This window comes from Medicago sativa, chromosome 4, assembly GCF_051527215.1.
Source record: "Medicago sativa cultivar Bolivia chromosome 4, Bolivia_mono, whole genome shotgun sequence".
NCBI classification, from domain to species: Eukaryota; Viridiplantae; Streptophyta; class Magnoliopsida; order Fabales; family Fabaceae; genus Medicago; species Medicago sativa.
Genome location: NC_140752.1, coordinates 85,788,839 through 85,860,927, shown reverse-complemented (window position 1 = coordinate 85,860,927; position 72,089 = coordinate 85,788,839). Strand labels below are relative to the sequence as shown.

At 32.6% G+C, this 72,089-nt stretch overlaps 3 protein-coding genes and 1 pseudogene across 4 annotated transcripts; 2 read left to right on the top strand and 2 right to left on the bottom strand.

The window, feature by feature from the left end:
* Window positions 1-39,860: 39,860 nt before the first annotated feature.
* LOC146933083 (auxin response factor 6-like) lies at window positions 39,861-47,068 on the top strand. Its single transcript, XM_085704821.1, has 14 exons — window positions 39,861-40,819; window positions 41,116-41,228; window positions 41,793-41,888; window positions 42,028-42,084; window positions 42,172-42,327; window positions 42,413-42,497; window positions 42,641-42,731; window positions 43,067-43,231; window positions 43,412-43,534; window positions 44,036-44,111; window positions 44,281-44,428; window positions 44,843-46,059; window positions 46,198-46,388; window positions 46,549-47,068. The coding sequence occupies exons 1-14, from the start codon at window positions 40,777-40,779 to the stop codon at window positions 46,745-46,747; spliced, it is 2,760 nt and encodes a 919-aa protein (XP_085560947.1). The 5' UTR covers window positions 39,861-40,776; the 3' UTR covers window positions 46,748-47,068.
* A 7,526-nt stretch (window positions 47,069-54,594) lies between these two features.
* Window positions 54,595-56,494, bottom strand: LOC146933082 (uncharacterized; annotated as a pseudogene).
* Window positions 56,495-63,005: 6,511 nt separating this feature from the next.
* On the top strand, window positions 63,006-63,528 carry LOC146933081 (large ribosomal subunit protein eL38z/eL38y-like). The gene is made up of 2 exons (XM_085704820.1): window positions 63,006-63,061; window positions 63,170-63,528. Exons 1-2 carry the CDS (start codon window positions 63,059-63,061, stop codon window positions 63,374-63,376), a joined length of 210 nt encoding a protein of 69 aa, XP_085560946.1. The 5' UTR covers window positions 63,006-63,058; the 3' UTR covers window positions 63,377-63,528.
* Window positions 63,529-67,879: 4,351 nt separating this feature from the next.
* Window positions 67,880-71,850, bottom strand: LOC146933080 (Remorin family protein). Of its 2 annotated transcripts, none has more exons than XM_085704791.1 (6): window positions 71,545-71,850; window positions 70,671-70,833; window positions 69,730-70,389; window positions 69,061-69,508; window positions 68,839-68,979; window positions 67,880-68,437 (listed from the first exon to the last, which is right to left on the bottom strand). In XM_085704791.1, the coding sequence occupies exons 1-6, from the start codon at window positions 71,572-71,574 to the stop codon at window positions 68,419-68,421; spliced, it is 1,461 nt and encodes a 486-aa protein (XP_085560917.1). In that variant the 5' UTR covers window positions 71,575-71,850; the 3' UTR covers window positions 67,880-68,418. The 2 variants fall into 2 exon arrangements, with proteins under 2 accessions (XP_085560917.1, XP_085560916.1); XM_085704790.1 differs by having other exon boundaries at window positions 68,898-68,979.
* Between the last annotated feature and the right edge of the window lie 239 nt (window positions 71,851-72,089).

The following is a 72,089-nucleotide window of genomic DNA, read 5'->3' as shown; positions in this document are numbered from 1 at the left end:
AATGCATAAATATTAATCTAACAACTAATTGCCAACATTCGTCATTAAAAAAGTATAAAGTATATATAAATTTTTGTTTGGAGGAGTGGGGTGTTGAGGTTTTAGGTATCTCAGCTGGTTTTGGTTAAAGGATAAGGAGTTGGAGTCATGTCGTGGGTTAAAACTTGGACGAAGGAGTAGATACCTCTAGCACAACTTATGTCCTTTTATGCTATTTAGCCGGTTCCACTGATCTCTTTTTTGTCTAACCTCTATCTCTCTCTCTCTCTCTCTCTCTCTCTCTCTCTCTCTCTCTCTCTCTCTCTCTCTCTCTCTCTCTCTCTCTCTCTATATATATATATATATATATATATATATATATATATATATATATATATATATATATATATATATATATATATATATATTCTACTACTAATATTTAGATGGGATTTCCATATAATTATGATGAATTTAACACCAAATAAGCAAATTATATGTATTCATATAGCCGTGCTAAACTCATGTAAGAAATTTGTATATTTTTCTCAATTCTCGAATTTTAGTGAATTTTTTTTATATCCATCCGGTATCGCTCCATCGCACATCGTGGTAAGTGGATCACTTTCATAGTCGACCTCCTAAACACAAAACTAAATTGATTATTAGTAGCTCTAGTCTATTTTCTTAGTCTCCGTTCAATCACTCTTGTCCATAACTTTATGGCATGACTAATAATTTTAATTCCTTTATAATTTGCGCAATTTTGTATATCTTCCTTGTTCTTATAATTATAATTAAATTGTTTTTTCCCATTTATCTGACATTCGCTTTGACCTCATAATTTTGTTAAAATTTTTGGCGAGTCACTCGTTGTCTCTTTTTCCAAAACTTTCCCACAATCTAACCGGTATGTTTGCAGGCCTAACTTTCTTGCCATTACTCATGTTTTTCAACGTTTCTTTTACCTCATATTCTTTTACCTCATAGTTTCAATCCTCCTATCAAATGTCTAGCATGTTAGAGTCTGGTAAGATCCCATAACTTCATTAAATCAATTATGGAAATAATTCTTCCATTATCCTTTATCGAAATCTCATATCTTACTTTCTCATCCCTTGGCAAGACTATATATAGATTTTTCTCCCTCCTTGGTGCCTAAGGATTGGTATCATCCATCAAAAGTTTGGGTTCTTGCTTCGTTCAACGCATTCGTGGTCTCTTTCTTAGGTCTTGTAATTTTCCCAAATTTTGGCACATTTACACATAGGCTGCTCTTTAAAACATTTCATTTTGATTCTCACTTTTCTTTGAACATTTTAGTTCCACCACCTAGACTCTTTAGCCTAGATCCAAAACCTCTTTATTCTCCTAATGATTCTTCTGCTACTTTTCTAACCTCACGTGTCATCTTGTCCCACATATCATTTGGGAATTCGTGCAGTTTTGTGAAACCTCCCTATAAAATCTTATGTTGGTAAATATTTAATTTTCACCCTTTAAATGCCACCGCCTGACTCTTGGAATCCAATTATGGCTTCTTCTCTTCACTCCCTCGAAACCCTTAAATTTATAACCAATCACATATGTTGGGTAGTTAAATTCTCTCCAGGTAATATTTTATAGTTCAAACAAATATTTGTTAGATTCCTTAATAAGAAAGAAATATATATATATGAGAACATTGCACCACACTATTGTATGTGATAATATGCTCATGTCATTTCATAAAATATAGGATGGATTTACCCTCCACATTTATTTCCCTGAGGCAATACTCACATGCACACCTTCAAAACTTCTCAAAACACTACCTACATGCCCATTTAGATCCCCTCTTAATGAATATTTTCTCCTAGTGTTGTATTTTGAATTAAGCATCCTAAACCCTCCCAAAACCATACTTTAAGGTGTTTTTACAACCCTACTTAAGGTGTGTAATCACTAATAACATTAAATATGTATTGCTCCACTACAAATTTTAGAATTATGATCTGATCTCCAATCATTTTTACATCCATAATATCATTCTTTCATTCCTTATCTGCAATATTGCCTACCCCATTTCTCGATCTAACTTACAATAATAAAGATGTATTGTTCCACTATAAGTCTTAGAGCTATGATATGATCTTTTGTCCTTCTTACATCCATAATATCCTTCTTTCATTCTTTATCGATAATAATCTCTACCTCATTTTTCAATTTAACTTTGTCAGTGTATCAATGCTTAAATCATGAACTATCTGTAACCAAAAAAAAATCATGAACTATCTAATTCTTTTGTCTTTTTATCCACTCACTTAATTTATTGTATGCACACAAAATTAATCTTCCTTCTAATCATAATATCAACTAATTCCATACATCTTGCTATAAGAGTGCTTATATTTCATGTTCCAAAAAGTATCATACTCTCATGTAGTAACTTCTTTATCCACACTCGTGCACGAATATGTGGAAACCTTGCTCATTTTTCACTGCATCTAGGTGGGGATATAAGTACTCTTTCTTATTTAATGTTGTACTTTAACTCTACATCATGTTTCTTGTAGGAAACGACCGAGCATTCACATTATTACATATTTGGTTTTTGTTATATATATTTAATAAAGTTTTACGTTGGCCGTTGAGGTATAGCACAAATTAATTAAATTTATATTAAACTCGTTTCTACATGTAAACTAACAAATTAAAATTATAATTAAACTCATCTCTACATGTAAACTAACAAATTAAATTTTGATCCAAAATGTTTGTCCTATAATTTAAGTTGTATTGACATGCATATTGTGTATAAAATCAAATGATTGTATCAACATGAAAATATCAATGTTTTTTTTTTATACCAAATTTCATTAAAATAATCAATTTTACTCATTTAATTTAAAACAATAATTAAAAATCTAAGTGTATTCCCTAAAAAAAAAATCTATGTATTGGAAAGATGGATGCGATAAAATTTAAACATCGCCATTTTTTTTCTTAAATTATACATAACCATAATGTTCAATGTATATATATGTGTGTGTGTGTGTGTGTGTGTGTGTGTGTGTGTGTGTGTGTGTGTGTGTGTGTTTTTCTAAAACTTTTTAATATATGTTTAAAAACGGTATATTTGTAACAAAATCACCAAAAATATGATTTTAATGCTTAAATGGTGTTGATTCCATGATGACTTTCTCAGGGAAAATTTCTCATTTTCTTTTATGGCTCATTCAATTTCAGAATGATTTTTTTCATTCTCTTAGTCAAATATTGGTTGATTCATATATTAATTTATTTATTTTATAAAATTATGGCACCGTATTGAAAGTTAACCTTGTCTTGTTGTCCTGCATGACCATGCATCAGAAGCAACACTAAATTTGTTAATAGAATACACTTTTTTTTTGACAATAATAGAATACACTTGATCTTCACTTAATTCTTTCGCATACTTGTATATGAGAATACGCCTAACAGATGTGTGAATTCTATTAAAATTGTTTTGATCCATATATTATGACTAAATCATTTATCAATAATATGTATCATATTCTTTGTGAATAAAAAATACCACATCATATTTAAGTTGTTTAAATGCATAATTCTTTGACCAAATCATGTCAATAATATTCTTGATCAATTTGGAATAGCTATAGCTGTTTTCGGTTCCTATCATATTAATATTTTTTTGGAACCATCATGCACCAATTTAGAATAGATTTATAAAAAAAAATGTGAATTCCATCGTCAACCTATTTTCATGTATCATATGTATTTTTATATATACTGAAGCTCATTATTATTGTTACATTATAGTTATAATAGAATGAACTGATTTATATGATATATAATATAAACCTTTTTAATGAAAGATCACAAAATATCATTGTTAATCTCTCTCTCTCTCCTTTCTCTCTTGTGAGCCGTCACAAAAACCCTAGTTTCTTCTCCTTCATCCACCAAAGAGGGGTGATTTAGGGTCAATTTTTGACCCAAAATCACCCCTCTAACTCGTTTTTCTATTTCCCTTTTATTGAAATAAGTGATTTTCACATCTATTTCGTTTTATTTTGTGATTTCGTCGTCGTCGTGCGACGTTGGTTGTTCGTCGTCTTTGTGCGACGTTGTTTGTTTTTCTTGTTTCTCCCATGTATTTGATCGCTTCAGATTGTCAGATCAGCTTCGATCCAGTGCAGATCCAATCAATGACATTGGCGCCATCCACGTTGCAGATCCGGAAACATGATTATTCCGGAGATTTAAATATAGTCATATGTGTAGGCATTTGTACTTTGCCGTTTTATGCTATTAACATGGATGTTGTGAGCCTGTTCGCAGATTCATCCTTTTTGTTTTTAGCGAATTTGCATTATATCGATGTACTCTCACAATTTGAATGAATGAATATCTTTTATTTTGTCAAAAAAAAAACCTTTTTAATGAAAATTATTGAAACGCTAATGAAAAAAAATCTAAGATGTATTATTATATAGATAATGATACATTTTAGAAATATAACCTTTTAAAATTAATAATTTATCACACATGTTTCCTTTTTTCCTGTCAATAAATGCAAAATATATTCCCATTAAAATTAGTTGACTTAATTGATCCTTTAATTTCCGTCTTGAAGGCTATGATTTGCATCAATAAAAATTTATTGATATTCCCTTATACTCTCAATTAGAACTCCTTTTTATTTTGCAAGCAGACACTTCTTCTCTCCTCTCACAGTTTCACTTTGCTACGTACACTATTAAAGAAAATTAGCTAAAATAAAATAATTTTAATTAGTTTAGTTGTTCTTAACTAAAATAAAATATAGATAATTTTGTTGATCAATAAAATATTTATTTTATTGGATTTAATATTTTCATGTTTAGACCAATTATAGGTGATACGGCGTATTAATATACAACGTGGAACAATCCTCAAAAAATACAACGTAAAAATACAACGTAGAATGTATATATTTAGTATAGGTGATACTCTAAATTTCTTTCGAATGAGAAATATCAGGTTATTATAGGTGATACTCTAAATTTCTTTCCAATGAGAGATATCAGGAACGAATTCAATTATTGACTGAGGCAAAAATTAACAATTAAAATAACAGTCGAAAAAACAAATTATCTACTATATATATTAAGATATAAAAAAATATCTCACAAATCACAGGCACATAATTTATTAGCATATACTGACATTTATTTTATTCTTTTAAAAAATTTATTGAAATTTATTATTAAAAAAAGATCGTACATGATGATTGCTTATTCAAAACATGTGTGTACTTTTTTGAGAGAAAATATGTGTATACTTGATCACTTATAATCCAAAAAAGAAAGTTTTTTTTTATTTTTTTATTTTTAAATTCGATAAAAGAACTTTGACGCAAATGGTTTTATTTTTAAAATCACTTTTATCACTTTCTATCTAACCGAGCAAGAGAAGAAATTATCACAGTGCTCTCTCTTTATTTGACGCAAATAATAGATTCAATTTACTTTATTTGATTTCTCTCTCTCCCCCTATATATTTTTATACAAAAAAAAAAATTATCACAGTGCTCTCTCTTCTCACTTTTTTTCTCATAATTAGACATTTCCTACAACAAAATAGGTAAAAGTAAGGCACAACAAAAGTTTTCACATTTCAGGGTCATAGACTATTTTTTTTCCTTCAAAATGTAAATGTATTCTACATAAAGAATAACACAAAACACAACTTGTACTTTGATTATACATAATATTACAATATGATATTTGCCTTATAAAGACTACAGAAAAATAGTAGTCATTATAAACGATATACTTATAGAAAAAAAGAATTGAACCCAAATAATGCAACAGGTGCTATATAGGAAATTGATTTATAGTATGTAACACACCAGTTGCATCAACTTGTGAGGATATTCCATGCTAGCAAAATTAATTTCACCACCAGCAATATGAAAATATTGTTGAATGCCCTCCTAATAGCCTTTATACCTCCCACCCATATAACCATATAACTCTAAGATTATAGGAGGTGCATGACATTAAAAAAGGAGGAAGGTTTTGCACAAAAGTATAAAAAGCTCTACAATTTTTGAACAAAGATGTGAGCAATTTGGAATGGCTAGTTTATTGTGCCTTATATACAATAATTGTATGAATTATACATTTTTTTATTGGCAAATTAATAATTAATAATGAGTAATTAAATGAAATTATTCGAAATGATATGAATTCCTTTTTTTGAAGCATAAGTTTTTTATTCAACAATCTTTATAATAATTGCAGATTTTGATTTCCATATACATGTTACAAAGTGAAGAAAAGAGGAACAAACTTATTAGGTTATGTGTAACTATTTTTAGTTTTTTTTAAAGGAATATTCTTTTATAAAAAATTTATTTTTTTGAATAGTATAAAAAATTAATTTGATAGTCACTATTTGTTATTCTTTTAAGAACTTAATATTATAAGTTAGTTCATTTTCATTAATTAAAATGTGAATTCGTTAAAAAGAATCATATGAGATGATAAGGTTATATCATATACCAATTCAATTTTTTGTTTGGTTTAAAAAATTAAATTATTTGTTTTTTCACAATAAATTTTCAACTATTGAGTAAATTATATAACTAATTTTAATCACTAAATTTTTTATTTTTTTAAAGCCTACATATATCAATAATTTTAATCACAATAATCGAGTAATAAAATGAATCAATTTACTGTACCAAAGAAAACAAAAAATTATTGATAAAAAAAAGAACGATAAAAACTAAAAACAAATGGAATCAAACTACCTTATTGTCCATTAGAACCATTTCCAAGGAGTAAGGAAGTTGATCCATTTCAGCTTAACAAACTAATACGAAAATTACGCAAAGAAAAAAGAGAGGAATATGAAAGACAACTACAAAACAGAAGTTGTGGTGTGAAGAATGTGTTGCCCAAAGGGTCTAATTTATAATAGCTTTTAGAGGACAATTACGTAAAACAACAACATGTAACTTAACCAATCAAATCATATCTTAGCTATTAAGTAAAATATTTTTTTTTTCCACGATTTGCATATGAAAAAAACTAAATAGGACTATGAATTTTACGGCATTTGATCTGTTTAATTATTATTTTAAATGCAAAAGTAAATAGGACTTAAATAGGACTAATTATTTTACGGCACGTACTAAATGTCTTAATATTTTTTTTAAGGAGCGTAATCAACTTTTTTAATCAGCCAATGGTTTAAGGTTTATTTTAGCACATGTTTAAATTTATATCCCAGTCATTAAGTAATACATAATTTTTTTTTGTTAAGGAGCATATATAATTAACCTTTTCAATCAGCCCATAATTAACGTTTTTTTTTAGGGAAGGTTTAAGTTTTTTTTAGGGAAGGTTTATTTTTCTTTTGTTAAGGAGCATATATAATTAACCTTTTCAATCAGCCCAATGGTTTAACGTTTTTTTTAAGGTTTAACGTTTATAAGGAAGGTTTACTATAAAATATCTGTTATAATTGCTTATAAAAATATCCTGCCTCCCTTTGATCCTGAAATTTGTTGATTTGTTATGTTTGGAGTTATACTTATTATTGAACATTATTTCATTCATTTATCACCAATGATACGTTTTTAACTCCAATTAAATACATCCAATTCCTATTTTTAATTTTGGTTTAAGGATTATTTTTTTAGGGAAGGTTTAACATTTATCTTAGCAAGTCCATCAAATACAATTAACTGAAATCAATTCTGATTTTTTTTTTTGTCCTGAAACAAAATATCCGATTTTTTTTCTTTCCCAAAATAAAGATTGAATAATTCTTACTATGTTACTATACAATATATATTTTGAAAATAGAATCAAAAGAATATAAACTTAAATTATATAAAAAATTAATGGTTACTACCAAATCTAATTAAATTATTTTAAAAAGTTTCACTTTTATCAAATCATATTTTTTTTTTGACAAATCAAATCATATTTTTATTATTTGACATATATCAATTATTTGATCTCTTTGATATTTAAATATCTGAATTCAAATATTTTAATTTAAATATCTGAATTCAAATATTTTAATTTAAATCGTATTACTTGTTTTATTTTAATATCCGAATTCAAATATTTTAATTTAAATTATCTGATTATTCAAAAAAAGCATATTTTATTAAAGTTTGTATTTTTTGAATACGAAATGTTTGATTTCTAATTTAATTTCAAATATTAGAATTTGAAATTGTAAAACTTCCTTTTATACATAAACATTAAATACAAATTTGTGAGGATGAATGTGGTGAGAGTATTTTGTGAGGATGAATGTGGTGAGAGCATTTGTAAAAAGAAGAGAATGAGAATGCCACTTGTCATAAGAATAAGAGAAGGGCTACGGAATCGGCCGTAAATTTATATTATATAGATGGTCATTTTATTTGGAAACCGGAATGTTAAGGAAAAAAAAACGTATCTATATAATATAAATTTACGGCCGATTCCATAGCCCTTTATGGAAATGTTTTTTCTCCTCCTATTCTTATGACACGTGGCACTCTCATCCTATTCTTTTTTCAAATACTCTCACCACATTCATCCTCACAAAATACTCTCACCACATTCATCCTCACAAATTTGTATTTATTGTTTATGTATAAAAGGAAGTTTTACAATTTCAAATTTTAATATGCTTCAAATTTCAAATCAAACATTTCCTATTCATTCAAAAAATACGAATTCCAAATTATTGTTGATTTATTTTGTGAAAACGTATGCTTTATATTTGTAAAAATAATTAAATGTTTTTTATTTCTGCTAAACGTTTCGTATTTTAGAAATACAAATACAAAAGGAAGTTTTACAATTTCAAATTCTAATATGCTTTTTTTGAATAATCAAATAATTTAAATTAATATATTTGAATTCAGATATTAAAATAAAACAAGTAATATCTAATTAAAATACGATTAATGAAATAATTATTTAAATATCAAAGAGATGAAATAATTGATATATGTCAAATAATAAAAATATGATTTGATTTATCAAAAAAAATGATTTGATAAAAGTGTAACTTTTTAAAATAATTTAATTAGATTTGGTAGTAACCATTAATTTGTTATATAATTTAACTAGATACATTTTACTTGGTACCCAAAAAAATAATATTTGGTTATTTTGTTAAGGTCATGTATGATACAAATATTTACTAGACTAAAAAGTATACGTTATTTTTGTCAAAGGATAAATTCCACCACAATTAAATTTATTAATAAAGCAAAAAAAAAAAAGAGGAAGTAAACCCCATGTTTTTCTTATTAGATATTTCTATTTTTGGTCATGTAATTTAATTTTGGTTGAAATACAAAAAGAAAAATATTAAATGCTATTAAATTGGTTCCTCTTTTTTTTTTTAACGTAAATTGATTCCTCTTTTTTTTGGCAATAATATAAATTGATTCTATTTAATGGTCTTGCTAAAATAAACGTTGAACCTTCCCTAAAAAAATAAAGTAAGCCTTAAACCAAAAAAAAATTAGGAATTGCTTAATAGCTAGAAAAATAATATTTCAAGACCTTTCCTCTAAAATCGCAAAAACCGTTGAACAGATTTCACCAAATTTTTTTTAATGAATTTCGTTCAATTGTTCAATGTTTGTTTTATGAAAGAAAAAGAAAATCGGATACTTTATTTTAGGACAGAAAAAGATTGGAATTGGAGGTATTTAATTTGAATTGAAAACGTATCATTAGAGAATATCAAAAATATGATTTCAGTTGATTCTATTTAGTTGACCTGCTCTAAAAAAAATAAGCCTTAAACCAAAAAAAAATCGGAATTGCTTTATAGATAAAAAAAAAAAAATTTCAACACCTTTCCTCCAAAATCACAATGGCCAAACGAGATTATATCAATAAATTGGCAATGTTATTAAAAAAATTCCCAACATCATTCAATCAATGTGTATCTCTTCTATTAAAAAAATATCGCAGGAATAATGCAAAAAAATATTACATATGTGTATCTCTACATTTTGTTTTTTTTGAAAGGGTATCTCTACATTTTGTTATTAACACGGTTCAAATATAATTTGATTTTTCAAATCATTATTTTTTATTATTTTATATTAGTTTTTATTTTCATTCATAAGAATTTCAATTCACACGTTTTACTTTGATAGTACACGTGACAACCTTATATTGAAAGGTGCATTTAATATTTTATTTCATATACACATGAAAATGTTATTTGCTAAAATTCGGAGGACTATTTAATGTACCAGAATGACAGCCGAAAATTTACATATGAAATTACTCTAATGAACCGAAAATTTTGGAGGAGTATTTAAACTTCTATTTTTATTCTTAAAAAAAATATCCCCACTCTATTATATTTTCCAAGAATTTTTTTAAAAAAAAGTGTTAAGTATGAAAAAATAATGTTTTTATTTTGATAGTAGAAATTTATATTTTATAAACATTTAAATTTTTAAAAAAAATTACATTTTCTGGGCGTTAATAATAATTGATTAAGACTTTGATGATAATTAATTGCATAAAGATTGATTTCAATTTTAGTTAAAAAGACAACCGTAAATATGGCTATAGTAAAAAAAGTCTTAACAAAAAAGCATAAATCACTCTCTCAAAAAAAAACATAAATCATGGAACATACGTTATTCCAAGACTCTACTTTGTTTTTACAAGTATTTATATATTTTTATAAAAAAAATAATTTGTTTTTATTGTGTACTCTTGATGTGGAAAAAAAATATGCGCTTTATAAAAAATAATTGTGCATTCTTCAAAAAAAAATTGTACATATTTAATTAAATAATTATTCATTTGATTTTTTAACACATTTAAATTATAAGATTAAATCTAGATCGACACAGGTTTAAAAAAACGATACGTAAATAAAAAATCTTTATTATATGTTTTTCGTTTTTCGCAATCAATATATTGTTATAATAAAAAAAATTGTGACTTTGATTATTTCAAATTAAAAGACTAATATATCATGAGTATGTGTATGAGTTTGTTTCAAAAATTAATGTATAATTTATTCCCAATTATTGCATCCATTAATCAATGGAATAATTTTTGTGGTTATTTGGTGTTTTTTGGCTATAAATATTGCTTTTGAAGCTCATGTTTTCCACACCATTTTTCAGATCATCTCTAATTTCATACAAGAATTTTAAAATAGTTTTCGAAATCCATCTTTCAATGTATTGATTTTTTTCTTATTTTCATAGATCTGTCTCCAAAAATTGATTCTATTTTTTATATTTTCCACGGGTACAACAATTAAACTTATTTCACTCTAATTTTCTTTCTTTCAGCTGAACATATGGAAATTCAGCATATGGAAACCTATTTCACCTTCTCTTTAGGTGTTCAAAATGTGGATCTCGAAGAACGAATTTGATGAAATATGATGCACACGATGACTACTTTTTTTTTAAAACTATTCATGCACTTAATTTTAGAGCTACGATTTGTATTGTTGATCATATTTTACATTTCAAATAGCAATGTTTCTTTTGCTCACCGACTAGGTTATGATTTTAATATTGATTAAAATCATATTGAATATTATAGATAGTTGTTGTTAACTTGCTTTGTGTAATTAGGAAATTAGAGTGGACACTATCCTTTTTTATTGATTTAATTTCTTTGATGAGTGTTGTATCATATATATGACTTTTTTTTTCCTATTATCTTCATCCCTTTACCACAACAATGTTGCTAAAATTAAATATACAGATAAATATTAACACCTAAAAAGATGAATATAATATCCCTAAAAAAAAGAGATAAATATAGTAGGCCATCATGATTAAAAAAAAACAAATTATATATATGTAAAAAAGGTTTTTTGAAGTAATATATGTAAAAAAAAGTTACTTTTTTAATTTTCGATAATCTAAACTCTCAAATAATAATTTTGAATGATAATGATTTTTTGTGCTGACCCTCCAGTTTCTATGGAAGGTCTATGATAGTATGGAGTTTGACCCGAGTCTAAGTAAAATTTAACCAATAATGGTCTCACAATAATTTCAAAAATCAATTGACTCGTTAAACAAAAGAAGCTATTGGCTTAAGACAAAACATAATTGTTATGAGCAGATCTTTTGAGCATTTAATTGCAGACACATATACTCAATAGATATTATATTATTGGTATAATATCAAAGGAGTAATTCGCTTTTTATCATTTACGAATAAGGATTACGGATTCAATCTCACATGGTCCAATACATGGTAATATTTATAAGTTTTATACAAGTAAGTATAAAATGCCTAAAAAAAGAGCAAGAATAATTATTATTTTTCGATAATCATTAAGAATAATAAATGACAAATTTTATCAATTTTTTTAATTAAAAAACGAAAATAACTAAAGGATTCACATCTACCACTGCTTATAATGATTATTTTTTTTAGAAATATTCATAATGAACTTGTGGACAATTGTCATGTGTAGACATTCAAGGATTTATTAGTAAATCATATGTATTCTGGCTACAATAATATGGTGTGTACCACTTTCTTATCGTGCTGTGTTGTTGGAGTAAATATTTATTCTTTGGAAAAACATTTTAAGAATCTCAAGTTCTATATATGGAAAAACATTTTAAGAATCTCAAGTTCTATATATGGTCTTCGCTGTTCACCATCAAACAATAAAGATTTGTTTTCAAACTGATGAAGAAATACAAATATTCAAAAGGACCATAAAAAAAACAAATGATATTAATGTAATAAAAAAATTTCTAAATCATTAATCACATTTTAATATTAATGAAGATATTCTCCTTAATGAGAGGGCTGTGTTTATATATATATATATATATATATATATATATATATATATTTCGTTAATGAGAATCACATTTTAAAAAATTTCTAAATCATTAATCACATTTTAATATTAATGAAGATATTCTCCTTAATGACTATTTTACTCCTATACAGGTAATGAGAATCACATTATTTAAATGATTTAATTTTGTTTAAATCGATTTAATATCATTAATAAAATACCTTAGATATTTAATGGAGAAATAAAGGAGAATCACGTGATTTTAATGCATTAATCACATATAAACTGGTTTTAATCTTAACAGATATTCGACTTACTTGAGACATTTTTATCAGTGTTTTATTAAATAAATTTTATACAAACATAATTTTAAGTGTATATAAAAAATTATAGAATTTTTAGATATTTGACTTCGATAAGAAGTACGTACGAGTGTTTAACAAATTTTATACAAATATAATTTTAAACATATATAAAAAAGTTTTTTTTTGAATGTATATATAAAAAAGTTTTAGAAATCTTAATTTTTTTTTGACAAAAGAAATCTTAATTAAGAAACCCAAATATAAACATATATAAAGAGAAATGCTAGCTACTTATAGAAGTTTGTATGAGTGTTTAACAAATTTGGAACATATATGCTTATGAAAGTTATATTTTCTTATATTTATAGAGAATTAAATTTTTGCTTATATGCTTTAGCAAATTTAGGTCTGACTCTTAATGATTATACTAACTGCAATAGCATCTCTGCCCTAATTAGTGAGTATTCTGTTGGAAACAAATTTGGTTTATCAAACTTTAGATTCTTAAATTTCTGAGAGTTTTGGTTTGGTCTCTCCTCTTTTTCTATTGTATATATTTTTTATTTAATATATTTTGGTGAGGTGATACTCTAATTGGCCACTTTTGGTTTAAAAATAAAAATTATCGAAGACGGTATAAATCCCATTAATATTATTGATATACTAAATAACATATTCCATTTTTCAAACAATGAATAAAAAATACAGCCTAGCAAAATCAATGCAAATATTTTGCTACCACAATATAGCCTTTTAAAATTGGTCTTTCAACTATCAATGATAATTTTCGGTAAACCATCATACGCATAAACGACCCATGGTTTGGGCAAAATGTATGTTATTTGTATCACATTCATTTTGAGGTGTAATATGGACCTCTAAAAATGATGTGTGGATAAAGAACTTAGTACAAGAGAGTATGATCAGTTTTGGAACATGGAATATAGACACTCTTATAGAAAAATATATTGAAATAGTTGGTGCTATGACAAGAAGGAAGATTATTGTACGTGCATGTAGGAAAATAAGTGGTTGGATTAAAGGGCGAAAAAATTAGATAGTTCAAGGTTTAAGAATTGGTACACTAACAAAGTTAGATCGAGAAATGAGGTAGACATTATAATGAATACAGAATCAAAGAAGGATATTGTATATGTAAAAAGGATAGGACATCATATCATATCTATACCATTTATAGTGTAACAGTACGTCTTTAGTGTTACAAGTTAGACAGACAAATAGGGTAGACATTATTGTTGGTGAGGAATGAAAGAAGGGTATTATAGATGTGAAAATGATAGGAGATCATATTCCTAAAAAGTATAGTGGAACAATACATCTTTAATATCATGAAATTAAGTGGGTGGATGAAAGGGCGAAAGAATTAGATAGTTCAAGGTTTTAGAATTGGTACACTAATAAAGTTAGAACGAGAAATGAGGTAGACATCATAGTGAATACGGAATCAAAGAAGGATGTTGTATATGTAAAGAGGATAGGACATCATATCATAGTTATACATTTTATAGTGTAACAATACGTCTTTAGTGTTATAAGTTAGACCGACAAGTAGGGTAGACATTATTGTTGATGAGGAATGAAAGAAGGATATTATAGATGTGAAAAGGATAGAAGATCATATCATATTCCTAAAAGTTATAGTGGAACAATACATCTTTAATATCAATAGTGCTTATGCACCCTGGGCAGGGTTAAAAAAAACTTTAAAAGTAAATTTTGGGATGATTTAGGAGGCTTAATTCTAAATATACCACTAGGAGAAAATATTTTTCTACGAGGGAACCTAAATGTGAATGTAGGGAGTGTTTTGAAGGCTTGAATAGGGGTATGATCTAAGGGAGATATATGCGGATGATAAATTCATATACAAGGGTCGGGTGCAATAATCATGAGGCCGAGGTGTACACTAGGTTGCCTTAATCAAAGACCAAACCCAGCAAAGTACCACGACAAACCGTGGTGCGGCCTACACGAGAGTACCCCTGTCTCACAACGTAATGCCCACAAAGATCCTCTAAAAAATCGCAGCTGCACAGCAGCAAAGCTGCACTACAACAAGCTGAAATACCTGCAACTAAAAAACAGAAAAGCCAAGCGGACGCAACAACAATTATGCACACACAAAAGCCTCCCAGCCAGCGGCTACATCACGTAATAGCAGCGCAGAACTGACACTAACACACCCACAAATAATGCAAACAACATAAGGTTAATGCATGACCTACTATCAACGCCACAAAACTGTTCTTTAATTGATTAATTTTTCACGTTATCTAGATTTTTGAGCATTCATGACATCTTTTTGTAGCAGTTTCTATATCTATTTATTTTCGCGTTAATTAGATAATGGCTTGGGAAATCCTTTACAAATAAGCTTATTTTTTTAGTTTGAGTTAAGCTGAAAGAAGCTTTTTTCAATTAAGAATTGAGTCTTAACTATAATATCATTTTTTCCGCTGTATTGCATATATTCTCTTACTACCATTTTTAGTTTTTATGACAAAGACAGAAGTGAAAATAGACATGTTTCAAGACATAATTATATATTTTTTTTAAGGCCAGAACATGTTGCAATTGTCATTGATGAGAATTAGAACAAATGGCGTGTCATTATGCAACTTTAAAAGGAAAAGCTGCACTTAAAATGTATTAAGAGGTAACATAAAACTTCAAAGTAAAAACATGTCTCCACTGAGATATGCTTTGTTAGTGTTGTCTCCACTGCACTTCTCTTTGCGTACTCCTTTGTTGTTGTTTTTGAAGCAACACAAGTCAAATACTGCTTGGAATTCTGGGATGACGAGTTTAGCATCAGGGTGCAAATGACATGGACGAGGCAATTATAGTAAAGAACAAACCAAGAGTTACTAACTCTACGATACCATTCAGCATTTTCTACATTTTTTAAGCTGATATGTTTAAATATAAAGAATTCTCATATAAAGCTAATATTTTATCTTTCTCTTCAACGTGCACACATATGCATGCAAAGGTGTTAATATTAATTTCGGGACTTTACATTTAATATGCAGATCTGTGTATCAGCGATGATGACTTGAAGAAGCTGTGTTTGATTGAAATTCAAATGCTGCTTCACGAAAACGGACGGTCTCTTATTGACTTCAAATCTATGCCCAGGCCAAATGCAGCAGACATGCCAACTTTCACAACAAGCTTATCATTGATGAGCTAAATGACAACAAAGATGAACTGGATAAGACACACGCTGATGTTGACTGATGAACAAAGATGTGTGCATGACAAGTGAAGTTGAAGAAATAGTCACAAGAAAGGGGGGGTTTGAATTGTGACCCTTTTTAAATTTAATCCTGAAACTTAACAAGTTCATGTACTCAAGAAACTTCTTGGTAAATGTTAGATAAAAGAAGATTGTAAAATATTTAGATATTTAAATAGTTGTTTTCTCAAGGACCAGAATGTCCTGGATAGCGTAAGGTTAAATAATTAAGCAGTTTTACTAAGGACCAGAATGTTCTGGATAATAATTATATAATTAATAAAGAGACTGAAATAATAAAACAATATTAATAATTACCAAGGACCAGAGAACTCTGGAAGAATATAAATGTTAAGCAGTTATATTAGGATCAGAATGCTCTGGATAATTATAAGATTAATTATTTAAACTGAATGATAAAATAATATTATGGTTAATTAAGGACCAGAGAACTCTGGATAAATATAAAGTAGTTATATTTATTAAGTTGAATGATAAAACAATATTAATGGTTATTTAAGGACCAGAGAACTCTGGATTAATTTGGTTGTGATTAATTAGGACCAGAATGTTCTGGAGATAAATAAATATTAATGCGAGTGATAGTGTGTGCATATCGTGTAAAAATAAAAGAGAGAGAGGGAGAGAGAAAGAAGAATAACACAGGAGAGTTATCCTGGTTCACCAAACCCGGCTACTTCCAGTCCCCACACCTCGTGTGAGATTATCCACTATAGTATACAGTTGGTAGAAACTTCTAACCAACACTATAAGGTCTTGATCACACCAGATCAGTCTGTAACCCCTGTATTATCAACCTCAGTAGGCTTCTACAATTCTTTGCTTTCGCACAAGAAAGGTTGGAACTCTTCCTATCTCAAACTATTAAGCCCAATAGACTTGAGATCTAGTTATCACTTTGTAGGATGATTGTTTGGATCTAATGTCTCAAACAAAAATATGTAGGATGTTGTTTGGATCTTTGTGTCTCAAACAAACTATCCTTTTACAAATACAAACTCAAAAAGATGTTCTCAATGATGAGATAAAGATGATAAATATAGTGAAAGATTATGGAGTTTGCTTTGTGATTGTAGAACTAAAGATGTTGCTTTGTGATTGTAGAACTAAAGATGTAGAACTAAAGAGTTGAAGAGATTGATTTCTTTAGCTTTGAGAGAAAGAGATATCAAAGCTTTTGTAAATCAAAACTCTTGGTTTTAGCCTTGGATGCCTTCCTCTATTTATAGAAGTGAGATGCTTGCTGCCCACTTAAAAAAATCCAGCTGCCTTGCTTTAATTTGAATTGCCAATTTGCGCTCCAAACATTTGATTTGATGAAGCCATGCAAATTTGTACTTCAAGATTGATCTTGAGAATGTCCAACAAGTACAAGGAGAGAAAGCACACGCTTTTGCAAGCTGTTGTTGGTTGTTAACGTGAAACAGCTCATTTGAGATAATCATTGATGAAGTCATGTGATTATGTCACTCCATGACATATTTGCCTTGTCACTTAGATACTTTAAGATATGATACTTTTTCCTTTAATGGGTCCAAACACTTTTAAGACCCATTTATGTGTCCAATTTAATTCTTAGTATATTTCTTAAAGTGGTGAGGCAATCTTCTTAAATTCTTGATCTTCATAATTTATTTCCTTTGCTTTCAAAAGTCCATACTTGTTCTTTTACGTGAAAGCTATTTGTCATATGCCAAGATCATTCTTGAGGTCATTCTCATGAAACATTTCTCACAAAACACATTAGTAGATAACAAGATAATAAATGTAAATATGTGTTATCTTTAAAAATATCAAGTGAGGATATTCTCTTCACTTTGTATGACCATAATGTTCTTTGTAAGAACATGAGAAACCTCTCTCAAAGTAAAAATTCCTTTGATTGATTTCTATTCTCCCAAATCATATCTTTTAAAAAAATGATGGAAGATTCTTCGATCATCCTAAATCTTTTATGATAGAATCTTCAATCATATGATCATGAATTTTCTTCTTTGATATTTTTCCAATCAATATCATTAATGAATGACTTAATAAATAATTCATTTATGAATTGGTTTCTTTTCAAAGTTGATTCTAATCCTTTTAATCAAATGATTAGAATAATCTCGAGTGTAAGAGGCATCCTCTTCATGAGAACGTTCTTTCATCGGAGTTGATAATGTTCTCTTCTATATGAGATGACGATACATTCTTGGTTAATTAACCTTGAATTATTTTGTTGATTATGCAATTTATCTCATAATTCCTCTTGGTGATTTCACACAATGTTTCTTGTCCACTAAGTATCTTTGAGATATTTTAGTTTAGGCACGTATGTAGTCATGAAGGTACAAACAATCATTCTCTTGAATGAAACTTTTGTGCCTTTTCCTTAAACTTCTTTAGCAACTATTTGAAGATCATTCTTGAATCTTCATATCTTGAAGATAGTCAAGGTATGTAACACAACTCAATTTATGTTTTGTCATATGACTTTAAGAGTGATCTTGTGTACCTTTCAAATATGAACTTTTTATTCCTCGAATCTTTAAGGCTTTGTTCAAAACCATGTGGTGACGAGGGTGAGTCAATCGATCATAAAATTCATATTCTTGTTGAATCTTCAATCAACACTTATTTGATTCAAACGATATTCTTTTTATATCTTCTTTGAGCTTGTGATACTACTCTTTTGGTATTTTACCAATGAGTATATATATGCACTTGTAAGAGACTTCTTTCTTGTCAACTTATGTGAAAAGACTTAAGTGCAAACATCAGTCGATCACCATTCATAAAACTTAGTGTTTATTTCATAAGGTTTGTTATCATTAAAACATTCATCAAAAAGATTTTTGTTTCAACAATCTCCCCCTTTTTGATGATGACAAACCACTTTTGAATAAATCTTAAGTTTTATGGATGTGTATAATAAGAAATGTAAGAATGTTCATAGATATGAAATTAAGCTCCCCCTAAACACGTGAAAGAGTTTAATTCTTATCATTTTAATTAAACTCCCCCTAAACATGTGCAAGAGGTTAATTTTTTACATTCTTCATTGATTAAATCCATTTTGGAGTTTTCTCCCCATCCTATGTTACTCTCTGATCACATATATCTCTCCCCCTTTTGGCATCTATCAAAAAGTATTGGGTATGATATATAGAGAATATGTAGGAAGAAACAACACAAAGATATTGCACATAAGAATCATGTTTATGAGAAGTCATATTCTCCTATCACACTTAAACAAGCACATATCATGATTAATATGTATATCAATTATCCTTTCATAAATAATGACAATTATGACTACTTGGTCATGTTCAACAATTTTTGAAATAGAGAGAAAATAATTCATTTAGTGGAAGCGATAAAATCAGAGTCATTTGACACAATGTCAAAAAAAAAAAAAATTCTCTCTTAAAATATTGAGTTCTTTAAATGATAAATCTATAGAAGAGTATTTGCTCATTCTGATAGAAATCAATCACATGTAATTCACAAGAATTTTGAAAGACACACAAGTTCTCAATCAAGTATATGATTAATTTATTTGTAAATGTGCAAGTGTGAGTTCTCTTAGATACCTATCTTTCAAGTTATCATGCATAAAAAAGATTCTAAACACATGAGATGAGTTTGAAGAGAAGTATTTATGCACAAACATATACAAATATGTCATTGATGTTTATATCACTATTTTTGTATCTAAATTTTTCAAGTGTAACAAAATAGACATTCAACAATGATTAAACAAAATTTTCATGCCAAGAACATGTTCAATATTAGTTTAGGAACAAAATGTGTAAATCCCTTTTTAGATCACTTTTGAATTTATTAACAAGTCAAATAAATTATTTTCTTGTTAAACAATAATATGATTATTATTTTATTTTTATTTTTATTTTTGTTGAAATCCTTTCAACGATAAAACTCAATTAGAATATTCATAATGAAAGACATTGAATATGATTTTTAGATAAGTCATCAAAAATCAATTCATGAAAATACATATGTAAAAATAACATATGACATATATTGTATTATGATATATTGACATTTTTCTTATTCTAAATCTCAGGTCTATCATGCAATATGTTTAAGAGACTAACTCATGGAGTTTTTATAGTATTCATTTAATGATCAGGAATATATAAAAGATATAGAAAGACATTCACATAACAGCTTATTGATCAATAATGCTATCAATATTCATTTAAAGCATTGCCAAAAAAAATGAACTTACACGAGTGTTAATTCATTTGGCTTTTACATGCAAAATTTTAATTTTTTCGTTGTGATCAGAACATTCTCAACACTTTTAAAAAGTTCAAGAAACAAAAGATGTGTTTCTTTTGAAAATCTTTCAAAGATATATCCTAAATTAGGATCCATTTAAAAACATGATTGGAGAATGGAATTTTCATAATCCATATTAAAATATTTTCAAAAACCATATTCAAAATATATCACTTAAGAATCAAGAAATGAATATGTTAATGAGTAAACTAGAATAAATTTCATGTACATCTTCAAATTTCATACAGTTATGAAATTTTACAATTAAGATATTTTTATGATCCAATTATAAGGCATATCATGATGTGTCAGTTTAGGAACAAATTTTAGATGAACCAATAAAAATGAGAATGATTCAAATTGCATTTGACGACAAGAACTTATTTAGAAGTGCATTTTAAGAATCATCAAAATGATTTTATTAAGAATGCCGAGAGATGAATTTTGTCAAAATGATGTTGAATCATTTACCATTCATAAAGATATCTCAGAAGAACTGAGTGTAGAATTATAGAATATTATGCAAAAATTTCTCCTGATACAACATTAGCTCCTTATTGAATTTAGAACACACAAAGTCATATTAAATGTATTCTTAACATGCCTTCTCAAAACATAATACATAATGCAACAATTTTAATCATCAAATCTGATTTATAAAAATGTTTATGGATATTATATTTCCATGAAAGGAGTAGGAACCAATAATGAAAGAATGATTGCATTTTAGGCTAAGAATTAGACTGATGCATGTATTAGACATCACAAAAATTAATGCAAACAACAAGGCTTAAAGTTACACATTTGTAGAATTGATTTTATCATGCATTTTTAAGAGCATATTAATTTTCAAATATTATAAAGCTAATAAATGAGTGTACCTTTTTAGATGACTTTCCTTTGAGATTCAATGAGAAAAACATATTTCTCTTTCTTATATTTTTTCTTTTTGGATGGTGAATTTCAAGCATCAATAAGTATAAACTTTTGAAGCAGGTTGATAATTAGGTGGCTTTGTATTCTTCTCCTTCTTATGATGTCTTTAGATATATCCTGATCTTGATCCCTTTTTAGAATTATCATCATATTCATGGCAGAAGAATGATTTTTGTTCTTCCCTTTCTCATGTAAGCTCTTTCAGATAGATTTTTGAGAGCTTGGTCATTCAAACACGACATAGGACTAACCTTGACATGCTTTGGATAAAGTAAAGTGAAAAAATATAAAGATGCATTGTTCATTACTTTGCTCTAAAAGAATTTTAAAAAAACTTTACTTTTGATGAAAAGTTTTTTTTGAACAAGATAAATCATGTCAAAAATTATTTTCTTCAAACAATGATTTGAACGATGATTTTTCAAATATTTTCATGATCATTCCTTATAGAAATGATATTGAAGTTCAAGCAAATTTAGAATAATAATCACATATTAAGAATCAATAATATATGTGGTTTTGACATGATTATTCATTTTTAGTTGAGATCTGCAACAATGTTGCTTCCCATTCAAAGGTACTATAGCTGCACAAATAACATATTAGCAGAGACAGATTCATAACAAAAAAAATTATCAGCTTAAGCAATTTGTAGATAATTGGAAGAGTGGTAATCTACATTCAATAATTTGGACGGTGAATGTTATTCATAAGTGCATTTGTTACTTTTGCTTGTAAGATAAAATAAAAAACAAAACAGCAAAGGACAAGCAATTCACTTATGTTACCACATGTCACTTTAAAGGGTGCTTCATGATAAAAAAAAAAATGACTTGATGATGATGCATGTAGTTCATGAGAGATAATTACTAATGATGCAGAAATGCATTATTTGCACCAATTTTAAAGATAGTGGTGAACCTAGCTTTTAGTCATTTGTGTCAATTTATCCCTCCTCAAATGTTGAGAAATTTCAAGGTATATTTTAACCTTCATATTTTTTACTAACATATGTACCATCACCATATTTAGCTATTCCATAAAAATAAAGGAAATCTAAAAATTATTTTTATCTTTCTCTGTAAGATAAATATCATAAAAGTAGGACAATAAGAAACCGATACATTAAAAAAAAGGCATTCTCATATGATCTTGCTATACTAGAGTCTAGAATTGCATTATACTATACACATGTTGTAAGGATATAATAACCACATAAACAACAACACATATATCATTTATTATCATGTATGAGAACAAATTAATGTATTTATATTTTCCAAATAAAAACAAGCGTCACATAATTTAATCTTTTCAAAATTAATTTTTGGAAGACATCTTTCAAGATGAAGTTTTGAAAAAGTTTTCAAACATAGATGAAAAAAAAAATTATGTTAAAATTATTTTCATTTTCTTCGTACATAAAAATATGAATCAAAGAAGATTATTAAAACAAAAATTCATGAGGATATAATTTTTTAAAATATGTGGGTTTTAATTCAAAACCATTTTAACAAATGCTAAGTAAGTTATGAGTTAAATCTTTCATATATTAGATATATTTAATATATGAAAAATCATTTTTATCAATGATACATGTACCTTTGTATTTTTAAAGTTTCCAAAGATTTCATATCCTCCAAATCTTTGTAATGAGAGGAGACATCACATCTTTCCAATCATATGTATGAGCAATGATTTTCTAAGCATCAATGATCTTTCTTGACAGTTAGATGATATTCCTGCAACACAAGTTTGTAATGATTTTGGTACCCATAGTGATTTGGGTCCTTGAAGATTAGTGTTTATTTTCTTGAGAGAGTTTTTCTTATGATCACATTCTGATTCAAGATGATCAGGTTTGTTATAAGAAGAACATTCTCTTCTACCAATCTCAACCTTTTGAGACCATTGTGATTTAGTGTGAAAAGATGATTTAAATCTTTTATGAAAAGACTTTTCAAATATAATATTTTCAAGTTTTTTCTTATGATAACAAAATGATTCAAGATGATCATATTTATTATAGTAGAAAAATTTTGTTTTAATCTTCTCAACTATTTTCTTACCAGAACGATCTGGTCTGGGATGATTAAACTTATTATAATAATAACCTTATTCTCTAACTTTCTCAAAAAATTTCTTATGATAACAAGTTGAGTGGAGGTGTCCATATTTATTGCAATATGAACATCTTTTTCTAATTTTATCATCCTTCCTTTTTTATGCAAAATGATTTTCATAAAGCTTTTGTTTTTAAGAAGTTTTGAAGTTTAAATAAAATTTATCAAATATCCCTATTTCAGATCCTATGAGCTTTTGAGAAGTTTGAGTGGATTTTACAAAAAAAATATAAATCATTTTTCAATTCATCAACTTCTACTTTTAAAATGATGTCTTCTTCGTTCTTCTTTGTTTAGAGGACATTTAGTTTTGACATATATAGACTTGTTGCATCTATGGCATGAACTTTGATTTGCAAGTTTTAACATCACTTCTTCCCGAATCTTTTCCTCTAGCACTGTTAAGTGCTAACCCCTTAGAGGCAGCGCTCTGATGCCAATTGAAGTTGAAGAAATAGTCACAAGAAAGGGGGGGTTTGAATTGTGACCCTTTTTAAATTTAATCCTGAAACTTAACAAGTTCATGTACTCAAGAAACTTCTTGGTAAATGTTAGATAAAAGAAGATTGTAAAATATTTAGATATTTAAATAGTTGTTTTCTCAAGGACCAGAATGTCCTGGATAGCGTAAGGTTAAATAATTAAGCAGTTTTACTAAGGACCAGAATGTTCTGGATAATAATTATATAATTAATAAAGAGACTGAAATAATAAAACAATATTAATAATTACCAAGGACCAGAGAACTCTGGAAGAATATAAATGTTAAGCAGTTATATTAGGATCAGAATGCTCTGGATAATTATAAGATTAATTATTTAAACTGAATGATAAAATAATATTATGGTTAATTAAGGACCAGAGAACTCTGGATAAATATAAAGTAGTTATATTTATTAAGTTGAATGATAAAACAATATTAATGGTTATTTAAGGACCAGAGAACTCTGGATTAATTTGGTTGTGATTAATTAGGACCAGAATGTTCTGGAGATAAATAAATATTAATGCGAGTGATAGTGTGTGCATATCGTGTAAAAATAAAAGAGAGAGAGGGAGAGAGAAAGAAGAATAACACAGGAGAGTTATCCTGGTTCACCAAACCCGGCTACTTCCAGTCCCCACACCTCGTGTGAGATTATCCACTATAGTATACAGTTGGTAGAAACTTCTAACCAACACTATAAGGTCTTGATCACACCAGATCAGTCTGTAACCCCTGTATTATCAACCTCAGTAGGCTTCTACAATTCTTTGCTTTCGCACAAGAAAGGTTGGAACTCTTCCTATCTCAAACTATTAAGCCCAATAGACTTGAGATCTAGTTATCACTTTGTAGGATGATTGTTTGGATCTAATGTCTCAAACAAAAATATGTAGGATGTTGTTTGGATCTTTGTGTCTCAAACAAACTATCCTTTTACAAATACAAACTCAAAAAGATGTTCTCAATGATGAGATAAAGATGATAAATATAGTGAAAGATTATGGAGTTTGCTTTGTGATTGTAGAACTAAAGATGTTGCTTTGTGATTGTAGAACTAAAGATGTAGAACTAAAGAGTTGAAGAGATTGATTTCTTTAGCTTTGAGAGAAAGAGATATCAAAGCTTTTGTAAATCAAAACTCTTGGTTTTAGCCTTGGATGCCTTCCTCTATTTATAGAAGTGAGATGCTTGCTGCCCACTTAAAAAAATCCAGCTGCCTTGCTTTAATTTGAATTGCCAATTTGCGCTCCAAACATTTGATTTGATGAAGCCATGCAAATTTGTACTTCAAGATTGATCTTGAGAATGTCCAACAAGTACAAGGAGAGAAAGCACACGCTTTTGCAAGCTGTTGTTGGTTGTTAACGTGAAACAGCTCATTTGAGATAATCATTGATGAAGTCATGTGATTATGTCACTCCATGACATATTTGCCTTGTCACTTAGATACTTTAAGATATGATACTTTTTCCTTTAATGGGTCCAAACACTTTTAAGACCCATTTATGTGTCCAATTTAATTCTTAGTATATTTCTTAAAGTGGTGAGGCAATCTTCTTAAATTCTTGATCTTCATAATTTATTTCCTTTGCTTTCAAAAGTCCATACTTGTTCTTTTACGTGAAAGCTATTTGTCATATGCCAAGATCATTCTTGAGGTCATTCTCATGAAACATTTCTCACAAAACACATTAGTAGATAACAAGATAATAAATGTAAATATGTGTTATCTTTAAAAATATCAAGTGAGGATATTCTCTTCACTTTGTATGACCATAATGTTCTTTGTAAGAACATGAGAAACCTCTCTCAAAGTAAAAATTCCTTTGATTGATTTCTATTCTCCCAAATCATATCTTTTAAAAAAATGATGGAAGATTCTTCGATCATCCTAAATCTTTTATGATAGAATCTTCAATCATATGATCATGAATTTTCTTCTTTGATATTTTTCCAATCAATATCATTAATGAATGACTTAATAAATAATTCATTTATGAATTGGTTTCTTTTCAAAGTTGATTCTAATCCTTTTAATCAAATGATTAGAATAATCTCGAGTGTAAGAGGCATCCTCTTCATGAGAACGTTCTTTCATCGGAGTTGATAATGTTCTCTTCTATAAGAGATGACGATACATTCTTGGTTAATTAACCTTGAATTATTTTGTTGATTATGCAATTTATCTCATAATTCCTCTTGGTGATTTCACACAATGTTTCTTGTCCACTAAGTATCTTTGAGATATTTTAGTTTAGGCATGTATGTAGTCATGAAGGTACAAACAATCATTCTCTTGAATGAAACTTTTGTGCCTTTTCCTTAAACTTCTTTAGCAACTATTTGAAGATCATTCTTGAATCTTCATATCTTGAAGATAGTCAAGGTATGTAACACAACTCAATTTATGTTTTGTCATATGACTTTAAGAGTGATCTTGTGTACCTTTCAAATATGAACTTTTTATTCCTCGAATCTTTAAGGCTTTGTTCAAAACCATGTGGTGACGAGGGTGAGTCAATCGATCATAAAATTCATATTCTTGTTGAATCTTCAATCAACACTTATTTGATTCAAACGATATTCTTTTTATATCTTCTTTGAGCTTGTGATACTACTCTTTTGGTATTTTACCAATGAGTATATATATGCACTTGTAAGAGACTTCTTTCTTGTCAACTTATGTGAAAAGACTTAAGTGCAAACATCAGTCGATCACCATTCATAAAACTTAGTGTTTATTTCATAAGGTTTGTTATCATTAAAACATTCATCAAAAAGATTTTTGTTTCAACAACAAGATCATGGAGTCCGTTGGTTCTGACGACGGTGGTTTCTTTTTCTTATATGGTTACGGTGGTACTGGAAAAACCTTTATATGGAAAACATTGTCAGATGTTGTTAGATCGAAGGGGTTAATTGTATTGAATGTTGCATCCAGCAGTATAGCGGCTTTTCTATTACCAGGTGGAAGAACCGCGCACTCGACGCTAACAGTCGCTATTGAGATTAATGAGGCATCATCGCTTACGATGGAAAAGGATAGTCCTAGGGCCGACCTGGTGTGCGCTGCAAAGTTGATAATTTGGGATGAGACTCCAATGATGCACCGATGGTGCTTTGAGGCAGTTGACCGATCAATGTGTGATGTCCAAGAATGATCCCCTAAACGAGTTTAGACCTTTTGGTGGAATGACAGGAGTTTTAGGTGCTGATTTCAGGCAGATATTGTCTGTTGTCCAAAAAGGAACGAGGCAGGATATTGTTGATGCCTCAATCAATTCATCAAAGGTATGGGCTTATTGTAATTTGTTGAGGCTTACTGTTAATATGAGATTGGGTGCATCTTTGGTACCTGCAGAGCAGGAAGAAATTCCTAATTTTGGCAAGTGGATACTCTCAACTGGAGACGACAATGACGCTTCGGATGAGAATGGTGAAATGAAGGTAGAAATTCCTGAATATTTGCTCATATCGGACACAACAAATCCGTTAATGTCAATTATAAACTTTGTGTATCCTGATTTGAATGATAACATTGGTGACCAGCTATTTTTCCAAGAAAGGGGAATACTCGCACCAACGCTTGATTCAGTTGAGCATGTTAACGAATATATGATGTCGCTGATTCCAAGTGAAGAGAAAGAGTATTTAAGCTCTGATTCTGTTTGTCGATTGTGTGAAAATTATGATGTCCAAAGCGAGTATTTCACAACAGAATTTCTTAATGGTATTAAGAGCTCTGGAATTCCAAATCACCGGTTGAAACTAAGGGTGGGATGTCCGGCTATGCTGATGAGAAACATCGATCAGGCCAATGGACTGTGTAATGGTACGAGGCTGACAGTTACACATCTAGGGAAGAGCACGGTAGTTGCTACTGTAATTACAGGAGAAAGGGCAGGTACCAGGGTATTCATTCCCAGGATGAATCTTATTCGGAGTGATCCAGAACTACCCTTCAAATTCAGACGCATGCAATTTTCATTGACGCTTTGTTTTGTGATGACAATAAATAAAAGTCAGGGTCAATCTTTATCTCGAGTGGGAGTTTATCTTCCTAAGCCCGTGTTCACGCATGGACAACTCTATGTCGTTGTCTCTCGAGTTACTTCTAGAAAAGGTTTGAAGCTGCTTATCTTGGATGAAGATAATAATGTTTGCAAGGAAACCAAAAATGTTGTGTATCGTGAAGTTTTTCAAAAAGTATGATCATTGGCTATGTTTTAGAATTGTTGTTGCTATAATTTAAAAAACTAAAGTTACGTATTGTTTGGTAGACATGGCAACAAACCCCGCCCCCGCAAGACCCGACCGCCCCCGCCCCGAATTTAACGGGGAAAAGCAGATTTAACCGGGTGTGGGGGAAATTTGGAGTTTTAGCACGGGGGCGGGTGCGGGGTATGCTTACTCCCGCCCCGCACCCACCCCCGCCCCGCACCCGTTTTTTAAAACTTTCTTTCTTAAATTTTATAATCTTATTTTCATAAGTACCAACCTATTTTAATATAATATTACTCTTTAGAAACATATTTATTATAATTATTTTGCTCTTTTGAAAAAAGTTTATTAGATAAATAATTATTAATATAATTATTGTGTTTTGTTGCTATGAAAAAATGAAAAAATATGCATTTTTTAAATATTTTTATAAAAAATAAAGTTTTCGGGGGTGGGGGTGGGGGCGGAGCCGGGAGTTGAGGGCGGGGTTGGGTGTTCAATTTTTACCCCTAATATGGTTTGGGGACGGAGGCGGGGGCGGGTACGGGTGCATGGAAGCGGGGGCGGGGACGGGGATTCTCAAACCAGCCCCCGGTCCGCCCCGTTGCCATGTCTACGTATTGGTCATTACAGGACATGCAATTTCTATATAAGCAGATCCTCCTGCCATTGACTTTTAATTGATGCACTTTTCAGGTATAACAGTACGCAGAACTTTTTTTTTTATATCGTTGTTACCCCAAAATACAAATTTACATTAGACCATTGGTTTTGTGAAAAATAAAAACAAATAACAATCGACGTTTCTGTAGCCCAAACTATATTTAGACACACCCATAAAAAATTTAACGTTTGCATTCACAGGCTATGGGTATACATCTGACACTGACTATTATATAAAAAAATATAATCTTTTTAGTTTTTATGATTAATAAAATATATTATGTCAACAAATAATAATATACAGTACGTTGGCGTATTTTTGCATAAATATTACATATGCTAAGTTTAACAATGAGTACATCTTATACTACAAATAATTAGTATAAGTATAAATCCAAATACTTTAATCGTTATGTGCAATGTTTAGATATTTCAAAATATATACAAAATTAACAACATTAAGATGATATTTTTTCCATATCAAATTTAAATTATAACCACATTTATAATTTTAAGATAACATAATATAAAATCTATACATTTGATCAAAAAAGTTTTTTATTTCCCGTGCTTGGCACGGGTCACTATACTAGTTTAGTCATAATCATGAATTTGACGTTTTATAGGATGGTTTCTTTACATGCGTTGTCATTTTGCCAGCTATTCCCATTTCTATTATTTTGCCCAAAATTGATTGTTCATTAGATCGGTACATCCGTATTCTTGGCTTTATTTATTCTAGTCCATTTAATTGAATCCGTGTACCGAAACTCATGGACCTACAAGTGACTGTGACTTCTTCTGTCCAAGAGCAAAGATCCTACGAATTTATAAATTATTGACAGGGTCACATTCTGAATAAACGCCTTTGAAGATCAGCTGTGATATTTCAAAAGGGGCCGTTATATAAGAAGAATTTCAAAGATGAAAGCTATGGTATGGTATGGGTATAGGAAAGCTCTCGATCTCTCATGTCCCTCTTTGCCTCTGCCACAGCAAGACACTGGGTCTGGCATGAGAATTTAGTCAACTTTTTTTTTTTTTTAATACAAGTAAGCAAAGGCTAAAATAAAATGAATTAGATGGACATTCATAGCCATGCAAGTTTTTGAAAATGTTGTAAAAAAGTGACTCTAAAGCTCTCTAGAGGGATAAATGGACTTGCCCGTTCTCATTCGGAAGTGTCTAATACGACACACTAGAGCTGGTATGTTTACGTTGAAGTTAATGTTCTCTATCACCATATCGATTAGGACTTTAAAGTCACTTTCAACATGAAGGAGAGTTGTCTGATACGACAGACTAGAGCAGGTATGTTTACATTGAAGTTAATGTTCTCTATCACCGTATCAATTAGGACTTTAAAGTCACATTCAACATGAAGACTTGTGATTCCTTGCATGCGAGGAAGATCTAATCCCATATCTCAGCATGAAAAACATCACAAACTAAAAGCTTCCTGAGTAGCCCTTTAGACATCTGCCATACGAGTCTCTCAATAAACCAGCAAGGTCCAACATATTATTCTGAGATTCATCACAATTGAGCTTCACCCACCCCTCTCGTGATATATTCTACCATAAATTATGAAAACATTCGTCAACCACTTTAGTCATCTTTTGACAATAGCAAAACAATGGTCAGTTGGATGTTGAAATCCTTCTTCAAAACTACTTTGTTTCTCCGAATTCGCCAGTGCTTGCACGCTATTATGAAAGTTAAAGTCCAATCTACGTCATGAGCTCCATAAAAATTAAATATTGAAGATTCAATCCCTACGATGAAGAAAGTAAAATATAAATCTGCTTGAAAGACAATATAAATTGAGGCATACACGGGATTGAATCTCGTAACACATGGATGACAATCTAATCTACTGTTCCACGATTATTGCATAAAGGTGGAATACCAACACTCGTTTTATCTTGTGGTAATTATTGAGGATGTGTTTGTGAGATCCCCAAAGGTTGGCTTGGTGGTGAAGGATTGGGGCCTAAGATTGCGTTCATCTCTAGGTTTCAGGTTTGAATCTCATATGTGCCAACATTTTTTGTGTTGGGTCAGTCCATACAATCAACCCATGGAAGTGCGGAACCTAACAAGAAACAAGTGGTTTGTTCCATGAGATAAACACAATTGATAGATACCACAACTAGTGTGAGCTCCCTAACTCCACGATCGTCATCAACGGGGACCAATAAAGAGAGATGACCACACATTAAGACTATCTAAGTATCAACCCAAGAAGTGCTTACTACAAAATAAAATAAGACAACCACCACTAGATTTCTACAAAATTAACCTTTATAAAAAATTTGAAAACAAACCGTCTTTTAGTTGAATTTTTTTTCCTAGAAATTTTCCAATAACAATCTAATACTATTTTTTTTTCAAATTTAAATTTAAAAACAATATATCTACAACATACCATTACATAAAGGCAACTCGAAAATTAACTATTCGTTAACTACTATTTAGTCTGAGCTTTTTTCTGGACAAAAATACCCTAAGTAGTCCATTTCTTTTAAAATTTAAATAGAAATCAATGTCTAAATTATAAGCAATTTTAAAAAAATTATCTTTTAGTTGGTTGTTTTTTTCTTCTAAAATTTTCCCATAACAGTCTAATAGATTTTCTTCAAATTTAAATTTAAAAACAATATACAAAATAAATGTGAAAAGACGGGCACACAGCTGCTCCCTAACTCCATCTCAATGAACATTATTATTTAATATAATTTACATTAATTCATGATCTCTTCTTAAAAAAATTAATTCTTGCTATCGTTAACGTACAATAAAGAAATTAGCAGTATAATGAGTATTAGAAACAATTTCTTTTCAATTTCTATAACACTCACTCTTGTATTGAATAAAATTCATGAGTTCATAATATTATGTGTGACTAATTTCTAAAGTATATGATCCACATTAATTCCATTCAATAAAAAGCGGATGTTATAGAGTGTGTTGAAAAAATTAATAACCTAACGTTGTCAAATTATCAATATAAAATGGAAAATGCTAAACATCCCGAGAGTATTTATCCCGAATGCATCAAGAATTCACATGATTGGCTAATTAACCACTTCAGCCGTGTTTTCCGCTTGCTAGCTATTAAAGTGGGGTATCCTTTAGCACATACTAATATACAACAAGTCGTGATGCTTTCTTGAACAAATTATTCGCTCTGTATAGCAGCGCTAGCTGATATAAAATTATTAATAAAATAAATTATAGTAAATATTAATCAAATCTATTTCCCTATTTAGACCGGTTATCAAATTCATCTTTTTTTTTTTTTGTGGTGTTTGGTTTCGAACCTCAAACCTCACGGGACTATCAAATTCATTTATGGCTATGTTTGGTAAAATTAGCTGATAGCTGATAAGCTAGCTGATAGCTTTTAGCTGATAAGCTAGTTGAAGTGTTTGGTAAAATTAGCTGATAGCTTTTGCTTTGAATAATAAGGGTAAATATGGAAGAAAAAATGAGAAGCTAAAAGCTATAAGCTCAAAATCTACTTGAAGTAGCTTCTGAAAAATAGCTTATAAGCTCCTGAAATAAGCTATAAGCTCGTTGTACCAAACAGAGCTTTTGTGTTACCAAACAAAGCTTTTTTTGTCAAATGAGCTTATAAGCTAAAAGCTAAAAGCTCTTTTTGGTGGTTTACCAAACAGAGCCATAATATATATCACGGGACTATCAAATTCATCTATATCAATATTCACTTACTTTCAAGCGAATCCCGTTATTGCCAATTTATTTCACTACGATTCCCTACAAATATCAATGAAAAAATACAAATCTATTCAATATTTTATAATTTCAATGATATACAAATGACTAGGTTGATACTAGACAGGCATACATTACTTAGTCAAGAAAATAATGGATCATAAACTAGTGAGTGGTCTGACGCTGGAGTCCCACCCTAGTAAAGGCGTCGTGTCAAAAAAGATGCGCATATAATCTCTATCAATGAGTGAGAGATAAAGCTTATATAAAAACGAGAGAGATAGAGGGAGAGATTTCAATGCAAAAGATCCAGAAACGTTGCCAATACAATAACTGAGTTGTTCCACTTTGTTTACCTCTTCCGGCTTTTGCTCTCTTCCTTCTCTTTCTATACACAAAAAAGCAAACGGACTGTGTGAAAATGAAATGCTACCTAAGCTTCTAATGATTCTTCTGATCATCGTCTTTGCCACAATGAGAAATATTAGCTGATCTAGATTGATGTGCCAGATTAAGACAGGTCTCGAATTAGATTTTTTTTATATAGGTAACTACCATTCACGGATGGATGTTGTAAATTAATGTGTTACAATTAAAGTGGTTAAGTAATTCAACTAGTTTGAGATAAATAATAAGAAGTTGGTGATCTGAGTTTAAATCCAAACTAAGAAAAAAAATTAATTACTAATATTTGTCACGTAAAAAAATAGTTATAACTAAAAAAAATTAAAATACATGCATAATTTACTAATTTATGAGTTACTTATACGATCTAAATAAATATATTTGATAACGTTAGCTCGCAACCTTATGAATTCATTAACTTTATTTGTTTTTACCATATAGATCATGGTGACTTTTAACTCGCAACCTTATGAATTCATTAACTCTATTTGTTTTTACCATGTAGATCATGGTGACTTTTAAGGTGAGAGTTCAATTAAATCCAATAATCCATCATCAATGAAGCAGAAAAAATACACTGTTTGATTTGTTTAATGGTTCAGATTTGATATAAAAGATATGAGAACATGTGTAAATTTTCACACACAATCTTGCCTGCACATCTCTCCCACTTGTGTTACTGCGTCTTCTCCAATGGTATTTTTAATGGTGAACTTTCACAAGTTACATATTTTTCTAGTTGGTTAAGACTAATTTTCCCAAATTGAAAAAACAAACTGTAATGGATGCAAAGTTACAAACCGTTTTTCTCCATGGTTTTTGTTATCATTGTTGTCATCTCCTTGCTTTCCAACATACATTTCTACAATGACGAAAAATAATGACGAAAGTTTTTACAAACACTAGAAGCAAAATTATAAAGATAATCACAGAAAACAAAAACATATTTAACCTTATAAATTTTAATGAAAAAAAATCACCGCCACTCTTGTCATACTACTACCAAACACCAACAGGGTGTAATAACAGCAAATGCTAAAGACCAATAGAACAGAAGAATGCAATGCAATAAAGAAAAAACAGACAGACGCGTATCTGAAACTCCGTTCGTGTAAGCATTAGTCGCTGTCAAAAGTATAGAAAAATTACGTAAATACCACCAACAAATAGTTGAGTATTCGGGTCAGAGCAATAAAACGCGGGGTACCCTCATGTCCTTTTCTTCAGCGTACGACATCAACAAGATCAAGCAATAAAAATAGTGGTGCTAAGTCCCATCAATCTCAATTCCATTTCAATTCAATTGATTGGATGGAATTCATCCCCTGTTATCGTACGCTGTACATTCATTAGTATTTTTGTCCGTAGGATTAGATTAATATCACTACCATGTTTACATCATTGCGTTTTCTTCACATTCCAAGTTCAAAGTTGAGGTTTAGTTTTGGATTAGTATGTCACGCTAATCATGATTAAAGACTAGTAATGAATATTATGACATGTTAATCATTAGTTTCAGTGTTTGACGCCCTCAGTTACCTTAGTCAAAAGGTTTTGAATAACGGAACTAAAAGTGATGATAACTATGATGATTTTGGTGTTGCTGCTGTAAAGAAGGAGTACTACTTATTTACTTTTTATGTCGGGTTACCTTTTTACAATAAAAATTAAGAAAACTTACTAGTAGTATTTGATTTAAATTGACAGTTTGGATTTTAATGCATTTTAACTGTACTATTTGTTTATGAATCCACGATTCAGCACATAAAATAATCCACTGTCTTTTATTTGAGTTGTGTTTTTCATACTATTTTTAGTGATAAATGTTAATATGTTAATTGTTATTTTTTAGGTTAGTATTTTTTTTCTTTTTTTGTTAGAATTAATACTTGTCTAGGCACAAGTGTTTGGTCACTAAATTAGACACACATACAGAATTGAGAAAATATAGGGAGAGAAAATAATTAGATCATATTTACTTTTTAAATAATTAAATAAAATATATTTTTGTGTGTGAGTGTCTAAGTGATGTGTCCAAAAGTTTGTGCATATGCAAGACTTTCTCTGGACTTTTAACTCCTCAATTCATTTAAACTATAATTCATATCAATAAGATGTTTGTATTTATGTGCTTTTATTAACTCAAAATCTAATTCAAATTATTTAATTGTATTTTTTTTCCAAAATATCGAAAGTTTAGGTGAGTTGGACTTTGGAACTCATCAGAGTCATGACATGACAGACATTAAGACTTAGCGAACGAATACTATAAGATATACTTATATATCATCTAATATGAAACAAAATATTTATCTTTTTGCTGAACTTTAGATTACTAGAGTTCACTTTCCCAAAAAATAGAAAGATTAAAAAAAATTACTACTACTAATGTTTTTAAATTTCACCCATAAAATAGAAAGAGTATTTAAATTCTGGACCTAGCTCATTGGATATCTCAGCTCCAGCTACTACAATAGTACTAGTAGAGCGATCACAAACAAGCACTTCAAACGCGGATTGGGTGGACCTAATCAGAATAGAAACCAGTATTCAATCATTTACAAAATATCTGATCAACACATCCTTGTGTACATCTCTCTCTGTGTTCCTAATTCCTTTGTTTGCTTCCAAATAAGTACTGTTTTCATTAACAGTTGTGAGTTGGGGTGAAAATGGAAAAGTATTGGTGTATTTATTTATAGAAAAGGTTAACAAGTGTCTAATACATTTGTTAAGCAACTAAACATGATAACTTTTGCATAAAAAATTGTGTAATTATTACTTTTACGTATATTTGATTTATATTTTTAAGACCGAATTTCTTATAAAGAATTCCTTAACAATATACTCCCTCCGGTCCTTATTATAAGAAAAAGTTGACTTTTTAGGTTCATTGTGTAAGTGATGTATCTAGTCTATATTTATAACAAGATACATTAATTATTATATAAACCAAAAAAGACAATTGTTTCTTATAATAAGGACTAGAGGGAGTATTAAGAGCACTTGTTAACCTCTCTTTTATGAAAAAAAAACTTATATACGAACTTAAGATGTCTATTTATCATTATTAAGTTTTTACAAGTACGTTGCTCGTCGTTAGTTATTACTATCAGGTCTAATTTCTAAGTGCGAACTTTTTATGAGGGTGAGTGCATAGCAGCATAGGCATGCTAGGCCAACTACCTTTGCGTGAGTGCTTCTTGCATAAAGTTGCACTTGCAAATTGCAATGATGCTACAAAATCTCATGCTAATTCCGTATCCTTCCATGCATGTTTGATTCAAACCCTCTAGTGGCCGCCACTTTATTTTTCTTCCCCCTCATAATTAATACTACTATCTAAATTGCCTCCTTTTTACCTTCTTGAAGGGGTATTTTTTTGAGAGTTTAGAGAAGATAATAATAAGGTACTCCCTCCGTCCCATAATATTTGACACAGTTGACTTTATTACGCTTGTCAATGTATAATTTTGAGCTTAAATATCTTGAATAATATATTAGGAAAAATTATGAAAAATTTGATATTTTGAAAATACTCATCGAGACAAATCTAACGACATCTTATATGATATTATTTATCATTGTATATTAGTAGAAAAATATGGTCAAAGTAAGTTAGGTCAAAATTACACATTTTCAAATGGGTCATCTATTTCAGAACGATGGGAATATTTCATAAAGAATTAAATTCATTATTATTGATGCAATCATGATAGCTAACCGAGCAATGCACTCTTATCTCTTGAGGTATATATGCACAAATCACACACACTTCAATCAATTTATCTTTTTTTTAAAAAGTATAACACACGTATTTTTGTTTGTTGGAGATATTGCAGTTATTTCTCCTCATATATATTTAAAGGGAAATGTTAACTTGTGCCCTCAAGACACAAGTTAATGATTCAAAATAGAAATATTCTATTATAATTAATGCATTTGACTTTAACTTTTTTACTTTTCAATAATTTAATGCACAAAATTTAAGAAAATGTTTCCATTTTTGGGTTGCTTAACATGTGCCATAAGGGCACAAGTTAACATGACCCATATTTAAATGACACGCGCTTCCTAATTTCACAAAAACAAAGAAAATGAGTATATTTAATGGATATGTAGTTGTTGAATCCAGAAAGTAGCAACAACAGACTGATGATCATAGATGACAGGAGATCTAATTAATTGTTGGACTTGGAGTTGATGAGAATGAAACATCTTATAGCAAGTTAGCTAATTTGGAGGAAAATGAAGAGGAAGTTCTAGGCTATATTGACTCAAATTATTTGGTACAAGATAAAAGTTTTTTTTTTTTTTTTTAGAGATACAAGATACACGAATTGAAAACACTATAAATTTAGATCTGACTTTTTGTTTTCCTCTTATACTCGTCTTGTTAGAGTATTGTGAGATGTGGGTTAAATATTTGCTTTTGAGAGTTTGTGTGTGATGGAGTGTTTAAGAAATATATATAATAGGCTAAAATATGGTTTTAGTCCATGCAAATATGTCTTGTTTTAGTTTTAGTCCCTGTAAAATTTTTTTGTAGTTTTTGGTCCCTGCAAAATATTTTGATTTTGAAAATAGTCCCTCGCAAATATGTCTTGTTTTTGTTTTAGTCCCTATAAAAAAATTTGTAGTTTTTGGTCCCTGCAAATTTTTTTGTTTTTTAAAATAGTCCCTGGAGGGACTATTTTCAAAATCAAAATATTTTGCAGGGACCAAAAACTACAAAATAGGTTCAGCCATCATGTGTCACGTATGCAAATCATCACAAAAGTAGGATCAGGGACTATTTTCAAAAACAAAATATTTTGCAGGGACCAAAAACAACAAAAAAAATTTACAGGGACTAAAATCAAAACGAGACATATTTGCAGGGACTAAAACCATATTTTAGCCTATATAATATTACTATCTCCGGTAGCCAAACGATGTGACCTACAGTGTTCAGCCTCTCGACTAATTTTAAGGAAAATGCGTTGGTTTCTCTTGTTACGGGGATCTCTGTGTCCGGCATTATGCTCTTAGTCTCCTACTTTAGGGCATGATTCGTTGACAATGTCTTCGACGCGCAACCCCTCCATGATCATGCCACCTCTCTCATCCCTCTTTGTGGCGTTACAAACATGAAATATTGGTTTTAAGCATCATTGTCCATTTCTACTTAACTTTGACTCGGTCTGATATCCTTTGACTCACGTTCTTAATCAATATAATTAAAAAAGAATCAACTTTCTCTTGCTCGATCCTTCTAGCCTTCGACTATCCTTCCATAGACTAAAGGAGAAAAATCATTCGGTGTCGTTAGAATTTCCCTTATTTTATTTATGTTGTTCGTTATTTACCAAACATAGTACATGTAGAAAAATTGTTTAATTGTATAAGGAGAATGTTAAAATGTCTTGCTAGCCTGTGTCCTAAGGACATTTGTTAATGATCCAAAAATAAAAATAATTGATAACTTTCATGCAGATAAAGTTGCTTTTTGATGATTCAATGCGTTGAATACACAAGTTCCAAGATAAAATTTAATACTTTAAACTTCTTATCAAGTGCACTAAGGGCACTTGTCACTTGTTAGCATTTCCCTTTATTAAAAATAGAGTAATTATTCCTTAATCAAAGGTCAAAACTTGTACTTTCAAGACAAATTTTTTAGGGTTAAATATGTTTTTGGTCCTTACAAATATGTCAACTTTTCGTTTTAGTCCCTCTAAAATTTTCCTTCAACTTTTAGTCCCTATAAAATTTTCAATCACTACTTTTGGTCCCTATTTTTACTTTAATTTTTGTATTTTTTAATGAAATTTTGCAGAAATGTGTAAAATATTCTAAAAAAAATTCTTAAAAAAAATTGGAATTTTTGAACAAAACATAAATTAAATATGAATTTTTAACCTTAAAATATATAAAAATTCATATTAAATTTATGTTTTGTTAAAAAATTCTGAATTTTTTTTGGAGTGATTCTTATAATATTTTGAATTTTTCTGAAAAAATTTATTAAATAATATGGTTTCTACATGTGAGTTTACGTTAAAAGAGGGACCAAAAGTGAAGATTGAATATTTTATAGGGACTAAAAGTTGAAGGAAAATTTTAGAGGGACTAAAACGAAAAGTTGACATATTTATAGGGACCAAAAACATATTTAACCCAATTTTTTATTTATAGATTTCTTAACCATTATCCTGAGGACAACTCGTTAGCAATATCCATATTTTAAATGTTTATCATTTGCTACCATTTTGCAAATCAAGGAGCTTTATTATTATTATTATTACTACCTCCGTTCCGGTATAATTGACCTACTTTGGTTTTTCACACAGATTAAGAAAAGTGTATAAATAAAGGGGAAAGTGGAATATATTGTATTGGGAATGATAAAAGTAATATTATTTAGTGTTATATTATATTGGGAATGATGAAAGTTGTATTGAAAATTGAAATGAGTCAGTTATTTTGGAATACTTTTTTTTAGGAAATGGATCAGTTATTACGGGACGGAGGGAGTATGAATTATGAAGTAAAAACGAAAACAATGATAAAAAGCAAAAAGCGAAATTGTAAAACGGTGAATGTCAATGAAATGAATGAAAGGAAGTGAAGCCTTCTCTCTCTCTACATGATAGTAAGAAAAAGAAAAGAAATCATCCGATCTGACACACACAGGCACACACGCTCTCTTCCCTTCCTTTTCCTTTCTCCTTCCCATTACTATAAACACCCCCCCGAAAACAATGGCGGTTGGAAATTGCCTTCACTACCTCAACGTAGCATAATAACAACACAGAGAAAGAAATAAACGAGTCAAGCAATAGTAGTCGCAAAAAGACCAAAGTCATCGCCGTCACCAAAAAAATACTAATTACCCTTTACTGAACAAAAACCCGACCCGCTTCTTCTCACTTTTTATTTCATTTCATTTTTATAAAGAAGTTTTCAAGCACACTGTTTTCTTGTCCCCTCCCTTCAAAAACATCTTTGGTCGTTTTCTGTTACTAGTTACTACAACAACATCAACAACGTTAACTTCCCTTTCTTCCTCTGTAGTCTTTCTACTTCTACTTCACCTCCATTCTACTCTTTTTTCTTGAGATCTAGTGTTCTTTGGGATTCGTTACTCTTTTACCTGAGATCTGTTCAGTTTTTGAGGTTATTTATTGCTAAATTTGGTGGTTAAGCAAAATTAACCGGTTACTGGAACGGGTTAAACTTATACTTGTTATAGAAGCTAAAAACGTTGTATCATGGTTCAAGATTGGAACTTGAATGAAGGGTAGAAGAAAAACGGTTGTGTTCTATAGTTTGACTGATTTTGGTTGAACATGTATTGTAGTCGATTCTTGAAGTAATTTCAGTTTCTGGGTTTTTGAGTTTTGGTGGGGTGAAGATAAGAAGAATGAAATTGTGGGGTAGGAAAGAAGGGACCAAAAGGATTTGTTTTTGGTTTGGGGTTCATCTTGTTGGAATTTGTGTATTTGAAAATCATTGATTTTGGGTTTGGTTTTTAAACATTTAAGGTTTGAAATTGCTGAAATGAAGCTTTCTTCAGCTGGGTTCAGTCCTCCACCTCAAGAAGGTAGTTGAATTTCTGTTTGCAATTGCTTACTCTTCTTCCATTTCACTTTCTCAATCCTTTTTGGTAACAATTTTTTTTCATTTTGGGGATTAGAATGTTCTATTCATCTTTTAGATTTAGATGATTGCTGAGGATATTAATTTGTATGTCTAATAATATGGTGGTGTTACTTTGTTGTTTTAAGATCTTGATCTTGCTAAGAACTTGCCAAAGTTCCTTTATCATTTGTGGGTTTAAGGTGGGAGTTATGAAGTTTCTGTTTCATATTGATGACATTAGGATGCATTTTTTTGTAGGAGAAAAGCGGGTTCTAGATTCAGAACTTTGGCATGCTTGTGCTGGTCCTCTTGTTTGTTTGCCAGCTGATGGAAGCCGTGTGGTTTACTTTCCACAAGGTCACAGTGAACAGGTGAGTCAGACATGGTGTGAGATTCTCTAGATTGTTCCTCGAGAAAAATCACTGTTGAAGCTCTCTCAATACTTGTTTTTCAAACCATGGTGTGTTAAAAAATAATAATAATTGGTTCCTTTTTCATGTCTTCGATTTGTGTCTTTGTGATGCAATGGGCTGCTAATTTGTATGTTCTGATTGACACTGAGTTTGGCAGAATTACGGTGCGCCTGATTTTAGCAAAAGCTACACTTTGAAGTTACCAGAAAATTACGATGCCACCTGATTTTGTCAAATTGGCCGTGATTCCAAACATACAAGCGACGGGTTGTAATAAGAAAACTGACTTTATGCTTCCACTAAAATGACCCGTGTTTAAACTAATGCTTAACATACTCCTAAGCACAAACACTAACTGTTGCAGGTTAATGAATTGACTTTCCCTATTCTCTACCTCCCTCCCTGAAATCAGCACATGGATCGGCTTTTTATGTGTTTGATTTGTGTCTGTGAAAACTTATATGTTCTTTTTCTGCATAAACTATGTGCATAAATGATCTAAATCTGCAATTTTCTGCTCAGGTTGCTGTATCTACCAACAGGGAAGTTGATACTTATATCCCAAATCCAAGCTTGCCTCCCCAACTTATTTGTCAACTTCATAATCTGACTATGCATGTAAGGCTTGTTTATTCATTTATTTAATCTTTTACAGTGATAAGACTTTTTTTTTTTTGTTTCCTTGTTTCATACTCTCACATATTCTTGTTCCAGCACTCTTTTTCCTTAACAATTTGTTCATTTCTTTCCGATTCAGGCAGATACGGAGACAGATGAAGTGTATGCACAGATGACGTTGCAACCTTTAAATCCTGTATGATTCCATTTCTTAACTGAAACCAGATATTTGGACTATGGCTACATTCAACTTTTTAACTTTTGGCTATTACAATGTTTTCAGGAAGAGCAAAAGGAGGCATATCTTCCTGCAGAGTTGGGAACTGCAAATAAACAGCCAACAAACTACTTTTGCAAAATTTTGACAGCCAGTGATACAAGCACTCACGGAGGTTTCTCTGTTCCTCGCCGGGCAGCTGAAAAAGTCTTTCCTCCATTGGTAACATTTGTCACTGTTGTGCTGTAAATAGTAGTCAACATGTTCATAAAATCTTTTAACTTGACTTCATAATTATGACCTACAGGACTTTACACAACAGCCTCCTGCTCAAGAGTTGATTGCAAGGGATTTGCATGGTAATGACTGGAAATTCAAACATATCTTCCGTGGTAAGTTATAAATCTGAGATTCAACAGCCTCTTATTTTTTATTTTTTTACTTCAATTAGAAGCTTTTCATGTTTATTACTTGGTGGTGAAAATAAGTTCACATTCCATTTATAAGGTTTAAATTTGGCGTCTTTTTTCTCCAGGCCAGCCGAAGAGGCATTTGCTTACAACAGGGTGGAGTGTCTTTGTGAGTGCTAAAAGACTTGTTGCTGGTGATTCAGTGCTGTTTATATGGTAAGTAGTTTTTTTTAGCATGTATGTCTGAAATTTAACCTTTGGCAGTTAAGTGGTTGGTTGACTTGTTTCAGCTCTGAAACAGATCATGTAATTTGTAAATCATTTTGCCATTCAGAAGAATATAGGATAAGTCTTATTATGACATTTTATGTGTATGTTTATGTTCATATGTTGATCCAATGTTCCATCAATGGGTTGCAAATTGCAACTGTAGTGTGGTTGCATTTGTTTTTCTTAGTTTTTCTAATCTAGGCTTTATGATTTTTTGTGAAGCATAGTTAATTGTGATATTATATAATTGGTGTGATTTATGGTGCTTTTTTCTTTGGCAGGAATGAAAAAAATCAGTTGCTTCTAGGTATTCGGCGTGCTAGTCGACCACAACATATGATGCCTTCATCAGTGTTGTCAAGTGATAGCATGCACTTGGGGCTGCTTGCTGCTGCAGCTCATGCAGCTGCAACAAACAGTCGTTTCACCATTTTCTATAACCCACGGTATACCTATATATTTCTATTAGTTCCAAGTTAGAATATGGCTACTTTTTTTTTTTGGTAGTGGCCGGGGTTGGAACCCCACACCTTACATATTTTATGCACTGTCCCAACCAACTGAGCTAAGCTCACGAGGACAGAATATGGCTACTTAAACTGACATTTTTTTCCCTTACATTTCAGTGCTAGCCCATCAGAATTTGTCATTCCCCTAGCGAAGTATGTTAAGGCTGTATATCATACTCGAGTTTCAGTTGGTATGCGCTTCAGGATGCTTTTTGAAACAGAGGAATCTAGTGTTCGGCGGTAGGTTTCTTATAATTGTTGAAAATGATAGTGGAAATGTTTTTTTTTCTTATGTTTGAAATGTTGGTTAATGGAGCTAATATGCAATATCATTTATTAAAATCAACATGATTTACTTTTCCAAGTTATCATAAGTCATAGCCTAATTTAATAGAAAAATTCTTGTGCTTGTCACAAGTATAGACTACACTACGTTACTCAAATTCAATTCAGGATATGGAATTACGGACACATATGTACTCATTTATCTAGACGTGTCATAAACGGATTGCTTGCACGCTAGTTTACCTTTTGACTCAAGTTTAGTCGTTGTAATGATGTTCAATAATTTGTTCTAGTGAGATAAAGTAAGAATATGGATATTAATATATACATATTCTACCCTCAAATGCCCAGGCGTGCATTCTATAAAGATATGATTAAATTCATCATTGAGTGGATAGATATTGTCAGTCACACGTTGGGGATGTTTGTTTGTGATATTAATACATTCTCATGCAGATACATGGGAACAATAACTGGCATCAGTGACCTGGATTCTGTCCGGTGGCCAAATTCACATTGGCGCTCAGTGAAGGTATGTATTGGATCCTTTATAATATATTTCATTGATGTTATATAAACATTAAATTGAATGCTGTTTGTATCTCCAAACAAAACATCAATAATATCTTGCTTCGGAAAAAAATATGTCTTATTCAGAATTGAATAAACATTTTTAATTGTGGATTTGACTTGAGTTGTAGGTTGGCTGGGATGAGTCTACAGCAGGTGAGAGGCAACCTAGAGTATCTCTGTGGGAAATTGAGCCATTAACAACCTTTCCAATGTATCCATCTCCGTTCCCCCTTAGGCTTAAAAGACCATGGCCTCCAGGACTGCCTTCATTCCATGGTATGTATATTGCCACATTTAAGCCAAAAAATATTCAAGAACTTTTCTTACTATTTAGGCTCTGTTTGGATAAACTTAATTACATGCTTATAGCATAATGTATAAGCTATTTCTTTAACTAAAGATAAAATGAAGTCAAACTGTTATCGTAGAAGCTATAAGCTGTTTTCATACGCTATCCCGGAGCGGAGAGCTTATGGAAATAAGCTGAAAACAACTCATGGACATGTCATAAACTATTTCTTCAAACCCTCCCAAACAGTCTTACAAGTGCATGTGCCAGTAGATAAGCTCAAATATGTAAATCCTAGCAGACCATAATCAATTAATCTAGCTTTAACTTTCAAAATGCTGACATTTATTCCTTTTACTAATCTACTTATTCTCACTGATCCTCCCAATTAATGCTCGCAGGCTTGAAGGATGATGATTTTGGCATGAATTCTCCCCTGTTGTGGCTTCGAGACGCAGATAGAGGGCTTCAGACTCTTAATTTTCAAGGGATGGGTGTTAATCCTTGGATGCAGGCAAGGCTCGATCCGTCCATGATGAATTTGCAGCCAGATATGTACCAAGCTATGGCAGCTGCTGCACTTCAGGATATGAGGACTTTAGATCCTTCTAAACAGCATCCTGCTTCCTTGCTTCAATTTCAGCAGCCACAGACTTTCCCCAATGGTAATGCTGCTTTAATGCAGAATCAGATGTTGCAGCAATCTCAACCTCATCAGGCTTTTCCAAAGAATCAAGAAAGTCAGCATCCATCTCAATCTCAGGCTCAAACACAACAATTCCAGCAGCTTCTTCAGCATCAGCACTCATTCACTAATCAAAATTATCATCAGCAGCAGCAACAACAGCAGCAGCAACATCAGCAGCAACAACAGCAGCAACATCAGCAGCAGCAGCAGCAACAACAGCTGCAACAACAACAATCACAACAGCAACAACAAGTTGTAGATCATCAACAGATGTCAAATGCCGTCTCCACAATGTCTCAGTTTGTTTCCGCACCTCCATCTCAATCAACCCAGCCCATGCAAGCCATTTCTTCAATTGGCCATCAACAAAACTTTTCGGACTCAAATGGGAACCCAGTTTCTCCTTTGCACAATATGTTAGGTTCATTTTCCAATGACGAAACATCTCACCTTCTCAACTTTCCTAGACCAAACTCTTGGGTTCCTGTTCAATCTTCAACTGCACGGCCTTCCAAGCGTGTTGCAGTGGACCCTCTCCTCTCTTCGGGAGCATCTCATTATGTTCTGCCTCAAGTGGAGCAACTAGGGCAGTCACAGACTACCATGTCTCAAAACGCCATTACCTTGCCCCCATTTCCTGGTAGGGAGTGTGCTATAGAAGGGAACACCGATCCACAAAACCATCTTTTGTTTGGTTTTAACATAGAGCCCTCATCACATCTAGTTTACAATGAGATGTCTAACCTTAAGAGGGTCAATAGCAACTGTGACTCATCAACTGCACCTTTTCAATCTTCCACCTACTTGAATACAACAGGTGCTGATTCTTCACTGAATCCTGGATTGACACACGGCGTCGGTGAGTCGGGCTTCATGCAAACTCCAGAAAATGGAGGTCAAGGAAACCCACAAAACAAAACCTTTGTGAAGGTGAGCTTTTTATGCTGGGACTAATATCTTTCGAACCAACATCTTGATTTTCACTCTTTTGCCACGTTGCATGTCACAAAAGTTTACTTATTGTAAGTACTGCATTTTTACATGATAATTTAATCTCTCTATTCGCAGGTTTACAAGTCAGGGTCCTTCGGAAGATCGTTGGATATCACCAAATTCTCCAACTACCCCGAGCTACGCAGCGAGCTTGCTCGTATGTTTGGGCTTGAAGGTGAGTTGGAGGACCCTGTAAGATCAGGCTGGCAGCTTGTATTTGTTGATCAAGAGAATGATGTTCTTCTCCTCGGTGATGGTCCATGGCCGTAAGTACTCCACATTCCTTGCCTTGTTCTTTCTTTAATTTTTTAATAATGAAAGAGATAAATTGGAGAATCTATTTTCAATCGAATGGTAGTTTTATTAACCACTGAATTACATAAACGTCGTTGTTAACTTGTTGTCGCGTGATATTTTGGATGACAGGGAATTTGTAAATAGTGTATGGTGCATCAAGATACTTTCCCCTCAGGAAGTGCAGCAAATGGGGACCAATGGTCTAGAGCTTCTGAACTCAGCTCCAACCCAGAGGCTCTCTAATGGTATCTGTGATGACTACACTGGCCGTGAGGACTCAAGAAATTTAAGCACCGGGCTAACAACTGTGGGGTCTTTAGACTACTGAATGTTGTGACAACAAATACTGTGAATTTCTTCTCTTGTATTATTATTACTCTTCTCAAACCCTCTGAAAAGGGTGGGAAGTGGTTCCTAGTTGTAGTTTATAGCTTACTCAGATATAAGCCTTTTCGTTTTCCAGTTTTTATTGCCTAAAACAATTATTGAGCTAAACAATTAGCTATATGGCATCTTCTCATTGTAGTTTGTACAATATATTGGTAACCTTTTGGAACTCTTATGTTTGAAGTTACCTCTATTTCTACCTTTCAATGGCTAAATCATTGGGGGCATGTATTACATTACAAGAACTCATGTTGGATTTTTACTTCCATTTTTGTAGAACTCAACTTAAGTTCTTAACTTAATTTAAGTTGATCTCGTGATTGAACTCAATAGTTTGTTTTATTGTGGAGAAATTATTTTTTTTACTCTGTAAGAACTGTTCTATAAGAATAATCCCAAAATTTAAAAATGATGTTCTTACGTGTAAGGATATGTAAGAACCACCATTAAGGATAGTGGAACAGTATAATAGATCATGGTGTTGAATGTTGATGTTGGATTTGTTGACCTCTGATGATTGCTGTGGTAATTGGTTTGGTAAAACCTTTCATGCATGAAGATGAAAGTGGTTGATAAGTGATAAAAGATGACACTGAAGATGATGCTGTGTTTCTTGACCTTTCTGATAGTTAAACTTTTTGAGAAGGTTGATGTGACATTTAGAACATGAAGAGGACACCAAAACCATGTGATGTGTCTCTCTGATCATACGAGGGAGAAGAAAAGAGAGTACTTTTGTGCTTCAATTAATGTGAAAGTGGCCTATGCTTTGTATTATTCTTGGTTTTGGCCCATTCACACTTTCACTTTGGTTTGTGATTGCGCTTTGCTTTGCTCCAGGAATGGCAAAGCTAAAGCTGTACGTTTGTCCATTCCTTACCGTACTAAGCATTTTTGGAATCTAAAAAGCATGATGCCACCCCTATCTAAGGTGTCCTTTATATTTATGACCACTATCGGTTTCTTGATGAAGGTCGATTTCAAGCTTTAAACATGTTTTGTATTTGGTTTTAATTACAAAACTACAAATTTTCATGAAAATTTATAGAATAAACATTCAGTTTGTCCCCTAATGCGCAAGATAGTTTCACTAAAATCCCTTAATGTGTCAACGAAGATGCAAAAACATCATTGAATGTATCTTTTATTAGTAATTTCTTAGATCAAAGTTGCTTCCACAAGACACAATTAAAGATCAAACTTACTTGCGAAAAACATACTTGAATATTTATCTAATTAACAAAAGGTGGATATTTTGTAATTTTGATAAATTTCGAGACTATAACGACAACACAGAACATTCTAGGCTCAAAAGTGACTCTTTAACTCCTAATTTATGAGTGGAGGCCTAATTGTGTATCTCTAAGTACATATGCATATTGTGGGGTTGTTACTTGTTACCACAGTTTTGAGCTTTATTAAGGGTATGGAATGGTGACAAAGCACTATCCACCAACACCAATAAAACAAGGTAGGGTTGGCATTCAACAATTCCTAGCTCACCCTTATTTTTGAAGATGCATTTTATCTTAATCTCACTTTCACTTTCTTATGTATCTGGTATATTTTTTTTTTCTGTCATCCACAACTTGACCAAAAAAGTTGTAGCAAACTGACAACCTTGTTTAATACGTGCATAAACCGTGTGTCGATTGTTGTTTTTACCGTAAAAATTGGTGCTCCATCTTCACTTCTTTGTCATGAACAGTTTAGGTTAGGCATGTGCCTCTATAATGCAGATATGCATAACTTTCTTCATCTCAATTAGGAAAGATTTATGGTACATGCAATCACTTTCCCGTTGATTAATTAGATGTTTCTACTCCTCATTGGATTGTGCTTGGCTGGATTTGGATTTTTTTGTACAAGAAAAGGACATAGCTAAAAAAAAATAAACTAAGCGATTAAACGAACATTCCGAGACATGCAAGCGCTAGAAATGTCATTAAAAATGAGATATTGAAGCTCTCCCGGAGCAATCTCAATAACATGTAAATCAAAGAAATTAATCTGCCGATCTGTTTCCTTCACGCTATGTATGACTGATTTGGACTTTATTTTATATTTGGAATTACTACATTACAAATAATTCTTAAAAATTATTAGGTTCATGCATTAAAATTTATTGGTTATTTAAAAAATTCATCAATTTATGTAGATACAATTAGTTGCAAAAATAGAACTATACGTAGTAAGAAACATATATGGTCCTTAATCTCTGTCGTATAATCAATCATATTTTACCTGTAGAGATTTTTAGTGTATAATAAATTGCATTGTTTATTTCTATTAGGAAGTTTGTTCTAAATCTGCATGGTGATTAGTGGTTTCAAATTCTGCTGGTGATGTAAAGGAATTAGCTAGCAATAAAAAAACCACTTCGGTAGCATTTTCATTATGGGACTATGTTATGACAGAAAGATAGAGAAGGGAAAATGGTACTGTTTTTGATTAATTGAATTCAAAAGTACACTACACTCCTGGGTATAACCATGGAGGAACAACACTGAAATGATAAAGGTGGAAAGAAATGAAGAAGCTTCTCAGAGAGAAGTACCTAAAGAGGGTCCAGGAAGAGAGGAGAGATATCAAATATTCCACACCTCATTACTTAGCCACTAGTACCTCTTATAGCCCTCAAGCCTAGTACTCACAATTTTCCTTCTGTTGCTACGTCTCACGCCCACATTTCTCGGATCCATAACAGAATTACTAGCCTCTGCCTTATCTTGTGATACTGACTCATTCTCTTTTGCTGACTCATTATCCTGTGGGTCCGTATCAATGATTGGATCCCTTGCAATACTTCCCCCATTAAAAGTACCCTTGTCCTCAAGGGTGAAGTTTGGATGAGCTAACTTGAACTCTTCTTGATCTTCCCAAGTAGCATCAGCCGTGTCCAGACCCTCCCAACGAATCAGCACTTGAGGAATTGGAGTATTGCCTCTCATGATGATGCGTGAATCAAGCAGTGCACCGGGTTGAAGAATTGGACCTAACTCAGATGTAGTTAATGGTAAAGGCATATATGGAGGAACATGCGGTCCATGGAATAACTTCAATTGCGAGACATGGAAGACGGGGTGAATTTTGGCTGTAGTTGGCAGTCCCAAACGGTAAGCAACAGCTCCGACCTTAGCCACTACCAGAAAAGGACCAAAATGCCTCATGCCTAATTTTTGATTTTTACGTAAGGCTACAGAGGATTGTCTATAAGGTTGTAATTTGACAAGCACCTGATCATTCACATTAAACTCTACATGACGACGTTTCTTGTCAGCTTGAAACTTCATAGCTTGCTGAGCTTTGTGCAGATTAACCTGTAATTGAGACAAGAGATCCTCGCGTTCAGCCAACTGAGTTTGCAGGTCTGGATGGTCATCTGCTGTACCTTTTGTACGCACCAATTGAGGAGGATCACGACCGTAAAGAGCCTTAAAAGGGGTCATTGCTGCACTGGTGTGATACGAAGTATTGTACCAGAATTCTGCCCATGACAGAGCTTTAGACCACTTGACAGGATTGTCAAATGTCAGACAGCGCAAATACATTTCAACACATTTGTTAAGAACTTCAGATTGGCCATCGGACTGTGGGTGATATGCTGAAGTCATAGCAAGAGTAGTACCATGAAGTTTAAAGAGATGGCGCCAGAATGTACTCGTGAAGACCTTGTCACGATCAGATACAATAGAAGAGGGCATTCCATGGAGTTTCACTACGTTTTGCATAAAGATCTCAGCAACCTTCTTGCTATCAAAATCTGACTTGAGTGGGAAGAAATGAGCGTATTTTGTCAATCGATCAATCACCACTAAGATCACTGTGAACCCATTGGATGGTGGAAGGCCCGTGATAAAGTCCATCACAATATCAGCCCAAACTAATGTGGGAATTGGCAATGGTGTCAGCAGACCCGCTAGAGCAGTCGTCGTTGTTTTAGCTTGTTGACATATCACACAATGCTTAATAAAAGCAACGATATGGTGGCGCATGTGGGGCCAGTAGAACTGTGAAGCAATGCGAGCCATGGTCCTGGTTATGCCTGAATGTCCCCCAATAGGAGATGAATGAAATTCCAACAAAATTTTCTGAATTAGTGTGCTTTTGTCTGGAATTACTAAGCGATGTTGCCAAAACAGAAGGTTGTCCTTGACAGTGTAGTTCGGATCAGTACAAGAGTTATTTAAGCATTGTTGCATAATCTCCTTAAGGTGAATATCTTACTGAATCTCCAAGCGCAATTCATCAAGGAATGAATAATGGGGTTCTGACCAGGCCATCAGACATACTCGAGAAAGTGCATCAGCAGCTTGATTTTCCTTGCCTGGCTTGTACTCTATTGTGAAATCAAAGCCAATAAATTTGTGTAACCAGGCCTGTTGCTCAGGTGTTTGCAGAGTTTGTTCCAATAAAGCTTTGAGGCTCTTCTGATCGGTGCGGATGATGAACTTGTGTCCCAACAAATAATGTCGAAACTTAGCCAATGCTTCCGTGATAGCCCGAAATTCACGCACATAAGCAGACTGTTTTTGTGCAGTAGGCCCAAGCTTCTTGGAAAAGAACGCAATGGGATGACCTTCCTGACTTAGAACCGCCCCAATACCAGTGTTAGAAGCATCTGTTTCGAGGATGAAAGGCTTGGAGAAATCCGGCAGAGCCAAAACTGGTGCAGTAGAGACTACCAATTTCAAATTATTGAAGGCAGTAGCTGCTGTATCATCCCAATGAAAACCCTCCTTCTTCAACAAATTCGACAAAGGAGCTGCAATATGAGAGTAAGACTTAATAAAGCGTCTATAGTAACCTGTAAGACCCAGAAAGCCCCGCAGTTGTTTCACATTCATTGGAAGTGGCCAATCAGCTATCGCACGGACTTTCTCCCGGTCCATAGAGACACCCATTCCTGAAACTGTTTGACCCAAGTAATCTACTTCTAACATTCCAAAGGAGCATTTGGACAGTTTCACATACAACACTTGTTGCTTCAAAGTCAGTAGCACCCGCTCTAAATGTTCCAAATGTGCTAACCAATCAGGGCTATAAACGAGTATGTCGTCAAAAAAAACCAAGACAAACTTGCGAAGTGCAAACTGGAAAACTTCATTCATCAAAGATTGAAAGGATGCCGGTGCATTGGACAACCCAAAAGGCATTACCAGCCACTCATAATGACCTTGATGGGTGCGGAAAGCCGTCTTGTGCCTATCTTTTGGACTCATCAATATCTGGTGGTACCCGGAACAGAGATCGAGTTTGGAAAAATACCGTGCTCCATACAATTCATCTAATAATTCGTCCACTGTAGGGAGTGGAAAGCTATCCTTTACCATAACCATGTTAAGTGCTCTGTAATCGGTATAAATGTTTGTTTGGACAACGGTGGCGAAAGGTGAACTTGTCGTCGCAATAATAACATAAACCCTTGTCGCGACGGAGTTGCATCTCCGCCGGACTGATACTCTTGACAGAACGGTTGGGCATCGGAGAGCGATTTGTCGGTGTAGGTAGGAGAGGGGGGAGAGTGTGGCGTTGGGTCGAGTGTGATGTGGAACCTTGGGAACTTGTGGATCGGGGCGGGTATTGGATGTTGGGTGTTGGGGCTTTTGAATTGTGGGATTGGGCTAGGTTTTTGGTCGGCTGAAATTTTTCCTCAAACAAACGGGCGATAGAAACAGCCTGGCCCAAAGTGGATGGGTGTTGGGAGATCACCTCCCTCTGCAATTCTCTTTGTAAGCCACTGATGAAACAATCCAATAGTGCATCTGGATCCAAACCCGTGACCCGGTTTGCCAAATTAGTAAATTGAAGATAGAATTCGCTAACAGTACCTGTTTGAGTCAACTTGAAAAGAGCTGTTCTCGGCCGATCGAACTCTGAAGGTCCGTATTCCCTTTCCAGAGCATGCGTGAACTCCTGCCAAGAAGAGAAAGGTGTTTCCCGTTGGATCATCTGAAACCAAGGAACCACCGTGTGATCCAGGTGTACCGCTGTAATCGTCAACCTTTCTGGATCTGGAGTGCGATAGTAGTCGAAAAATTGATCAGCCTTGAAGATCCACGTCGGTGCCGTTGAAGCGAGGAAACTCCAACCGGACGTTGCGAGTGTGGAATGGTTGTTCCCGATGAAGATTAAAACCATGGGTGGCGGACGACTGAGACAGATTTGTCAAGAGAGTCTCCATTCGTTGCAAGGTTAGTTTCGTCTCTGAGATCGAGGAACTGTGGGACGTGACCGTGTCAGTGAGCTGTCGAAGTTGATGGTTTGTTTGAATGGAGACGGTTTTAGAGAGTTGGGCAAGTTGAGATTCAATGGTATCGAAGCGGTTTCCGTCGGCCATGGTTGCAATGAAAGCACCAAATTGTTATGACAGAAAGATAGAGAAGGGAAAATGGTACTGTTTTTGATTAATTGAATTCAAAAGTACACTACACTCCTGGGTATAACCATGGAGGAACAACACTGAAATGATAAAGGTGGAAAGAAATGAAGAAGCTTCTCAGAGAGAAGTACCCAAAGAGGGTCCAGAAAGAGAGGAGAGATATCAAATATTCCACACCTCATTACTTAGCCACTAGTACCTCTTATAGCCCTCAAGCCTAGCACTCACAATTTTCCTTCTGTTGCTACGTCTCACGCCCACATTTCTCGGATCCATAACAGAATTACTAGCCTCTGCCTTATCATGTGATGCTGACTCATTCTCTTTTGCTGACTCATTATCCTGTGGGTCCGTATCAATGATTGGATCCCTTGCAGACTAACACACTACCACCCCTAAAGGTAGTGGTTGTGGACGAAATTGCTACTCTAGATTGCACATATAGCAATTATCGTGATGTAAATACTACCTAACATGAGATATCTTTGAGTTTCTAAGAAATTGTTTGGTAATGTCAAGAAGATATCTTATAATTCATTGAACTAGTTTATAAGTTTGTTTGATAACTCCCCGTTTTTTTTTTACCAACCTATTTAGCATCTGTGTTTTTGATTGAGTGGTGGGTACTGGGTAATCGTAATTATGAATTTAGAGCAATCTATCACTGTGATTTTTCATTGGTATCACTTGTGGTGAATTTAAAGCAATCTATTTCCAATCACACTTAGCAATTGATATCACTTGATGACTACCCAAATTTATGGGCAGTCATTCTATATGTTTTTCATTGGCAATTACATGTATATTTGGAAGAGTGAATACCCAAATTCGTCCCTGAATTTGCACGAATCGGCCAAAAACGTCCCCCAATTATTCGAAATGCACTCTTTGTCCCTGAATTTAACAAATGTCAATCAAATTTGTCCCTACGTCCATTTGGGGCGTTAACGGTGATGACGTGGCTGTTAACCTGGGTTGCCATGTCAGATGCCACGTAAGCAGGGACTAAATTGATGTATAATGACAAAAAAATTCAAGGACGAAATTGATTGATTTCAGAAAATATTTTCTAATACAGTCCCTATTAATTTTGACTTGCTATCAAACTGATCCCTGAATTATTTCAAAAAAAGGTCAAATAAGTCCTTGAATTATATAAACATATTTCCAAGTTGATCCTTGATGCATATATTTGCAGCAAACGAATTAAAAATGACAAAACACACAACTTCATCCATAAAAATATCATTATATAGGCAAAAGCAACCCAACTATGGGGCATAAACAAGTCATAAGTCATAGAGGATTTTCTTAAATATTACATAGCCAAAAAGAACCCAGTTAGAGGGCATAATGTAAACAAAGCAAAATATTTCAAAAAGCACAATCTAAGCATGCATCAAGCTTCACTTCTTTGGAAAGCCGGGGGTCAGGATAAACTCCATGAACTTAGATTGACTTGAACCGGATGGACCATAATTTGGATATGGCACTCGAATAACGCCAGGAGCAGTTGGATGTGATGGTGCAGGACCCCTCACTGGTGTTTGCTTAGGCCTCTCATTTGAAATAACTGGATCTCTAATGCCATACCTCCTTGCAGGAACACCCTGCAACAACAGTTTCAATCATATCAGTCCCTATTTAATACAAAATTCAATCAAATTAGTCCCTGAATTGCTACACTTACTAGAAAATCGATCCTTAGAATCTAACATTCATACCTGTCTAAGCACTGCTTCATTTCCAGCTACAACATGTCCATGATTTTCTGCAACACCTCCATGTCCATCATTTCCAGCTACTACATGTCCAGGATTTTCTGCAACACCTCCATCATTTCCAGCATTATCTGCAACACCTCCATCATTTCCAGCATTATCTGCATTCCCTCCAACATTTTCTTCTTGTGGCTCAGTATCAATCCAGTCTTTTGGTCTCCTAGCAACACCTTGCTTATTACATCATCTTAAGTTATGACCAATCAATCCACACCTTCCACATTGAGTGTCATTGTAAGTCCTCTTCATTTGACTCCCACCAACAGGTTCCTCATTGCCATCTTTTCTCCTGTTCTTCTTTGGTCTTCCTGCAGCCCTTCTCACCTTTGGTGGCACAGATTTTTCATAAGGAGTTGGTTCCCAATATATTTGAGAATTCACTGGTTGGATAAAGTAGTTATAAGTTGCCCTATATGATCTAAAGGTCAACCAAGCATGACAATGTTCTTCTGGCTTTAAGCCTCTCAGAGCAATTGCTGAACATGCATGCATACATGGCATTCCTGTGATTACAATCAACAATACAGCCAAAATTTCAACATTTACAACATTTACAACATTCTAAGTATATCAAATATAAACCAACAAAATAAGTCTAAAAATGCAACATTTACCTGTTAACTGCCAAAATCTGCAAGTGCAAGTTTGCTTAAACAGATCAACATCCACCTTCACTTTGTAGCTATTTTCTATCTGATACCTTTGCATTGGAGTATCACCACTCCACAATGGTGTCCAATTGTGACTAGCATTCTTCTCTTTCTCTAGCCTGCTTTGCTGCCAAGGACACAGTGGTCCAGCTCTCCCATCAAGTTTCATCTTGTTTTGACTCATGTTTCTCATTACATAACACCTAACTTCCTCAGCAAAAGTGAGTATTGGTTTCCCTCTATAGTTCAAGATCTTTGCTTTGAAAACCTCACAAGCATTGTTCACTATGTTATCTGCCTTGCAATTTTCACTAAAAAATGCTTTAGTCCATGCTTCCTTTGGCCATTTATTAAGATACTTTCATGCCTTCTCATTAAGCCTCTTCACCCTCTCCATAATGCGGTTGAATTGAGTGGGAGTTGTTGCCCTTGCACACTCCCATACCACTCCTCTCAATTCCTTATCCTTCCATTGTTTTGTGAAGTTCCTCCAGAGATGCATCACACAATATCTATGTGGCACCCCTGGCATCACTTCCTGCATGGCTGGAATCAAACCCTGCCAATGTTCATAGTTACAAACAAAATTCCCTAAATTATATCACTATCCACCAAAATAGTCCCTAAATTATATTACTTACTATCAAACCAGTCCTTAAATTATATTACTTACTATCAAACCAATCCCTGAGATTATATTACTTATAATCAAAACAGTCCCTGAGATTACTCTAAACCTATAACATTTCCAGCTATCTTATGCATGCAAAACAACTATTACTATACATCAGTATGTATGCAAAACAGCTATTACTATACATCAGTATGCATGCAAATAATAAGACTAAGATGGTTATTCATACCTTTTGCATGTCTGAGATGAAGTTCCATCCATTTTGCTCATAATTTCCCAGATCGTTATGTAGTAATTCCAAAAACCATTTCCAGTTATCTTTATTCTCCACATCCACAATGGCATAAGCAATGACAAAAATCTGATTATTTCCATCTTGTCCCACAGCAGACAAGAGTTGCCCTCCATAATACCCCTTAAGAAAGCATCCATCTAACCCAATCAATGGTCTACACCCTGCCTTAAACCCTAGTTTACATGCCTCCAGACAAACATAGAATCTTTTGAATTGAGGTGGGGACTCTGGCATGGCATTGGTGTAGTATTCATCATCACAGTTGATCTGGGGTTACTTCTCATCAGTTCATTTGCATAATCCCACAAAAGACCATATTGCTCCCTTTCACTGCCTTCAACCAAATCCCTTGCTTCCTTTGTTGCCCTAAAAATTAAGTTGTCATCCAGAATCACCTTATAATCCTTCTTGAACAAATCAAATATTTCACCATGCTTTATTTCAGGATCAAACTATAAGACTTTCTCAAGCATCTTAACCACCCATTTCCTATTAGCTTGTTTATTCTTGAAATCTGTAGGGCAATCATGTTTACTCACAAATGTTTTGATCTGAAAACATTTCCTCTTTTCATTCCTTGCACAATATATTACCCAATCACATGTCTCATGCTTGCAAATAGCCATTGCCCTTGTTTTATCATTCTTCACCCAGTCAATTCCCTTTCCCTTGTGAATGGTATAATCCTTGACAACATCCTTAAACTTTTTTAGGGTAGTAAACTCCATTCCAAGTTCCAAACTTACCTGACCAAATTCAGCATTTTCATTAAATTGAGGATAAACAATGTTCCTATTTCCTTCATTCTCATCATCAGTGCTTATTGGACTCCTTAACTCTTCAGAAACATAACTGTCATTATCACTACATATTTCATTAGGCTCTGACATTTGAATGTTCGCATGGCTAGCATTACCTTCCTCATAGAAAGAGTCTCTGTGCCCAGTCACATAATCTGCCTCTTCAAAATCACTATCATCACTAGAAGAATCAAACATCATTTGGGGATCATCATTAATTGTGACCCCAGTCCCTCTTGATTGTCTTACTGGCATTTTCCTTTTTGGTGCTACAGTTTGTTTTTCTTTCCCTTTTTGTGCTCCTTTTTTTTGCCCCTGAATCTGTAGCCCCTTTTTTGGTGACATTTGCTTCAGTATGAGTTTCTTGTTGTGTCACTGTTTCTTGAGGCTGAGTTTCTTGAGTAGCTTGAGTAGCACCAACAGTATCTTCATCACCAACATTGTCCTCTTCATCACCAACATTGTCCTCTTCATCACCAACCCTGTTTTGCACATTAGCAACCAAACTTTCTACAACACTTCTTTCTTCAGCAGTAAGTATATCAACTTCCATAACATTGCATGGTTCAGCTTGAGTTTGCATACTTCTCAGAGATTCTTCCATTACTCTCTCAAGCTCTTCCCTTTCTTCACTTGATAATGGCACAATTTCAACCTCACTTGTATCCAGCACATGTTGTGCATATATTTCCACTTCATTCCCATTATCCCTTGCAACTTTCACCATATCCAAAAAATGATTATCTGTTGTCAATGGATTCAAGCATATATTAAGATCATCTTCAGCACCTTTGAACGGCTTGAAGTACCACAACTTAGATACTTTGAAGTAGCCTCTGCAATGCTTCACCATCTTCTCAATGTCCCACAAAGAATGCACATCAACCGCCATTTTTTCCCACACACAAATTTCACCACGAACATAATTTAGCCTCTGATACTCATCTCGCTCTAAACAACCACCATGATGCAGGATTAACGTGATATTGTCTTCAATCCTACAAATTTTGCAATGCATCAATCATATTCACAATCACAATAACCCTTTTTATAGTCTGTTTTAATCAACCACTAATCTTTTTCATAACTACTCTAATGTTCATAATTTTTAGTAACCAAACATAAAAACATGAAATTTTTATGTTTTACATCTTCAACACAAAACCCTAATGTTAGTAATCTAAAACATGCAGTCAAAGTAAACAAAAACGAACATCAAAGCAAGCATCTAATGAACTTTAAAGGGAGAAAACGGATGCCTAAAAGCTCAAAACGAAAATCACAAAAAACGGACACAAAAAGGGAGAAAACGACGAGAACGAACAAGAACAAACATGACTAAATGGAAAACGAACAAGAACGGCGTTACCTTATGAAATGACGAAATCTTCTATCAAAACCGATTCTATTGCAACAGTTCCTCGCCGGAGATGATGCTGATGAAGATGATGAAGGATTAGGCGGGAAAGAGAACGGACAGGGATGTTTTTGATGTTCTGGGTGAAATGTGATCATGAAAAGGTATAGGTATTACAAGGGTAAATTTGGAAATACAGCAAAAATTGAATTCAAAAGTACAATTGAAATTTTGTGCGTTTCAATCAAATTGGTCCTTGTATACGTGGCTTCCTTGTAGACACGTGTACAAGCCAACAAGCCATGCAAGAAGACAACTCAGCACCACTAACGGAGCATTTAGACGGAAGGACGAATTTGATTGACGTTTGTTCAATTCAGGGACAAAGCGTGCATTTCGAATAATTGGGGGACGTTTTTGGCCGATTCGTGCAAATTTAAGGACGAATTTGAGTATTCACTCATATTTGGAATTTAGAAATTATGATCGAAGAATTGTGAAGTTGCAAGGAATAAAAGGATGGTGAAATATAATGGCAGTAAAGAACAAAAATAAGATATGACAAAAAAACAAGATAATTGTAACAAGAAGAAAGTGATTGATAAAAGAAGAGAAATGATATTTGAATATCTGTTTGATGACAACTTTTGTGACAACTTCTCTCTCATACTTACATTATTTTTTACTTTATCTCTCTATCGCTTTGATTTCTGTGCAAATACCAACCTTTTCTTTGTAAATTATACTTGTCATACAAGTTGTCAACTAAATTGGTTGTTCAAATAACACTCCTCTCAAAAGAAACTTGGTTTTTTATTTTTAAATAAGATAAAGAATAGTCCAGTATGGAGAAAACAAAAATGGGATGGCACCACACTCTTGTATACAATTCCATTGATTTTCCACCATCAAAGGAGCCAAATTTGCTCTCAATTCTTTCTTAAATACAAATTGTAGAAAATTCTCAAAGTTTTTTAAGGAATCAAAGAACACATCAATCAGACACCTATAGTTTGAGATATAGCCAAACTAGACAAATATGTCATCACCTACAAAAATGACATTTTCAACCAAAATTAATGTAATTCTTTTTATTCTATTATTGAATCAATTATTCTCGCAAAGGGGAAGCATATTATGATCACATGGATATGCTTTCAAAATACAAAACATGTTTTGCATCTTAAATAAACATTACGAGTAATATTTTAAGAGGTGTGTTATTTGAATAATCAATTGAGTGATAACTTTTGTGACACCCACTAATTTACAAAGGAAAGTAGATAGTTACACGGAAACCAAAGCATTAGGAGAAAGTAAAAAAATAATGTGAGTATGAGAGATAAAATTGTCACATAGGTTGTCACAAAATAGTTGTCAAAATACCATTTCTCATATTTTAAATGTTTGGGTGCAGTAAGACTTTCTCCTGTGTGCCGTTTTTCTGCATAAGTACTCATAAAATTTGTAAAACTTAAAAATACTGATCAGTAATAAATATACCCAGGAACTTTTAGGGTGTGTTTGGTTTGGAAGAGAAGTTGTGAAGAGAGAAATAGGTGAGAGAGAGTATGGAAAGAGAGAAGTATGTGAGAAATAGAGTAGATTTGAGGGGTTGTTTGGTATAAGAGATAGAGAGAAGAAATAGAGAAGAGAGAACTATTACATGTTTTGAAAAGTACTATAATGCCCCCATGTTGAATAAAATTTTCAACCAAATTAATTTATTATTTTATTTAAATACATTTAATTGATTAATTCCACTACTTATTTTAATTAAATAGAATTTTTTTATTAAAAAAACAATGAAATATATAATTTTTTTAATCAGTAGGAGCATATATTTCTTTTGTAAAAAAAAAAAGAGCATACATTTCCAAAATAACAAAATATGGGTATGTATGTAACGTAAAATTCTTTCATCAAAAGAAAATGTAACGTAAAATTCTATAAAGTATAAATAGGTATGAAAAAAAGATTCCCTAAAAAAAAAGTATGAAAAAAAGAGTAACACTGCATTTTTTTTAAATTCACTTTCAGATTTTTTTTGGAAAAAAAATTCACTTTAAGCTAAATTAATGGAATTGACATAAGGGTATAATAGGAAACAGACAAAAATATTACAGCTCTCTTCCATTTCTTCTCAGTTTTGGAGAGAAAGAATTTTGTGTGGGAACCACATGTTTTTAGTCTCTCTTCCCTATTTCTCTTCACTACCAAACAGGGTAACTTTACTATCTCTCTTCAATTTCTCTCTTCCTTATCTCTCTCTTCTCTATTTCTACTCTACCAAACACAGTGTTAGTGGGGAGTGGCTGTTTGGTTGCTTTGGCTATTGTGGTCACACTACAAACAATAATGTAGAGCTAATGGCAACCGACCGCGACTTAGATATGGCTTGGAATGCTGGTTTCTGTTCTATTATTTGTGAATCGGACTCTTAGTCGACGTTGCTTTTTTTGGAGGATGACCACCCCTTGACTCGCCCATATGCACCATCGGTTTTCAACATGAAGAGGTACTTAATACTTATCTTACGATTGAAATCTTAGTTTTACTCACACATTCTTTGTAAAGGGAATGCTTGTGCGGATTGGTTTACTAAGCATGATATCTTTTCTATGCAAACTGTTGTCATTCTTCAAACTTGTTCTACTCAACTTTCTTGAACTCTTCTTGCTGATGCAATGTTAGTTAGTTTCTTGAGAGCTTAGTTTTGTTTGTTTGTTTATTTGTATCCTATTTGATGAAAAATAATATACCTATAAGTGAGAAATCCGTTGTTAAATTTGAAATTAGATAATGTTATAAAACTGCGTTAGCAACAAACCGAAACTCACACTTCAATCTTTGGACAAAAAATATATGTCAAAAAGACTTGTTATACTCTAGTATCACACACACCCATTGCATATGCTTAACTCGACAAAAACGATGTCAACTACTTTCAAGTTAGATCTCAGTTTCACTTTAAAAAAATTACACATGATTACTATAACAATGTTTATTGAATTAAATTTCTGCACATTTTTTTAACGATATATGTTTGAAATAATTGTTTGATTAGTATTTTCTCCGTTATTTAGGTTTGAACCAGGACCTCGACAAACACATATATGACCATCGAACACGACACTGACACGAACACACGACACCGATAAAATTTTAAAAAAATGACATAATTTAAGGTAATCATAAGTGTCGGTGTTAGACACGTCACATATCGGATACCAGAACACACCTTCAATCAGAAGTGTCCGTGCAACATAGTCTCAAACTAGTTGAGCTAGTTAACTCCCTTACTAAAACCAAAATTTAATAAAACTAAAATAAAATTAGTCTATCCATTTTAATATTAGCAAATCCTAATAAAACTATTGTGCGGGTTGTTTTTGGGTTTAAAACTAGCAACAACAATAAAAAAACTAAAATAATTTTTTTTTTATGGTGTCCGGATTCGAACCCCGGACCTTGCATGCATATATTATATATTATATATTATATTATATATTATCCATTGTCCTTACCAACTGAGCTAAACTCACGGGAACAAATTATTTAATACTAGCAAAAAAATTACTTAAACCTATAAATTACAAATAAATTAACATATACTGATCATTGTTTTGGGTTTCCTTAACAAATTATGTCCTTTTATTTTATAAATTTTACAATTTTGTTGGTTTAATTAATTTAAAGATCCATAAACTATTTAGGTATTTTTAAACAGTTTCATAAACTAAAAATTATTGTAATAAGGTCTCTGATGTAATATATTTTCCTAATCAGGTCATTCTATTATAATAGTGTAATGAAAGAATCTATTTATTTTTTTGACAAATAGTTAAGAATCTATTTAAAAGTTATGAAATTATCTAGAGAGTGTTTTTCCTTGAGTAAAAATTGTCTAGAGACTTAGTTAAACCTTTGTTTTTTTTGGAAGGGAGTTAACCTTTTCTTTTTGGTGCGGAGTTAAACCATATTTGCTATCATTTTTTTATAATTATAAAGTACCCTTGGCATTTTTTATTAGAGTACCGCTCTTCTCCCATCTGTTTTTGCTCATTCCCGTTAAAATAGCTGAGCGTGAGTTAACTCACGCAGGTGTATTTTCAGCGTGAGTTAACTTACGCAAGTGAGCAAAAACAGATGGGAGAAGAGCAATTCTTTTTAATAAAATGATGAACAGATTTGGGCCGTGTTGGGCCATATGAATTACATTTTGGGCTTTAGGACAAAATCGGGTACCCGAGTTGACGAGTAGGGTTTATATAAGAACTAACAACCATTTCTGAAGCTTATTCCAAAGAGGCGAGGAAAAAACCCTATTTGCAGCCACAAGAAACCACATCAATGGTACTTCCCACTTCTTTCGTTAATTGGAGCAAAAAACGAATAGATATTCTGAATCTACAACGATGATTTTGGCGTATTTGAATTTCATGTATTGTGTTGTTTTTTCAGGCGAAGCAGATCCACGAAATCAAGGATTTTCTTCTGACGGCGCGTAGAAAGGACGCGAGATCGGTGAAAATCAAGAGAAGTAAGGATGTGGTGAAGTTCAAAGTTCGTTGCTCAAAGTATTTGTACACACTTTGTGTGTTTGATACTGACAAAGCTGATAAGTTGAAGCAATCTCTTCCTCCTGGTTTGACTGTTCAAGATCTTTAGATCAACAACGATCATTTCGTTCTGTTTTTTACTTTTTTTGAAACTTGTAAGAAACCCTAGGTTTTGTGACTTGGAATTATGTTTTGTAATTGGTACTTATTTATGATTGTTTTTTTGGAGTTGCTATGAGATTTGAAGATGTTTGGTATTCATTTTGTGTTGATTTAGCTTAACTGATGTTATGGTTAATATGGTAGTATGCAGTTGCGAATTTTCTCGGTATTTTCTGTGATATTTATTGCTTATAGGATGGTACATTGTTTTAAGATGTAATTGTGATTGAAATTTTTCATACTTCTGCTAATATGCAGTTTAGAGAACTCTTAACAATGTGAACAAGTTCGATTATACTAACTATCAACAAGGATATAAAGTATATCTTTTGTTGTAAAATAGTTTTTTTATTTTCATGGACATTGTATCCCCTTAAAACTCAGAATAATAAGTTCATAATTTGTATTAAGTTTAAACTAAGGTTAAACTTCTCGGTTGCTAATTAATTGGGACATGTCTCTTTAGTGTCTAGTGATTAATTAATTGGGACATGTATCTTTAGTGTATTGATTTTTGACTTGTTAAGATTTTTTGTTATTTTTAGCTTTCGTTCAAATGGCAAAGTTGTGTTTATAATTTCTAACTAAGTTGCCTCATGAGTTATTGCATGTCTTGGAGTGAAGGCTACATAGAATGTAATTCTTAGACATATATATGTTTGATGCTAAGATAGCCAATGTTAGGTAATGTTATTTTCTCCTAGGAGGTCCTTGGCAATTTAGATTCACTCATACTTTTTGTTTAGGCGACTATTGTGTTAATTTGTTTCCAAATTTTAAACTTATCCCTGACTTCCTCTTCTTTTGAGAAGACGCCCTTTTAGTTTGTATGAGATATCTTCACTGGTGGCTAACGATTATGTTAGGGTGTCTGCTAACCTCTTATTTGTTAACAATCCTTGACTGCACCATCAAATACTATATCGCTTATCAACCCTTTCCTTTAACTCCAACAAAAGGTTTCAACTCTTTCCATTACCTGAATAACAAAAGGTTTCAAATTTCAAGTGATTAACCAAAGGGTTCGTGATAACTTCGCCTTGTGGGATTTAGTCACAAAATCATACTTTCGAAGCGCTTAAATTATCATTTGGCCAAACATACACACAAATAATCAAGGAATTGTATCAGTCTTCTTTAACAACTAGTAGTGATTATTATTATTTGCGTTTATTTCTCTAATATATTTTACCAGTACCCTCACAAAATAATGAAAGCAAATTCCTCTCAAAAAATAAATAATGATAGCAAGCTAGGATGAAAATGATAATTGAAGCTTTCCCTAATAAGGCAATAAGTTATCTCAAGTGCAGAACGGTGGCCACAAATTATCAAACGTTGGATATTAAAAAAATAAATCAATTAATTACCAATCCTATAAATTGATTATGTTTTCTAACTCATCCTCTCAAATTTTGGTAGTTCCATAATTCACTTTATCCATACGCTTGCCACGTTGCATAATTGTAAATGACAAAAAACTAGCTGAACACCAAAAATGAAACAGTGATAGAAAATTAATATTTCTATTTTCAATTAGCATCAAATGTGAAAAAATGCTAAGCATGGTGACTTACAACATGATATGCAACTAGTGATACGAAAGATGAAGGCCTGACTAATTAATATTTCTATTGTCAGGAGCTACTCTTCTAGTCTTTGTTGGTTTTGGCACGTACGCATATTGGCTCAAGTCCACGGCTGCAGGCCTATGATAAGCATGTATTTATACGGTCACAAATCATGATATTGATATGAACTCCAAGGTACAACAATCCAGCATCCCAGCAGAAATACATTACCTATTATTATGAGTGTTGCGGACATCTTTCAGAGGAGCACGAAGACCGCTGACACGAGAGCCGGAGGTATATTTAAAAGTCGATATTACAGAGGCAAATCTTTCCAAAGACTTCTCAGCTATTTGTGAATAATGGCTTAAATGGGAATTGTCTGTTCCAAATTTTTCTTCTTCACACTATTCTCTTTGAATGGCCCGCCAACATTGTGATAAGATCAGAGCAACCTAAACTCAAGAAATATCAGAATTCAGAAATGCTTCCTTTCATGATTATAGCTATATTTATCTATTTAAATATTTGACTCATTCCTCGTGTTTCTTTCAACCGCAAAACATACAAATAATGCAGTATTCAATTTGACTTTGCATTATCAGTAAAAGTCTAATTGCCATTAAAGAAGAATCTGAGTGAATATTATTTTACCATGTCCGAGTAGTTTTTATTGAGTCTGAATGTGAGAACCGTCACATCAATGATACTATAATAAATTGTATGTTAAATAATTGAAATAAGAAGTATATTTTTAGTCCGAAAATTATGTTTTTCAAATTAAAAAAATTATTACGAAAGTAGAAACACCGTGATACCTGTTTTGACTCGAAAGAGTGAAAAAGGTGTATGACTTTAAAAAATTTGGGAATTAATCTTTAAACACAGCGAATGTGCTTTTTAAATTAATTTAGAAAATACAAATTTCCAAAACGAGATTTTAGAATTATAATCGTGCACGCGAAAGTTAACGGTTAAACGTTTAAAATCTGGTAACGAGCGCACGAAAGCCGACGATACCTTTAGATTGGTTTTCTACTAAAAATGACTTTTTCCGAGTAAGAATGGATTTTTTTTTTTTTTTGAAGAAGCTAAATAGCCCACCCAAATTGGCACCGGAGAGAATCGAACCTGAGACCTTGCGGAGAGAATGGATTATTTTTCAAAACAGGACTTCGAAGTTGTAATTCATCCCACGCGAAAGAGTAAGCGGTATCTTTAACTTAATCTTTTCCCGCGAAGAAAATAATCTCGTTTTAATTATAAAAATATTGTTTTGTGAGTAACAACGGTCGAAGGGAATTACATTCCGGTCTCTTGTTATTATTATTGAATTAAATCCACTACTTTATTTTTCGGCGCAAAACCAACTTTTTTCGAAGAGCCTTAGATAAACATTGGAACGACATATAGCGGTACTTGTAAATTGATCTATGTGGATTCGACAACCCTTTATACTAAAACTGACGTAGCCATACACTTGTGGCGCATCAGTTGTCTGGGATTACAAACACGGTCTTGAATTTTGTCAAAAAATTAGTGAGACCAATGAAGGAAACTTCATGGAGTCGTTTAAGATACATGTTTGCAATTTGCACTATTAGTTGGAAACTTCTTCATTTTATGTTTTCCCCATGTTGTTTGATGTCGGGTAAACGTGATGTCTAAAATGTAGTAGACGTGAAAGCAACTATTTCTTTTTGCATATAGTAGACGTGATGTCTAAAATGTCTGGTAAATCTATTTATGCACCGCTGGATTGATGAAATAGAATCACACTTATGTAAAATGAGATGCTACTGTGTGTTATTTTTTCTTTTCATTTATTTTTCAGGTTAGCCATGCATGCTGCATGTCTAAATTGTATAATATGAAAATGACATTTATTTTTTTGTTGGTATTATATTTTGGCATTTTTTTTCTTCTTTAAAGAGACTTGTAATTTAGGACGGAGAGAGTAATAAACATGATTATATTTGATGCACCTTAAAGCAATCATCCAAATCCATGACTAAATTAAAAATGAAAAAACATAAAATATATAGATCAATTATGTTATACTACTATTTGGTTTATTTCCATCTACAGGTTTTTTTAGAGCATTGTAGATGTTACTTTTTAGGGAAGGACTCAATAATACTTGCATGATATACAATATAGGTGATTTTGCAATGGCAATATTCATGCGGAGGTCCCAAGTCCTAATGAGCAGCTAATTGTGGTCCTCGAAGGCTCGATTTCATTTTCCAATTCACGTGGTTAGAAGAGAGTCAAGTTCATACATTAGGAATTTGAACCTTTGGTGGCTGTTTCGCATATAATATTTCAAAAAATAATAACTTTTGCAGCCTTGTGCTTGTGGGAACTTGTATTTGGCCCATAACTTAGGTTGGTTGATGACTAGTCAATAAAAGGAATGTGAGCATCTTGACTAAAAAAATGGAGGCTAGCATTCTTACTTGGGGTTTGAAGCAGTAGTTCTTTTTTCCATATATATCAAAACGTTATTCATTGTTAACCTTTAGAGATTCAAGTCCACCTAATTAATATGTTGTTATTGAGTAATGTAATGTAAGTGGCACATATAGTGGTGTAGATTTGAGAACTAAGAGTGTGCTCTCTAGGCCTGAGCTTCAAATGCTCTAGGTGGTTGTAACATTCTTATGCTGAGTCGTCCGCTGAATGAGGATGAAATTGGCCCCTGAATTTGTAAGTCATTAGACCGGATACCGAGTTTTCAAAAATAAAATAATAATTGTTGATTGTATTATGTATTGGTATTGTTTAGGTTTTTTAATCTTAATTGTTAGTCAACCAACGTCATTCACTTTTTTACTCCAAAGAATCTAGGGCAAAGGTCACCCACTAAGTGCTGATAATTGAGGAATAGTGGATTTCAACCCGTGCCTTAGCATATAAAATGTCCCTACAGCCTCTTACACCATACTTATGGGACATTGACTTTGTTTACCTTGTACATTTATATTAACAGCAATGTTATATTAGAGCAAACAACTCAATTGGCTCTTTAAAAATGAAAAATACGAACTTTAGAACACTGTCACTCATAAATCGCTATCATGTAAGCAACTTGCGCTCAGGTGTTTGAAAATTACAAGGTTTTGGTATGAAGATGATATGCAATTTTTCGACGACCCTATCCTTCAAGGTGAAAAGATAAGCAATCTTGGAATGAGATGTATTTTTCTCTAACCACAATGTTATATATCTCACAGCCAGCCACAACACGTAATGTAATTGGAATAGGGCATTTTCCCTGTTTGGCGTATGTATTCTGCTTGAGCTGCAGTTCTTTCTGCTTCTCTATTTTTTCTAGAATCAGCTTGTGCACGTTTTTCTTCTGATCTTTGCCTCGCCATAGCAATCTTTTTCACCATTTTTGCATGTGTCTGTGCTCTCATTTGCTCAACTTTGGCCTATATTTGCATATAGTTTCAATGAGTATGTAATGTAAACATTCTAATGCAGTAAATAAATACTTTTTACATGCCTATCTCTAAATTCACATTGCAATTAAATAATGGAAAGAAAATCATATGGATTTGATATTATATTGAATATTAGAAAACATTCTAAGAGTATAGAAATAACGGCAAAATTTTTAAACAACTCGCACGAGTTGAAATTAGCTTAGGTTCTCAATTTTTTTAGAAGCTCTCTGATTTAACTTTTCCATAAACAATGCGAAATTTATACGTACTTTTTCATAAGGGCAGCGCAATAATCTTACTTTACTTGAAAAGCTTTCATAAGTTGGAGCTAATCTAAACTAGACCTTAGTTCATAATGCTTTATAATCTCTTCAAATCACACTTACGTTGTAAAATATGCAAGAATTTTGTTTCCAATCAATAGACTCTGCAAAAGTATGACTACCTCGGTTCTTCTCATTTCGGCTTCTAATTTGGCCTTCTGCTGACTTTCCCATGCTTGAATTTTGATTTCCTCACGCTTTAATCTGCAAGTTTTAGCGCGTCATAATTACATTTAAAAAATCAGGTTTACTTTTGTCTAGAGGTAATGCGAGTCAAAAAGAAACCTTGCAGTATGTTTAGATTTTTCAGCTTCCTCCCACAAAGCAGCACGTTTTTCAAATTCAATTCTCTCTTGTTCTTTAGTATCTGTGTCGCGGCCAGCAGATTTTTTACTTTCTTCGTCATCTTTACTTGCCCACGCCGCAATATTCATTTTCCCAAGCTGCATACCAAGGGCTGCAATCTCTCTCCTAGTCTTTATCTTCATTTCTTCTTCGGACAATTGCTTTCTACTGTTTTCATTTCGAAACTGTGGATCCTCATCGGTTGTGTAGCCCAAAGGCGTAGGAGCTGGTGCACCTCTCCTAGGAGTTGAAGGCATTGATGAAATTGGGCTGCGAATTGGAGTTGCCGAACCAACAGGAGTGGTTGTCTGCGAAGGTTCTTGACTTGGCAACGGGGTCATCTCAGTTCCCATATCTCTCATGGCAACAGATCTTATACCGGGAAATGCTGCATCATTAGAACATGTTAATCTTAGTATCTAGTATCTACACGTTGATTAAGTCACTAATGAATAAAATCAATGTGCTGCAGCAAGAAGTGCAAAGGAACAACGACATATGAATGACCTTTTAATTGTTCATTCAGATTTTCATATGCAAATTGTTCACTCAGATTTTCATATGCAAATCGTGTTAATATTATATGGTAGAATGAGATCTTCAACATACCTGTTTGGTCATCTATACTTGTTGTACAAGATAAATCCACTTCATTTACTTCCTTTAAATCTTTGCTTTGGGGAAAAGATTCCACTACAGGTGGTTTTCCATGTGCTTGACCAGAAACCGAATGAGCATCAGATGGAACAAAAGAGAATTTCTCGAATGCCATATGTGAATGTGATGTTGGTTGACAGTAATCAACTCGTTTTGTTTCTGCAACCTTGCTTGTCGGGAGCTTATGATCAAAATTACCGGACTCTGGAACAACCCTTGCCATACTTGTTGGCAAGCGATTTGCTTGGCTATGTATGTTGTTCTTTCGAGTTTGTATATGTTGCCTATTCATTATCCATTTCTCGGCATCGTTCCACTTAGAAGGAATAGGTCTCAACAGGGATCTACTTACATGATTGCTCACCGGTCTCTCCCCTTTGTCAAACTCGAAACTGGATGAGCTAGCTTGACTGTCATAATCAAGATTTTCATCTTCTGTTGTCCTCACCGGATGAATTGTGCTCGAACTTCCAGTGTCAACCTTATGAAAATGCTGCATCTTTACACGTCCTGTGTTACCATTTTCCATGGGAACTGTTTCCTTTAGTCTCTGGTCCAGTACCGCATCCCTAAATGGCTTTGATGACAAAACTTCTAAGCTTGGAGATGTAACTGGAAGGAACATGTTTTAGTTAGTTCCAAAAGAATACAAAATCCTACGATCACACACAAACACAGCACAACCTGGGATAAATGTTGTCTAATGCATAACAAAAATGTTTATGCATTTACGAAGCACAGCCACATATACTGACATTGTAACTTTGTGAAAGTGGAATAATTGAACGTAACCGCATGTATTAGTATCAAACACATAGACACGTGTCAGTCCGAAATGTCAATGCTACAAAGATATGCATTAATAAATAAATAAATAAATTGCAATAGCCAACCTTCATAATCAAGGTTGTCATCGTTAGAGGAAAGTAGGCTATTGACAAATTCAGGATCCTCAAGCCTTGAAGGGGATGTTCTAGAAGAGTTACTGTTGGATCCATCCTTCTTCCTAGGCCCTAATAACTTCATCCTCAGTTTACTAGGAGAAATTATTCCAGTCTGCAGGTTTAAAAAGCACAAACGCCATATTTAGCCTCATAACTAATCTAGAACAACATTTATCAGATTTGATGTAAAATCCAACTTAAAGCACACTACATAAACAAAGTTACAATACATAATCACATGACCACTTTCTTACTCACCCCCAAAATTTTAACCCATATCACCGTTTTCCTCAGAAGAAAAATGAGAGAAATTGAATCACATTCTTCTCTCAACTTCAACTTTTTACCTTTTTTTCTCTCCCTTTTCCCGCGCATCAAACAATTAATTATGACAAATTTAAGCTTTCCATTGACCACAAAAGTAAAGGAAGCAACAAAAGTATAATTTTTGAAATAATTAAAAAAAATTACTTGCAAAGAACCAATTTAACAAAGCTCATAGGAAAACAAAGTTGAAGACCATTTACTTCCAAATTTGAAGTAATGAATTTTTTAATGCTCCATTTGCTTTGTTTAGAAATATCAAATTTGAAGTTTAATAAAAAAAAAATGGGACCATTCAAGCAGTAGAAACATCAAATTTGAAGTTTAGAAGTTCCAAATAATAACAACAATTTTATGAGAGGAAAAAGGAGCATTTTTTGAGCAACCCAGTTTTTGAAAGAGAAAAAAGATTCAAAATTTGACTAGTAAAAAGCATGAGCTAAAATGGAAGAAACAGCCCAGAAGATGAAATCAAGGTAAAGGAATGTTGGTAACAAACCTGAGGTTTCTCTATTCTCTCGTACTCCATTGGATCTTTCTCTTTCTCTCTGTGTAATTAATTTGGAAGGTAGCTATAATGCAAAAGAGAAGATGATGGTGAAAGAGTTGAATTGCAACTTTACTTGTTTGTAATGAGTTTTGACTATTAAATGAATGATAACAACAACTACAACAATAATAATAACATCACATGAGTGAGAGAAAGAGAGAGAGAGTTGGAGAAAGAAGAGGAAGAAGTGTTTGTGTTGTGTTGGGTGAAATGAAGAAAATGTGTTGTGTTGAATGCAACTGTGTTTTCTACTGTACTCAGGGAAGAAAGGATGATTGTTGTATCTAACTGTGATCTTGCCATGTCATCATAACTTTGGGGCCCACTTTTGTGTCCATAAAACATCTCTTTTCCTTTTCACACACACTTTTGTCCCTTCCTGCCGAGGAATCACCCCATCTAATTGCTATTTTTTCTTCAAAATTTGGTTAAGATTCAAGGCGAAATAAACACAAAGTAGAGGTAAAATTGTGTTGATATTTTCTATAAAAATA

Coding starts and splice junctions, on each gene's coding strand:
- LOC146933083 (XM_085704821.1), top strand. CDS start 40,777: ATGAAGCTTTCTTCAGCTGGGTTCAGTCCTCCACCTCAAGAAG. Junction 42,085..42,171: donor CGTTGCAACCTTTAAATCCT/GTATGATTCCAT, acceptor CAATGTTTTCAG/GAAGAGCAAAAGGAGGCATA. Junction 44,429..44,842: donor AGGACTGCCTTCATTCCATG/GTATGTATATTG, acceptor TAATGCTCGCAG/GCTTGAAGGATGATGATTTT.
- LOC146933080 (XM_085704790.1), bottom strand. CDS start 71,574: ATGGAGTACGAGAGAATAGAGAAACCTCAG. Junction 70,390..70,670: donor TGACAACCTTGATTATGAAG/GTTGGCTATTGC, acceptor TGTTCCTTCCAG/TTACATCTCCAAGCTTAGAA. Junction 68,438..68,897: donor CCGAAATGAGAAGAACCGAG/GTAGTCATACTT, acceptor ATGCAAATATAG/GCCAAAGTTGAGCAAATGAG.